Here is a 72089-nt window from a genome sequence, read left to right as displayed (position 1 = left end):
GACCCCTCCCTGGGGCCAGCTCCCCCGCTGACCCCAGTAGGCACCCCCATGCTGTGCAACCCGCCAGGGAAAGGGGGCCCAGGCCCATCCGGACCGGGGCCCAGTGCAGCAGCGCCCCCCGGCCCCACAGAGCCCGGGACAATTCACCCGACCCCACCACAGAGAAAACTGCACCCACCCCATCATCCACTCATCTTCCAGACTACACAAGACAATAGACGCCCAGGCTGAGATCTTCCTCCACCACTCCTGTATCTCCCCCTCCTGCAGAGAGAGTTCCTGAAGAGAGGAAAGCTCCTGCAAGATGTGACAACCTCCCCCACCAGTTGAAGAGCCCCCCAGGTGGCTCGATGCACCGGCGGCACCCCGCGCCAGGGCCGGGCCCCCATACACCCACCCGCCCACAACCTCGGCAACACACCAACCAGGACCCAAGCCCCTGAGGCCCGGCCAGGGCCCCAGCCCAGAGACGGAGCGCCCCCAGAACCTCACGCCCATCCCGGACCCACCCAGGGGCAGCCAGGCTACCAGGTCAGTAACCCACGTCCGTCAGCACAGACCCTCCCCTAGCCCCGCTGCACGCAGCCACGAGGAAACCGTCACCTAAGAGCCAACAGAGCCCCTAATTGGCCATGACCGCTACCCCGGGTTGAGCCCCCCAAGGAAGATGCTCCTGGGGAACCCCCCGACGCCCTAAGCCTGTCCCTACCCCCACACCAATCACAACAGTGAAGGTGGGACCAAACTATGGCCCCCCACCCCCGCTAGGTGATGGAGCTGATCAAAGGAGCCCAGAGCAATTGATCTGATGTGGTGGCAGAGGCTGTATCAAGACTAATGTAATCTAATAGATAATTTCTATATTGGTTAGAATTAAGATTATTTTTATTTTTCCAGTTCATGAGGACTGTTTTCTTGGCTATGCATAGGGCAGTGAAAACCATATGGGCTATATTCTTTTCCGTAGTGACATTATCTAAGCTGCCCAACAAACATACTAAAGGAGAAGTTGGAATGTTACATTTCAGACACTTTGATAAGTCTTCACATATCTCACGCCAAAACTTCTGAACTGGTGGACAGAACCAAAGAGCGTGGATATAATTGTCCGGTGAATTGGTTTGGCAGTGTGAGCAGTTGTTGGTAGACGTAAAGCCCATCTTGAACATCCCATGACCTGTATAGTGCACTCTATGTAGTATTTTGTATTGAATTAATTGAAGACTGGGATTTCTAATTAAATGAAAGGTTTTTAAGCAAATCTGAGACCAGAAGTTTTGGTCTAAGTTAACTGATAAATCCGCTTCCCATTTTGCAATAGGAAGTGATATTGATTCATCTGTTTTAGAAAGCATTCTGTATATTTTGGATAGTAATTTGGGGGTTTTAAGAGTAAGAAATTGAACCACACTTGGTGGTGTTTGTAGTTCAACTTGACCCGGTTTAAATCTCTTTTTTACTATGGATTTAATTTGTTGATATTCTAAAAATCTTTTCTTGTTGATCCCATATTGTGTAACTAGTCTGTCAAATGAAATAAATTCTGTTCCTTCTAGTATATGTTCTAAATATTTGATTCCTTTACTACTCCAATCTGAAAAGTTTATCATATTATTGTTTTGTAATATGTCAGGGTTGTTCCAGATAGGTGTACGTTTGCATGGGATTAATGGAGACTCTGTCAACTTCAGAAACTCCCACCACGCTGTCAGAGAGGAGCTGATGTTGACGCTTTTGAAGCATTCATGTCGTTGGATGTTTGAGCTGATAAACGGTAGATCTGAAATCTCTAGATTATTGCAAAGTGCTTGTTCTACATCTAGCCAAGGTTCATCTAAGAGGGTATGTTTTTGCCATCCTGAGATAAACTGAAGCCTGTTGGCCAAGAAGTAGTGCTGAAAGTTAGGTAGTTCTAATCCTCCTTTATCCTTGGTCTTTTGTAGTGTTTTTAAGCTTATATGTGGGGGCTTATTTTTCCAAAGGAATTTGGACATATATGAATCTAGAGATCTGAACCAATCTTGCGGCGGTTTAGTTGGGATCATTGAGAATAAATAATTTATTTTTGGTAATACCATCATTTTTATAGCGGCAACCCTTCCCATGAGTGATATGGGTAGACATTTCCACCTAGCCAGATCACCTTCTACTTTCTTTAAAAGTGGGATATGGTTTAATTTAGTTAGATCTGCAAGCTTGGGAGAAACATTAATACCTAAATATTTTATATTTCCCGATTGCAGTGGAGTAGAAGAGGAATTATGGAAGGAGCAATTAATCGGAAGGACTGTAGATTTTGACCAGTTAATTGAGTAATCTGATATTCTTGCAAAAGAGTTTATCAGTTCAATCACCCCAGAGATATTGGTTTGTGAATTTTGGAGAAAGAGTAACACATCATCCGCATAAAGGCTGATTTTATGTTCCACGTTCTTGCATTTTATGCCCTTAATTACTGAATTCTGTCTAATTGCTGCTGCTAGTGGTTCAATAAAAATTGCAAACAGTGAAGGGGAGAGTGGGCATCCCTGCCTGGTGCCCCTCAGGAGACAGAAGCTGGAGGATGTCTGGTCATTTGTTCTGACACAAGCTGTTGGGGAATTATATAATATTTTTAACCAGTTGATGAAAGAAGATCCAAAACCAAATTTGTATAAAGTTGCAAATAGAAATTTCCAGTTAACTCTGTCAAACGCTTTTTCTGCATCTAGAGAAAATATTGTAGTTTCAAGGTTTTTACTGTATGAGTAGTCTATCAAATTAAGTAATCTACGTGTATTTGTTGATGAGTGCCTACCTTTTATGAAACCAGTTTGGTCAGGATGAATTAAGAGGGGGGTTATTTTCTCTAGTCTCTTTGAGAGAGCTTTGCAAATTATTTTAAGGTCTACATTTATAAGGGATATTGGACGATAGCTTGAGGGATATACAGGGTCTTGTTGATAGCAGCGGCTCTTAACTAATTTTCTAGTGTGATCTTCCGCTGTGTATGGGCTTGGCGAGAAAACCAGGTAGTTGACAATATCAGGATACGCAATAGACGGAAGACTCTCCTGGTCGTCATTGGTCCAAGACGAGGAGCCAACTCGTATGGATCTGCACCAATAAACCTTAACTTTTCCAAATATCGCGCCCTTTCCTGAGGACCAAGTCCTTCCCTGTATGCCTTTGCATCTATAACGCATTTTGAGGAGCTTTTCTGTGGTTTCGGACATTGATCCATTGCAGTGTTTACCTCCGAGTGCCTCCAATATGGCCGCGCATGCAGGTTACTGCCCAGAACGTGACGTAGGTGAAAACCCTCTATTGGATATTACTGGTCAGCACTTCTTTTAAAGCACTCTTATTGTTTGTTAGTTGTACTCCAAAACATTTTGTGAATTACAAGCTCTAGAATGAAAAGATTTGAGCATATTAAGATGGCACAAGCGTGTTTTACGCTTCCTGTCTGGTGTTTTAATCACATAGTCAGTGTCATTTACTTTCTTCTCCACCTGGTATGGTCCACAGAAGCGGGCAGACAATGCAGAGCTAGCAGTTGGTAGAAGAACCAAAACCTGGATTGAAAGATCGAGGAACGGCTTTCTTATCATACCAACTCTTCATCTTCCCCTGAGCAGAGGAGAGGGCTTCTGCAGCTGCCAACCTGGCCTTATGGAGGCGCTCTCTGAACTGTGAAACATAATTCAGAACATTAGTTTTCACAACATGGTCTGTTGACAAGAACTGTTCTTTCAACAACTTCAAAGGTCCCCGAACAGAATGACCAAACACTAGTTCATTTGGGCTAAACCCAAGGGATTCTTGCTTAGCTTCACGCATGGCAAACACCATCAGGGGTACTCCCTCATCCCACTCTTTTCCAGTATCCAAGCAGTATTTCTGCAACGTTGCCTTGAGTGTCTGATGCCAGCGCTCTAATGCTCCTTGAGACTCAGGATGGTATGCACTTGACACAACATGCTTAATCCCAAGAGTCTGCATGACCTGCTTGAAAAGTTTAGACAGAAAGTTGGTTCCTTGGTCTGTCTGGACTACTTTTGGTAGACCAAAAGGTAGACCAAAAGTAGTCCAGACTCACTACTTTTGGTAGACCAAAAGTAGTGAAGAACTTTGTCAAAACTTTAATCACCAAAGGTGCAGTTATTCTTCTGAGTGGGACAGCTTCTGGAAAACGAGTCGAAGTACACATTGCAGTCAGTAAAAACTGATTACCATTCTTTGTCTTGGGCAATGGACCAACACAGTCCACAATGACACGTTCAAAAGGTTCACCAAGTACTGGTATAGGATGGAGAGGAGCTATAGGAACTGTCTGGTTTGGCTTTCCTGCAATCTGACATGTTTGACAAGTGCAGCAAAACTCAACTACATCAGCCTTCAATCCTGGCCAAAAGAAATGGTTGAGTATCTTATTGTATGTTTTTGTAACTCCCAAATGGCCAGACAGGGGGTGCTCATGTGCAAGGGGGACTACGTAGTGACGGTACTCAAGAGGCACAACAATCTGATAAGTAGTGCTCCAGTCACAGTCATCAGAACAGCTTCCCTCTACATCTGCTGTTAAACTTGGGTGTGCAGTCCACTTGCGCATCAAGACCCCATCTTCCAAGAAATAAGAAGCCTTTTTATTTCCTGTTTCAGAAAGAGAAGTAAAGCATTTAGTCAATGAGGGATCAGACTTCTGAGCAGCAATAAGGCTTTCACGTGTGACTGGCAAGTCTAACTGTGAGAGATGGAGATCCTCCCACTTCTCGATAGTATCCTTTGAGCCACTTTTAAGATCAATCAAGGTTTGCAAATCATCTGTAGCCAGAGCCTGAGCCTTTAGTCAATGAGTCTGCCAAATCAATTTCTGCAGCTTTACGTCTTGTTTGAGCCCTGGTCAGAACACAAGCAGGAAAAACAGATGGAAAACATGTTGCTAGGTCGTTGCTCTTCAAGTTTGATTGTGGATCATGTGTTACTTCGGGAACAGATTGCACTTTCCCACCAGCAATATCATTCCCCAAAATGAACTGCACCCCTTTTATGGGAAGTGAGGGGCGTACTGCCACAGAGAAGATGCCATTAACCAACTTTGACTTGATGTGGACATAATGCAAAGGAGCTTCAACATAGCCCATTTCAACTCCTTGAATCAGAATGCTACCATGACATGAGGAATGGTCACTCAAAGGTAATACATCAGATAAAATCACTGATCGTGACCCTCCCATATCTCTGAGTATTCGAATGGGTTTTTCATCCTCAGGCTTCCCGGTCCAAGACACAGTGCCATCTAAGAGGAAGGGTTTGAAGCAGGGATCAACTCCTTCACTTTGGTCCCCTCTCTTAGCATGAATGGTTTTAATTAACCCTACTCCTTTTGGTGACTGGTTCTTGCGCTTCAAAGCGGGACATTCAACAACAACATGACCAAGTTTATGACAATAGAAACATTCACTTTCAGTCTTTGAAGCAAAAGTCTGTCGTGGGCTTGAAGGATCCTTTCGTGGGGGAGGTTCTCGGGTGGTAACTTCACGTTTCTGCACAAAAACAGTCTTATGAGTCAACACAAATTCATCAGCTATCACAGCTGCTTCTTTCAAAGTGGAAACCTTCTGTTCATTAAGGTGTACAACAATGCGTTCTGGCAGGCCATTTTTGAACTCTTCCAGCAGTATCAGTTCACGTAAGCAGTTGTAGTCAAGAACTTTACTTGCTGTTATCCATCTATCAAAAAGAGTCGCTTTTTCACGAGCAAACTCTACAAAAGTCTGATTTGCTGTTCTTTTGTGATTGCGAAAGCGTTGCCTATACGCTTCGGGAACAAGTTCATAAGCAGCAAGGATAGCAGACTTCACTACATCATAGTTCAAACTTTCTTCCAAAGATAAAGCAGAACAGACTTCTTGTGCTTTGCCTACCAATTTGCACTGAAGAAGCAATGGCCAAACTTCTCTCGGCCAGTGCAGTGAGGCAGCAACACGTTCAAACACATTGAAATATGTATCAACTTCTGATTCACGAAATGGAGGTACCAACACAATGATTTTACCCACATCAAAACCACCTGGGTTTACAGGGGAGGAGGTTGTTTCACCAACAGCAGATGAATTTGCAGAACTAGGTTGAGTAGCAGGGCTTCTTGAAGTCTGTGCCTGTAACTCCAACTGACGCAGTCTGACCTCCCTTTCAGTCTGCAACTCCAGCTCCAACCTTTTCAGCTTTAACACCTTTTCTGTCTCTGCTTCCAACTCCAACCTGCGAAGTTCCAACTCTGCCTGACGAGCTTGGGCTTTATCCTGAGCCTCCAACTGTAATTTAGCCAAACATACCTTGAGTAATACTTCTTGTCTTGAACGAGGAGAAGATGGAGTAGCAAAAGAAGGTGAGCCATTAGTGCCCAAATTTTCCACTGTTTGTTGCTCCACAGCAGCAGGGTTTTGCCCTTCTTCCTTTAACACAGCAGGCTTCACTCCTTCATTAGGGGTCCTGTCAAGAGGAACTGGCAAACGAGGTGATTTAGAAACAGGTCTTCTTCCACAAGCTTGTTTGAAACAGCAGTTTTCAAGTCCTTTCACCAATTGCCTTGATACATTTAACTCAAAGTGTGCTGCTATAGCAAACAAATCATGTTTTCTACACACATTTAACTCCTCCCAAGAAGGACTACTCAAAAATGCACTCAAATTGAAAACACCAGTTGCCATACTAACTACCTCTGCCAAACACACCAGCAGAAACAAACAACTCCAAACCTTCACCATCTAAAAAATGGATTAAACAGGATAATATCCCGGACGAGTGCCCAATTTATGTTACGTCCCCTGGCTAGTCTAGGGGGTTGAAGGGACGAACATAAAGGTGGATAGTGAAGGAGGAGCCAAGATGGTAAGTGTAGAAGGTTTATTTAATGCTGGTGATGAGATTTGGGTTCAAAAAGAGGTGTAACATCAGGGAGAGCCAAGGCCAACATAACAAACAAAACATCCCTGATATAGAAATAAAAGAAACTTACCTAACTCCAAAGAAACAAAATATACAACCTATAACCATAACCTACCTAACAACACATGAACAGGAGAAAACAGGGTGTCAAAGCAAAAGGCAGCTCTCCCCTACAGCAGTCTGAACATGAAAACAACAATGCTCATACAAGGTACAAAGGCATGCGAGCCTGCACAGGTATGGCAACCAAAATGGCCAGAGGGCACAGAAGCACAGCTCCACAGGCCTTAAATAGTGCTCTGCTGATTACCAATTAGCCAGACTCTGCGCAGCATCCAATCAGGACAGGAGGTGGAGCCTGGACAAAACAAAGGGTTAGTAGGGAGAAGAGACATCCTCCTGAGGGATGTAACAATTACTAAGAGTGTTATAGTTCATTAAGTGAAACAACTACAAGCCACTTGAGTTTAGACTATTCTCGAGTCTTGGTGCCCTGGACAAAAATTCAAAGGGGCTCCTCCCACCAGCATTCATTCAAGTTATCTGACAGCAAAAAAAAGGTTGTCCACTGGTGGTTTTGGTCATGTCAAGTGCCGGGCACTTACACTGCTCTGCTAGTTAATTATGTTTAACAAGTTCTAACTTGTCTAACAAGTTAACAACTAATTTTCCATTGATTGGCTTTAGTTGTTGTGGCAAAGCAAGGGAGATCATAAGAATGAAATAATTGTTAAAAATAATTTTGTGTGAGCTAAAATGGTCAGCACTTTCTTTTAAAGCACTCACAAGGATGGTGGTGTGGTGATTTGAGCTTGAAAGTATTAGAATAGGAACAACGCCACCCTGTGGATCTTTCCCTGGGAATATCTAGTGCAAATTTACCATGAAGGTACTCAGCTCTGTTATACATCAGATGGAGATGTGGGAAAGAGTGTAAAATAAAGAGTTTATTGACAGTTATTTAAGATGGTCGTCAAATAGAAGAGCCATTAGTTCAGTTGCACATGTACTGTTAATTAGTTCAGAGCTGTGGCGTAGCGGTTGTTGAGTGCGATGCCAGATGAAGACCAGTCCAGAGAATCACCAATTCACACACTCACACTAAGATGCAGCTCACACCAGGGGTGCATAAATAACCACACCACATGGAAGTAGATCCATCACCAAGGCAGCCACACACCTCCACTTTAGGCCTTCAGCTTCTGAATCAAGAAAACACAAGTTGTTAATATATCCCAAACATGAAAACAATCATATTTATACACCCTGTCTGTAGTTAACCCTACTGCACAAACACAACACTCCTTCCAGTGGTGTAACACAGAAATAAGAATTTACAAATCAAACAATAATTCAGAAACAAAATGTACAAAACCCAAAATAAACTAATCTTCAGTTTGGAGTAAATGAATCATCTATTAGTGTTGTGGAGTTGTTAAACACACACAAACTGCTCTAAGACGAATAACTCAGTGCATTAAAAACACATTAAAGTCTAGTGATTCAACCCAGTATCACGGCAAAATGTGTAATGGTCGCGCTGGTCCACTAGACGACATCATGTGGATGCAATGCTTTCCTAGGCAAAGTAAAGAGACTGGTATAAGGTGAAAGAAGAAGTATTTCTGCACGTGCTCACAGTCAAACATCCCAGTATCAGAAATGTGTTTGTTTTTTTTTTAATTCATGATGGTTGTGTTGACAGATTTGTAAACATTTGTAGCTATAGATGTGAACTTCTGGTTCCTTTATTATCACCTTTACATACACTGAGCCGTTTATAAATAATTCATATTTTTGTATTTGTACAGTCCTGAAAGATGCCCATACATTCAGCTACACTCAACATTAGTACAGCTGAAGATCATAATTTCATGAAGCAACTTCTTTTCCCTGACCCCGCCTCCACAGACAAAAGTGCACAGAGGTCACAGAGGATTAGTGCCAGGCTTCACATTAATAGTATCAACTATGTTAGGATCCATGATCATTATGGCCCTTTCTCAATTCTCAAGTACACGAGTCCGTACTTGCGTTCTCGCCAAGTTCGGACTTGCCAAGAAGGCGAGTGGACTCGCGATTTGTACAATTGGAACACCAACATACTTGATGATGTCATATGTCCAGAGTTTTTACTGCCGTCCTCTCTTAATTTAACTGTGATTAATATGTTATGAAGCTCAACTTTAATCTCAGCCAAACTTCAGTAGCGAAATCTCCCTATTAATAAAAATAGTACACATGTATGCCTGAATAAAAACAAACAGGTGAGATGTTAGAATGTTTTTATTTTTATTTTAGTGGACACTCAAAAATGACAACACGTTGCTGGGGTTTGGAAGAGAACTGAACAATTATTTAAAAAATAATCTGATCATTTTTGAAGCAGCCTTCAGAATCTCCACGTATTAACATGCTGTTTTTGTTCCAGGTGAAAATGTTTCCATCCGCTTCCGCTTATCCTTTTTCAGGGTCGCGAGGGGGCGCTGGAGCCTATCCCAGCTGTCATAGGGCGAGAGGCAGGGTACACTCTGGACAGGTCGCCAGTCTATCGCAGGGCTAACACACAGAGACAAACAACCATTCGCACTCACATTCACACCTATGGGCAATTTAGATTGATCAATTAACCTATCCCCACTAACTGAATGTCTTTGGATTGTGGGAGGAAGCCGGAGTAACCGGGTAGAACCCACACAAACAAGGGGAGAAAACACTGTGCCGAGAGTCCGCTGTTCTCGCCGGCTCTAGTGATCCTCGACCTCCCAGTCTGCTATTGAGCTGGTGGGTAACAGACGTCTCCGAAAACATCAGAGCATATTTGGAAATGTATGATATCTTGATAAATCAAGCAAATATTTGAACTTTACACAGCTACATTCTCGCCTGAAAATATCTTAAAAGTTTATTTTGTGACCCAGAAAGAGTAATATTCAAAAGTTTTTAGCTGCACTCCTCCACCATTGCCACTTTTGAGTTTTGGACGAAATGCATCCTGGGATATTTAGCTGTACCAAGTACACACAAGTCACCACCGATGCGTGCTCGATAAAACGGGCGGAGCGAGAACACATCCGGGAATTTTTCACGTTCTCGGCTTGATGCGTACTTTGAATTGGAACAGTACTTGGTCTCCGACTGATGACGTATCACGAGTTCATGAGAACTAAGTATGCACAAGTACGCATATTGAGACAGGCCCCATGTGTTATATATGTTTACATTAGTGGCTCCTCTCATGTGTGTGGATCTGTCACCTCTCTCTGAGATGTGGTTTGTGTTTGATGCTGAAACAGATGATGAGTGCTGATTGGCTAAAGTTGGGTTCAATAGAAATTTTTGGTTGTTGGTTTGTGCACTGCTCACATCAACATTAAATAAACTGCTGCTCATGTGTGTTTGTAGATCCTCAGTCATCCAGGTCATGGTTGTCTAAGGAGCCTGGGAATAAAGTGGCTTTACTTCTTTTAGTTTCTTGATAATGTTTAACTTCTTATCCAAGAAGCTTCTTCACTTCATGAGCTTCCTTTGCTCTTGTTCCACCTCTGCACAGTTTCATTTGATGACAATGCAGTGCAGTTCTCTCAAACATACAACAGAGGGCGATATGCACATTCACTGAAGTGCAGAAAAATACAAGTGGAGGAGGAAACAAACAGCAGCATCAAGAGAGAAAACTAAACTGTTCAAAACGGGTTACTTTAGTCTCTTATTGTAATAATAAACAACATTTAAACATCATGTTGATGCTTCATCTCTTATCACCCATTTTCACCATTCTCTCTCATCACCACCTATCAAGAGCATCCTAAAAAGCTGCATCACTGTCCGATATGGTAACTTCATTGTATCGGATCGCAAGACCCTTCTCTCCATCACAGACACCTATCGCAGCCACTACATCCACAAAGCCAACCCACACACCCCTCATACACACTCTTCACCCTGCTGCTTACTGGCAAGAGGTACTGGAGCGCTCAGGCTCTCACTGCCAGACTGCAAACAGTTTTTCCTCCCATGCAGTCAGACTCCTGAACACTCAGTGACTGGACTGACACACACAAACATACCTTCATACACGTCACTACCTTAAGCACTTTCTGCACAATGTCATACACACACACCTGAGGCAGAGAGATATTCTAGAGGAGAAACAACACAACACACAAGTTTCATGTAGAGATGATTGTTTATTCTTAATGCTATTTTCAATTAGTTATTTTCCATTAATTTGAGCAAATTTCTGATTTATCCAGTTCATGTAAGGACAGACATCCACAGTAACAGCTGGTCCAGTGCAGACACGTTCAATACCAGAACTGATTACACCATAAATCATGTTGTTATATATCACTCCACCACCAGAATCACCCTGAGAGAGAAGAATGTAGTTTCTGTTTAAATTTGTTCCAAAATATCTGAGAACTACACAGATAATATACAGTAATATTAGCAGTCATGGCAACTAACCCCACGTGTATCTACTTGATGTTCTTCAAGACACAGCCAGTTGTTATACGGCACATGCGCACCACAGTTAGCATATCGTCTGTTAGGCTCACAATCAACAACACGCATATTTGCACACTGGAGATTAGGTGGTTCATCAGGGACTAGACAAAAAAGGAAAAGAACAAAAGTCATTCATAACCTTTCAAAAACTAAAATCTTGAGAAGAATGATGTTTTGCTTTATTTCTGGATAATTTCCAAATGACTTATTAAACTAATTTTTTTCCTTCAAAAGAAGCTGCATCTAAAAGGTAGGGAACCTGGCATAGAATATATCGAATGTAAAACTGAATAGAAATGCTTTTTGTTGTTCATACAGTTTCCAAATTAAACATAAATGTAACCATAAAACAGATACATAAACTGTGAAATAATTCAACAAAAAATGGTCTTACGTGTGTGGCCGGTTGCATTTACTCTATAAATACCAAGTCCTGCAACCTGAATGACGTCTCCTCTAGAAACAGACCAAAAAATAATAATAATCAATAATGTTCAGGTCTATCCAGGTGTTTTGAACACAAAATAGGCATCAGTTACTACTAGGCTGGCCTGAACCATTTTTTAAATAGTGGTGTTGGTGGGGGTGACAATATGGAATATATTCAGTTTTACAATATTAAGGCAATGTTAATTGTAGCGAGGCTCAAAGTGTTAATGCTAACATATTTTAATAAACAACACTGTCATATGCAAAACTAGGATGGTACGGAGCCCCACAAGGGACATTGGAGAAAAAAAATTAAGATGAACTTTTGCGAGATCTCGAAAAATAGACTGCATCCTTCGCAGGTCACATTTGAAGGCCGAGTCGGTGTATCTTTCGTGACCCAAACTATCCCAGAATTCATAGCGCAGCCCAGCCAATTCGCTTATAACAATGGCGGCAGCTACTTCGTTTTAAAATAACTCTTTCTGGGTCACAAAATAAACTTTTAAGATATTTTCAGGCGCGAATGTAGCTGTGTAAACTTCAAATATCTGCTTGGTTTATCAAGACATCACATATTTGCACAAGTGCTCAGACGTTTTCAGAGATGTCTGTTACCCACCATCTCGAAGCTAACGGGAGGTCGAGGCCCACTACAGCCGGGGGTAACACTGCACTCCCGGCACATCGTGCCTCGACCTCCCAGTCGGCTTCGAGCTGGCGGCCTCCAAAGGATGCGGCCAAAACATTTTCGAGATCTCGCAAAAATTCATCTTAATTTTTTTTCTCCCATGTCCCTTGTCGGGCTCCGTAGGATGGCACCAAGGGTGGCAGGAGATTACTTTTGGGTTTTGCAGGCCACCCTGGTAGATCCAGCTGTGACCTCAGTTGCCTTGAGATTCTGGCTTTGTGTTAGGTGATTCTGCCTCTTCCCCTCTTTTATGGGCTCAAATTGTGGTCATAAATATTTTGTACTTGTAAATCAAATGCGTATTTGTGTACAGAATTTTGTAACCTTGTAAACCAAAATATGTGAAAATTTTATGTTAGTGCATCTACAGATGAAAATCTGTGTGTGTGTAAAAAAGATTTGTGTTTGTAAAACATCTTTACACAAGTTACAATTTTTTTGTTAAGGTCTGGTTACAGATACAAAGCAAAAAACCACGTGTAAAACTCTGCACTCAGGTTCCCTGGCTGTCTGTGGAAGTACAAATTTTGACCCATTTTTTCTTCCTTTCAGCTGATTGGTCAATGACATGTCAATCACAAATTTAATAATCCAATCAGAGAACAGATGGCTTTGGCTGTTGGAGGGTGCTTTACAGACCTTCAGGTCCTGGAAGGGTAATACACTATTTACAAGTACAAAATATATTTGAGACCACAATTTGAGCCCATACTCTTTCTATGTTTTTCCTGCCAACATTAGTTGTTTGTTTTTTTTACAAAGTCCTTGAGCTGTGTCACATTGGCAGCTTGGTGCTGTTTTTCCTTCTTTGAGTGTTGTAGAAATGTTAGTTGCCATTGTAATTTCTCTTTTATATCCTACTCTTCTGTTTTAAATTCTCAGCTTTTAATCTTATTTTGTTTTATCTTGATGTGAAATTCAATCTAAATATAATTTCTATATTTTGTTGTTTATGTGTTACTTCTTTGCTCAGTTTCTCTTCCATTTTTTTCCAGAGGTTGTGCAACTTATAAACAAAACAAAGACACAAAGACAAAAAACAATGACAGACAAATGACATTTACACCATTACACCTTTTTATTTATGGAACCACTTTGCCCAAACACCATATTAGGCCAATTATCTTCTTCTCCTTTATTAAATCAAGCCCCATGTTGGTGCACTAATTTGTTGGGCTTTGTCATGAGATAAAAAGACAAATATGCTCAAACTTTTGGGCTCACAACTTATTAAATATATAGAATTTCAAAATAGTTTTTACATGGGGCCATGGACCTGCCTCTCTGTGGCTCAGAGACAAAGGCTGCTGCACCCAAATAGTAAACACCTTTATCGCGTGTAGTAAAGACAGAACGTTAACATGATTGGTCAACAGGTGGAGAAAACCCTCTATACCCCAGGTCCGGCTCACATTTCTTTTGCTTTTCTCCTTCTGGATATCTCTTTATATAGAGATGACAATTTTGGAGGCAAAACTCCCATCACAATGAAAACCACTCCGTGTGCTCTGGTCTGGCCTGTAGAGTTACAGAAGGGGGAAAGAGAGCATTCCCTAACACCTGATTTATAGAGCTGTTTTGGTCTAATGGAGCTAACGTTCCAGCCTACTTTATGCACCACTGTGATACTTTCCAGTTGTGGAATGTGTGGTGTTCTCTTTTCAACATTATTCAAATCAAATTTCAAATTCAAATTCAAATTCAATTTGTCACATACACAATCAACAGTGTGCAGATTGACAGTGAACAGTCAAACAGTTATTGAGGTAAATTATTGAAGTACATTATTTTGCTTTTAAGTGCATGTACAGTGTTGTGATTAGAGAGAGACCAGATCAAAAGTACATTATTGTTGTTGTTATTAAGTGCACATGCAATGGTGTGCAATGGTTCTACGATATATATCTGTGTGCAGTAAAGGATAAAACAAATGTGTGATGCAACTCAACTATATAGCCTAAAAGATAAAAATAAACTCTGACACAACTATTAAGGATGATTTTAAGTGAATTTTTTAATCTAATGTGATCCTATTGCATTGATTATATTGAATTTGAACATAATTGTTCTGTGGAATATTGCAGCCGGTAGAGATGAAACTTGGCACAGTAGGTGGACCAGAGGAAGAATGTGTTGAGAGTTTCACATCAACTATCAAGGATAATTTTTAATGTATTTTTGAATGTGATGTGATCAAATTACATTGACTGTGCTGAATTTGAGCAAATTTTTTCTTTTAACTACTCAGGAACATTCACATATCACATTACCAGCAAAATTTAAAAGAACAATAAATGAACACTTGATTGATTAAAACAATGGTCCTGGAGCTTCAGAAAAAAAAGTGTGTGTGTGTGTTTGTATGTTTGCCATCAGAAAGAAAAGAGAATAAGCACTACTGTAAAGCTTAGTTTACAAGCACAAGAAAGTTATGCTGTGGAAAAGATGCAGTTGGCTTCACCACGGCTCACAAATGATGGCTCACTTAAGCACGGTGCGTTACCGGTATGTCAGTGTACGTGCCATCAGGTGCTGAAAGCCAACATCTCACAGGTTCTGAAACTGCAGGTTTAGTCACTCTCCAACCAAAATTCATTTATCCAGCAGCAAAAAAATTCCTTGAAAAACATTGTAATGAATTCCCACTTACTCTGGCTGTCTTGATCACATCATGATAAAAATGGCACTTCCTGCACAGTTATGACTCTCAGTGTGTCATGATACCAGTTTCCCATCAAAAATCTCTATTTTCTGCCTTATTCGCTTACTTATAATGCACCAGTCTATTGTTGTATACGGTGTTGTCAGCTGCTGTTTTTTTGTTTTGTGTTGTTTTTTTCACAAAAATGACCTCTGAGAAGAAAAGCTAATTTCTGCTATTCCGTAATTCTGTAATTTTCTGTAATTTTACACACTTATTTCTTACAGTTTAAGTCCAATGAGTCATGCTGACAGATTTCTTTCTTTGCCACAGTAGATTGTACTTTATCATATAGAAAAACAGTCAAACATGTAACTTCTTTACACTGACAGGAAGAGTTTCACTGGTCCAGCCATCAAAGTGGGCTGTACATGGCCCACAATGTAAAATGGGTTTGACATCCCTGTTCTAGATAACAAATCACACCCATCACACATGTTCCTTGCATTGACTGTTTATTAGGAATGCTTTTTGGTTTTCACTTCTTGATTTCAGTATTTATCCAGTCAATGTAAGAACAGACTTTTACAGAAACATCTGGTCCAGCACAGCCACAACTACCACCTTTATGTACACCATAGATCTTGTTATCGTATATCACTCCACCACCAGAATCACCCTGAGAGAGACAAAAATATCATTTGTTGTGAATTTGTTTCAGGATAATTGCTGTCTACACAGTAAATATACAATAATGATTACAGCAATGCCAACTCACCGGACATGTATGGATGTTAGATTTTTTGTAACACATCCTGTTATCATACGGCACATTTGAATAACATGAACAGTGTCTGATAGCCTCACAGGTATCAACATCCAGCTTTGTACACTGGAGTTTACTTGGATAACTTGTGACTACAAAGAAGTAAAAAGAACAAAGCAGTTTATAGTGTTTCATCATATACATATTAAATTAAATGCTATTTTAACAAGACAGATATTTTATCTTATTTTAGGATATTACCAACTAATTTTAAAACAAATGTGTTCTTCAAGAGAAACTAAAGTTAAAAAAAGAACAGAAGAAATACTATTTGTCAAAACATTTTTCAAATAAATGTAATTTATTAATTAAGCACACAAACCCAAATCAAACAGAAATTGTCTAACTGTGAAATAATCAAGCAAAAATGGTCTTACTGCAAGCTCCAGTCTTAGGATCTTTTTTATAATCACCATGGCCTGCAACCTGAACTTCATCGTTGCTAGAAAAAGACAAAAATTAATAAGTAATTCCACTTATGCTCATGTACTGCCAGAATAAAAAACAATAAATCATGTAAGGTTGTGTACTTCTCCATTCCATTTTTACTCAACTAATTCACTTTTGAGGGTTCAAACATTCCATAGTATTTTTTAACTGTCTCAAATTTTATACAATGCTCTGTTTTTTTTCTGTCATTTTCTGTATATCATGACTGTAAGCCATAAAATCAGTCCACTAAAGGGGCTCCAACTCACATTTTGGGCTCATCAATAATATTGTTGTTTGCATCCTTCTTACACACAGGAAGAGCAACAGGTGTAATGCCAGGTGTAATGCCAGTAATGGCTTTTTTTAACTTCAGAAGCATGAGGTCAGTGGTTGGATGGGGTGTTATGGTTTCAATTTCTTCTGCTTTTCCTGGGCCTGGATGCACACCTACAACTGCAAACCTACAAGAAAGAACATTCACCTCCACATTTAAGGTAGTTTATTTCCTGTATAGGTAACAGTGTGGATTTACTGCCATGCAATTATAGACTTTAAGCAACCGATAAAACTAATTCATATATATATATATATATATATATATATATATATATATGTATATATATACATATATATATATACACATTGTGGCAACAACAAGGTAGTTTTTATACTGAGGCAATAAAATTCAAGGTTTGTAGAATTATGGGTAAAAATTAATGGTGAAAATGTTTAGCTAAAACTAAAAAAAAATCTTTACTTACATTGGATTAGTTCTGCAGTGAGCTGCAGTGAGAATCCACTGATTACTGATCAAAGAGCCGCCACAGTCACCAGGTTTTCCGTCATTTCTTTTTGACAGGCTGACATGGTACCGTCGCTCGTTGTCGTTACAGTCTGTTCCCCCAAAAATTCTCTTCTGCACATTCACCACTGTGCTCACTGTCACACCTGAAACGGAAGGTCCTTCATCAGGTGTCTGTGTCTGTGTTACAACAGTTGCTTAACAACACATTTGCTCTTAAGAGATGAAAACAGGTAAGTGAGAAACTGTTACTTGTTAGTGAAATAAAGCAGCTGGAGGTTCAGCATTATTATTCTTTTTCATGCAGCCTGTCTGAATACACACTTATTTGAAAAGACAATTTTAGTATTTGTAGCACACTGAGGAAGAAGTTCAAAAACAGAATATTCTTTTTGATGAATAATTACAAAAATCAAATTGACTCATGCCCCAAATTTGTTTTTTAATATAAATATGTAACACATTTTAAGTAAAACAACAGCTGAACACTCACCGACCCACAGCAAGAGAAGAAGAGAAGTTAAATGAGCCATCACTGTCACTGACCTTACTACTACCTTCTACTTCAGTGTCTACAGTGGTTAAACCGGTGTGACAGTGGGGCCTTTTAAATTGGTACATGTTCTCCTATTGGCCCACAATCCACCAATACCCTCATGGAGCTTTATCAACACAAACCCATTGGCCAAAAAAACTGAACTTATTTGCAAACTCTTGATGACTCATACAATGTTCCATTTTTCCCCTCCCCTGTACACCATGTATCATCATGAATGACACTGTTTTAAGAACTATGGATAAAAAAAAATCATTAGTGTTTTCTCACTGGGAAAAGTTGTGCTTTTTTACACGTACTCTAATGCCTTTAGTTTAAGTAATGAATAGGCACTGATGGAAATATAGTGTTTAAAACAATTAGTCAAAAGTAGCATACTTACATACAAACTGGAAAATAGGCACAAAAGTGCAGTTGATACAGTTTTCAGCACAAATCTAAATCTCATATATTTTAACTGGAAGCATATTTCTTGATAGACTCTTTTTTCAGAGGACATCACATCCAGGTAACCAATAAAGATTTTTATGAAAGTGTTGATCTATCCATTTTACAAACCATGATCTTTTAATAAATATCAAGTGTGTCATTTATTTACTTATTTATTGCCTAAACCTAATTATAGACATACTTTTCAAAGGAAATGTTGAGTGATTGATCACACAACCTCATATCTCCTAAGGTTGTTGTTCCATCATATTGGAGGAAAGTAAATAAACACTGTGAATGCAGTTTTTGTGTGTGTGTTGCTTTTGCAAAAAAAGAGCTTTTGTGATCATAATTATGACCCCAATGCAGTGTTGTTCCAAATGCCTTTTACTTTTCCAAGAGTAGATTTATTTTCTATTTCATTTCAGAAATAGCATGTAGCCAAGTCCTGGAGAAAGTGATGACATTATTGTAACTGCAGGTTTTTCAGGTATGCTTGGCAGCTGTTTGACATGAAGAATAGGAACATTAACATTATTGCTCATAAAGTCTTCATGGTGTATTTGCATGTGAAAAAGTCTCCAACATGAAGCAGATTTCATGAGTGTGACAGCTTCTGGGGAGAAGGTGTTTCTCAGCTTGGCTGTTCTGGCTGTGCAGCCTTCTTCCTCGTGGGAGGCGACAAAGCCATGAGCAGGATAGGAAAGTCATAAAACTAGCAGCCGTATTCCTACATCTTCTGATGTAGATCTCTTCAGTGAGAAATGGGAGGATGCTGTCAATGATCATCTGTCCTATCTGCAGCAGAGCAGTTTGTATACCAAACAGTGACACATGATGTAAGGATTCTCTCTATGGCACACTTATAAAATGATGTGACTGTGATACCAGGCCAGCTCACTTTAACCTCCTCAGTAGCTACAGCAATTGATGGGCCTTCTGTCTGCCAGAATTGGTGTTCCACATAAAGTTGTTTTGATGTGTATTCCCTGCTACTTAAAGCTGGTGATGACCATGACAGCCTTTCTTCCAATGTAGACAAGAGTAGGAGGTCTTTCCAGTGGCTTTCCTAAAATCCATGATCATCTTCTTTCTTTTCTCCACATTGACACACAGGTTGTTTGCTCTGCATCAGGAGTCCAAATGTTCTGTCTCTAGTCCCTGAGCCTGATTCCGCTGGAGGTTTCTTCCTGTTTAAAGGGAGTTTTTTCTTCCTAATGTCACAAAACTGCTTTCACCCAATATATTATTGTAGGGTCTTTACCTTAAAATATAAGCACCTTGAAACAAGCGAACTAAATATGAGAAGTGTTAAAAGCTTTAAAACAAGCATAAAAGGAATTAAGAGCATCAGTACGTGATAGGTTCCTGGGGGATTCAATGTATCTTCTTTTGTAGTCTGTGATGCTCTACATGCGCATCCATGTGTTTTAGGGATTATTGGTGGATCAGTGACTGTGACGGGGTGCGGTAGAAGTGGTGAAGTGGGTTCAGGGGGCAGTGTCAGAGAGGCTGGCAGGGCAGCTGGTGATGATTCGGTAATAAAGCTCCCCCTATATGAAGTGGTCGGTGGAAGCAAAACAGCAGACAGTCTGCTTAGGAGTCCAAAACTGAAAGCACGGTAAATAAAATGTCACCAACCCTGCAATATTGTGTATGTGCCGGGTCCTTTGGTCACACTAGTGTTGAAAACCCAGGCGTGGGATGACAGACCCTTGACCACAGTCAGTAGAGGTGCTGGTTACGATGTTGGTGGAGCTAGCCGCCTTTCACTGGGAGCAGGCGTTGGTGCATCAAGATCAGCTCGCTGCCACCAGCCACCAACCCTTTGTAGTTGTTGTGTCACTGGTTGAAAATCACCTGGGAGCGCCACCAGACTACCGAGTGGAGCGGCCACAGCTAGCAGTGGACCTGGGTTGGCATGGTGATCTCCACCATAGCTTCGCTGGCCACAGAGCAGCCATAATGACCACTAGCCTCTAACATTCTCCCTGCTGTGTCTCCATAGGTTCCACCAGCTTAAGGTGCTGCTCCCAACTCACAGGGAACTATGCAAACGCTGAGGCAGGAGTGCTGGAGGTGCAAGTGGCTGCGAGACCGGCGTAAGGGGTGCCTGCTGATAGAGCTGGGACAGGTGTTCCATGTCAACAGCGCTCCGACACCTTTATATACGCCAGGCTATTGTTGACTCCTGGTCCACCAAACCTTGGTTTGACCAGGGAAATTGCTGGAGGCAGTGAGGGTGGAGAGAGTTTGTGAGGTACAGAGGAAATATTGGAAATTAAATCGATGCAAGGGTCAACGACAGTATAAACCCCAGTCACCACTCGCAACACTCAGCGTGCTTGTTAATAGCTTTTATTGTTGTTCAGTGCTATTCCAGACAACGTTCTTGCTGTCTCAACCTCCCACCACACATCCTCCCCCTGAAACTGTTGTCACTTAAGCAGGAAAAGCAAGAGCGTGAACACTTGACAAGCTGGTATGCCAGCCTCCCTGGCACTGGCCATCAAGCCTGCTGCACCACCCCTCCCCTGAAGCTGAACCAAAAACCACACCCCCGCCACACACCTCCACCACCCGACTGACCTCACCCACCGCCACAGGTGAGGTCAGTCAAGGGGCTGGTCAGGTCCGCAAACTCAAGCAAAAACCGGCGGTAGTACACAGCCATTCACAAAAACTGCCTCACCTTCTTTTTGGTCTTGGGACGTGGACAGGATGTGATGGCTCCACCTGTGTGCGCACCTGCCCGCCCCCCAAAGGGTACCATAGATTCTGTACCTCCCTTCATCCAACTGCATACTTCTTCAGGTTGGCTATGAGCCCCGCCTGCCTCAGGGACTCCAGGACCGGGGCCACCCACTGCACATGCCCAGGTGTCACTATGGATGATAGTAACACCTGGAGCTGTTGCTAATGACACTGATCCATACAAAACCCGAGGATGTTGCCGGAAAAAATTAAGAAAGAGATTCAGAAGAGGGATGTTCGTCTACGCTCGCTTGCCCATAGAGTGAGTGAAACAGCCCTGCGGCTGTCTGCTGAAGCTGGATTTTCTCCAGGTTTCACTAGACTTGAGAACTTTTTGCACCATGACCGTGGTTTCAGTGAAACGGAGTTTGACGTTGCATGGCGTGCTGTCACATGATGTAAATAAACATGGTGGCACCCTCGGACAGCAAGCTGCGGTGAACATAAAAACACCTAAGTTCAATGGTAAGACGCCATGAGAAGTGTTTATTGCACAGTTTGAACTGTTAGCTGTTGCAACTGGCTGGTCTGAGAAGCATAAAGTTCTCCAATTGGCTTTGTGCCTGTGGGAGCATGCAGCTGCATGCCTGCTGCTGCTGAGCCAGGAGGAAAGGAGAGATTATACTGCTGTTGCTGGGGCACTTCAGAGACGGTTTGGGCAGTATAACCAGCCGGTGCTCCTGAGGTCAGAGTTCCACAATAGACGCAGACTGCCTGGGGGACGCCCTTTGTATTTTGGCCCATGAAGTTGAGTGTCTGTGCAGGAGGGCTTATGACAACATGCCACCTTCAGTTCCAGCGGAGTTAGCTCAGGACCAATTCCTGCAGGCCCTCAGCCCTACAGAGCTACGTACGCAAACTCAGCTTGCTCGACCAGCCACACTCAGAGCAGCCCTGGAGTTAGCGTTGGAGAGAGAGATGTTTGCTATCCTCTGGTGGAGCTGATGACACACATGTGGTGAGAGCTACGTCACCACCTGTGAAGCAGATGGAGAGGCCAACAGGCCTGTGTAGTATGGTCCAGACAGCTCCTCTGCAGTCGCCGTCCCCTCGGACTGGTCTGGACTGGTGGACAAGTCAGGGAAATGCCCAAGGGCCCCTGTAGGTGGGAGTACACGGACAAGGGAGACCGGCACCCTCACACCACCTCCATTACCACCCAGTGCAGTCATTGCTGTGGGCTGGACCCAGGTTGGAGACTTTTGCCATTTTCCAGTGACGAGTGCAGGGGTGTCCTGTACAGCACTCCTGGACATGGGGTCCAATGCAACACTGGTCCGACCCAACATTGTCCCAACCGGAGCTGCTGTGCAACCAAGTAATGTGCGACAGTGACCAGTGACCTGGCCCCAGGAGGAGAGGCTCTCAGCAGTGAGGAGCAGCTGGTCAAAGAACTGTGAGGGGCTGACTCCACAGCAGCAAGAGAGTATATGGCAGGTACTAAAAGAGTTGATGAAGACAGACATTATAGAGCCATCTGACAGCCCATGGGCCTCCGCTGTGGTGATGGTGCCCAAGAAAAACAGTCCAAGGATGCGTTTCTGCATGGATTACAGACCACTCAACAAAGTGACAAAAAAAGACTCTTACCCCCTCCCCAGAATTGCGCCGCCTCCACCACCATCTTGTCTGGGGGTTGCCACCATAACAGGCAACCTTGCGGTCAGTGCAGCTCACTGCAGTAGCTTTAGCAATGGAGGTACCGAACATAGTCCATTCGGACTCAATGTCCCTAGTCTCCCTCGGAATCCTGTCAATTATCTAGTGTCCTGTTGGTCACTGGATAATCAAGGCTTGTCATCAGTGGAGACAATCTCAGTGAAAAGAGATATCAAGATGAGCTTTTGCAACCAGTGGCAATCCCAAATCGCCACAGTCTGGGAGAAAACAACGCTTTATCAGAGACATGTCCAGATCTCCAAATCTCCAGAATTTGGGAGAGGGTAGGATAGAATGGCCTCCCTGCAAACCTGATATGATTCATGCATACTGGCTGAAGAAGTTGACCGTACTCCATGAGTGTCTGGCAGACTGCATGCTTAGTGAATACCTCAGGCAGCAGAAACCCGAGAAAGAAGAGGAGCAGGAGGAGAACCATCAGGGAAGGACAGGCATGGTATGTACCGCTGTCAGATAGAAGAAGTGGCTGACATCAAAAAATCCTGCCAGTGGCTGGACAAAGCTGCACTGAAAGACAGCACAGAGGCACTAATCATGGCAGCACCGGAACAAGCTCTAAGCACAAGCTCCATAGAGGCTGGGGTCTACCACACCAGGTAAGGCCCCAGGTGCAAGCTATGCAAAGTTGCCCCTGAGACAATCCAGCACATAACAGCAGGGTGCAGTATGCTAGCAGCCCTAGTGTATTTGAGAATGACCAAGCTAAGATCCTGTGGAACTTTCAGATACAGACAAACAAACTGGTGATGGCTAGCCAACTTGACAAAGTAGTAGCACTACTGTAACACTGTGGACAAGCAGAGGAAGACGGCAGTAGTGATAGATGTAACTTTACTAAAAGATAGCAACATCGGGAGAAGCTGGAGAAGATGTTGAGGGTAAAGGCAATAGTGGTCCCGGTGGTAATCGGAGCAGCTACCCCCAAGTGAGATGAGTGGCAACAGCAGATCCCAGGAACAACATCCAAGATCTCTGTCCAGAGTGGTGTGTGTTATGTCAATAGGATCCATGTCTGAGAAAGAATAAAATTGTGTATGTCTGTTTCTGCACTCACAGCACACAGACAGTAAAAAAAACAAGCAAAATAACTGAGGACAGAGCTGTCCTGGATGCTAACTTTTCTTTGGATGAGATTAGTGCTGCTGCTGGTCAGCTGGCTCCTGGACAGGGTGGACTGTCTGCAGACTTCTGTAAAAGACTGTTACTGGCATCTAGTCATCATGTGGGGCTCTCTCTTCTCTCTAAAAAAACAGAGATTTGTCTCTGCTTAGAAATGGAGACGTGGCTCTGTTATGCACAGATTACTAACTTCTTTCAAAAGTACTAGCCACCAGGCTGAAACACTTTGTGAAATGAATCACTCACACAGATCAGTCGTACTGTGTACCACACAGCTCTAATGTGAACAAGAGTTTTCTCATGAGAGACTTGGTAGTTATTTGTAAATTGTACAGTTTGATGTTGGAATAATTTCTTTAGATTAAGAGAAAGTGTTTGATAGCATTGACAGTCTTTTTTTGTTTTTCCATAATGAGAATTTTTGCTTTTGAAGATGGATTTTTGTCACTTTTGTGGCTGTTGTATCTGGAGGCTTTCTGTTTGGGGAAATGGATGATGGGCTGATCTGCCCAGTAAAAGTTCAGAGTGGATTTAACTGGGATGTCCTGTTTCTGGATAATTATATCTGTTAGCCGTTTAATTTTTGTTAAATGTTTTGAGAGTGTTGTGGAAAATTTAACAATAACCTGCAACACACCCCGTGAGCTTGATTTGAAGTGGGTTTAATAAACACATTGCAATGTGGAGAGAGCATCCCAGTGAAACACCAGGACCATCGCTATACCTCCTCCCTCACAGAGAGAATTGTGACCTTGTTTTCTGAGTGCCCATCACCTAAGGATTTACATCCCTGATAAGCCGAAGGAGTCTCACTATCTGTTCAACGTCTCCCATTACAATGGCCTCACTGTGTTAACATTCCACATGCAACTGGTGACAGGAGTGCTCTTACTATAGTAAAGTGAAAAAGTGATATTACTATAACTAATATGATATGATTAAATATGTGATTAATACATGAGAAAAGAAATCTGCCATCACAAGAGCAAAGAAATAAAGACTTTTGTTGCCAGGTTCATCTTGGAGGCCTCTGCTGATGTTGTCCTTGTTTTTCTGTTTTCATTACTGATCAGAGTGATGTGGACTTTCTCAAAAGATATTTAGATTTTTATGAAAAAGCATCTTCAGCAAAGGTGAGCTGGTGAAAAAAATATGCTGTAACATCTAAACAGAAATGGCTGCTGTACCTGATAAGTGTCATTTCAGTGCTAGCCAGATTAAAATCCAGAGAAAACTATGCAAGAGGTGAAAGGGCAAATCAGGTCATGCTGAGGGTGGATTTTTTTTCATAGACTGACAAAGAAAACTGAAATTTGTGAATTTTGGGGGTATGCAAGATGTGCTGTGTTTAGTCACAGGGCCTTTCTTTTTTATTTAATTTATTCGATTTAATCTCAACTGTCCTATCACAAAGAAGCTCATATATATGTATATATATATATATATATATATATATATATATATATATATATATATATATATATATATATATATATATATATATATATATATATATATATACATAAGGAGTGTAAGGAGTGAGCCAAAGAAAATGGAAAAATAAAGTAAAAGCTAATTGTGTCCAGCACAGATTATAGAGCTACCAAAACAAACTATTTTAAATACCACTAACAACCCCAAAACATAATCCCCCCCTCCACCAAACTTTACACTTGGGTCAATGCACTTAGACAAGTACCGTTCCCCTGGCAACCGCAGAACCCAGACTCATCCATCACATTATCAGACAGAGAAGCGTGATTAATTGCTCTAGACAACACATCTGCACTGCTCTAGAGTCCATTGGCAGCGTGCTTTACACCACTGCATCCAACACTTTGTGTTGCACTTGGTGATGTAAGGCGTGGATGCAGCTGCTGAGCCATGCAAACCCACTCCATAAAGCTCTCTGCACACTGTTCTTGAGCTAATCTGAAGGCCACATGAAGTTTGGAGGTCTGTAGTGGTTAACTCTGCAGAAAGTTGTTGACCTTTACATACTATGCACACCAGCAGCATCTTCTGACCCCACTCTGTGATTTCATGTGTTCTATCACTTCGTGGCTGAGTTGCTTTCATTCTCAGTCACTTCAACTTTGTTATAATGCCACTAACAGTTGAGTGTGGGATATTTAGAAGTGAGTCAATTTCATGACTGGACTTTTTGCACAGCTGGCATCCTATCACAGTAACACGCTGGATTTCACTGAGCACCTGAGAGGAGACATTTTTAGAAAGAGGAAATATTCTGTAGTTATTCAGGTGTCATTTACATAAAAATGGACAGATGTCTAGTTCACCACTATAAGAATGTCAGAACAGAGTAAAAAGGAGCTGATGTCTGAAGATATCCAGGGGAGAATAAATACACCAGGAAAAATGCTCTGGAGTTTGTTAAAATGACGGTGGGCCGTAGGAATGTTTTCCCAATCTTTTGCTGCTCTTCAGCCTCATGTTTTCACTAACACCAAATAGCAACAGTCAGAGGCTGACTGCCCACCAGGAACACTGGGACATTCCCCACTGACCTGAGGGGCATTTTGGCGTCCTGTAAACCTAAGCAGTTATGTTATAAAAAGCAGGAATGAGAACTCTCACAATCCATGCAGCTTTTTAGGCACTGAAGTTTTATGATCCAGCTTTCGAAGTAAGTAAATAAGTATTTAAACACACGCGGGGTAAATTACTTAGAGTTTAGAAGCACAGACAGCAAAACTTAGACTCCCATGAGACCAAACTATAAGAACATTAAGAGGACGATGATTCACCAATGTGAGGTGTCGACATTTTTCAGCTCTGTATCAACAAAAAATGAAACGATTGATTGAGCACTATTAGTTTAAGCTCCAACATATGCTAGCAGGGGCAGCAAGAAAACCACAGTTGTTTGTAACAGTCACAATGGTGTGGTGTCTCTTTAAGACAATTTAAGGTAAGGGTTAGTGATGTCATAAGTATGCGTCCGTTCCTGCTGTGGAGTATGAGAGCAACGTGCTTGGACGTGAGTGTATGGACTGGGATGGACCTTATGTCTTTTACCTCTCAACTAACAGCAACGTTACGAGTTGTAGGAACACTGTGCTTCATGTATGATAAGCAGCAGCCGTTCAGCCGGGCCTTGTAAGGTTGATGAAGAGAGTGTGCATTAACCTCCTAAGACCCGAACTCTTTCATGGCATGCATTTTCAATTTTTTTTTTTTTTTTTTTTGCCAGATTTTTGTTTCTGAAAAAAATGAGATCCACATATGAGGACATTCGCTTTAAATTCCTATAGAACAGTGGCAGTATAATGTCCTCATAAGTGGATATCAGGCCCTTGTAGAGCAAAATTTAGTATTTTGGTCTAGACAACCCAAAATGTGATGTCCACCTATGTGGACGCCAGGTCCTAGGAAGTTAAAGGACAATCACTGTGGAATTCCCAGTAACAGTGTGGTCGTGAGTTTTTCTGACTGTCCTGCTAAGCGTTTCTACCACCTCCTCTCAACTACTGAGTACAACCCACGTTACACGTTGTTATGGGCTCCAAAAAAATACAGCATGCAGCTAACCTGGAGCTAGTGTACATGGGGTTTGTCAGCAGTAGAGCTCTCGTACAGAACTCGTTTGTTCCACTGTTACTGTTAATAAAAAGAAAAGACACACTAAGCCTTAGGTTGCAAAGTTGCCTGGTTGGTCATAAAACAGGAGAAATAAATACAACTGCTGAAAACCTCTAACACGCTTTTACTAACATGCATGCAAATTTAACTAAACACAATAGAACTGAGCAGGATAGATCCCACTGATTTGCCACAATTCACCTTCCAAGATCACTTTAAGAAACACGGAATAGCACTGATCCAGCAGGCACACATCTCAGAGCCCAGTGATCTAATGGAGGTTGCACTTACTGCTGAATCTTTGCGTGCAGTTTAAAATGGAGCAAAATGTTGTTCAGGTCTAAAAATGTATCTTAACATATGTAGAGTATGTCCTGCTTATCAAAGTGCTGCGAGTTATACTGTGGACAATGCATTAGCAATTCTATTGTCCATGCGTATTATTATGTATGATGTTAAGTTTGTATTCCTGACCTAATAAGGCCCAGCACATAAGTCTCTGGCTGTAACTTTACGTGTGTACACCTTTTTTTGAAGTGCTCAAGCACCTCCCAAATTTCATCACAATATCCATAAAAATGTCTTCAACATAATAAACACGATAAGTCAAAATACAAACATGCAGTAGCGGTTTTAGATACGGGCGACACGGGCGGTTGCCCGGGGCGGCATCGGCATCACGGGCATCGGCAAAAAAAAAAAAAATTTCTCGTACTCATGCTGCCCCGATATCATGCCAGCGCATGACATCGGGAATGTCATAGGCACCGATCGGTTTTCTATCGCCCATTTGCCGGGAGTAAGGGCGCCCTCCGTTTGCGAGATGCGCCTGCTGCTTGCGGCACAGGGAGGAGAGGGCGGGGCGGCGGGGGATTCTCTGGCTGGCTGGAGCAGCAAAAATTACCAACTCGCAAAATAAAACAAAATAAAAACAAACCAACAAACACGAAAACAGCAGACATCATGATACAGACTTATAATTTGCACCGATGTTTTTTCAAAATTCTATACGCGAAAAGTGAGCGCGAGAGCCCTCGGTGCGCCTGCTCGCTGCTGAAGTCAAAGTAAACTTTATTGTCATCTCCGCTACATACAGTCCAGTATATAGAGAGACGAGACGACGAGGCTCCAGTTACAGCAGTGCAAGTAAACAAACAATAAATATTTAAGAGTAAAAATATAAATATACACTTTAGGACCAGGGGTAAAGGGATCAATAACAATTTAAAATGTATATTTTATATTTTGTTGATTTAAAGTCTCCCACACAACCCGTTTTTAAAGTTTAAAAAAAGAGAAAAGAAGAGGAGGAGTGTAGCGACTTCCACAGTCGCTAGAGGCCGGGGATTGAGCCTGCCTATTTGCCTGACGCGCTGTCAACTTTACGTAATAATGCGAGAGGTGGAATTGCTTGCTTGTTTATTAAAGTGCTTGAAAAGTTTACAGAGCAATGTGATCGGCTCGCGATTCAAACTCTTAAAACATCACAGCTCTAATGCAACAAGGGGAAACTCATTGTGCTGCGGTCAACAAAAACTAGGGCTACCCAGCCCTCCTCTCTGTCAGAATCAAACCAGTGAAAGACAGACTGACAATGCCCTCTAAATGTCACCGCTACCACCCAGGTGACCAGAGGGGGTGTTCGCCCAGGGCGCCAAACAGGCTAGGACCACCACTGCAAACATGTATGTATTATTAACATTTTAGTGTACAAGTCTTCATATTACTATTAGAACAGCGCACATCATACATATTTCTTCTTTGTGTAAACTGATTGTTTATTCTAAACATTTATTTTTTCATTATTTGCTAATTTATTTACTTATCCAGACAATGTAAGAACAGACATTTACAGAAACAACTGGCAACAAGAGGCAAATTTATTACGAGCTATGTGTACATCATAAATGTTGTTCTTGTATATCACTCCACAGAGGTGAGAACCCCAAAAAGGGTCTAAACTCTTATATGCTTCAGGTGAAAGTTTCAGGAACACAATATCTCAATATCATAACCTTTGTTTTCTTTTAGTGAAGATGATTTACAGAGAATGTGCTGTTTTGACTCTTCGTCCTGTCTTGTATATCGAACAAACAGATTTCAAATGAAAAAAAAGGAAGAACAAAGAAAAAAGAGTCACTCTCACAGAAGAAGTTGGCCTTGAGCAAATGTTTGTTCACATTACAGTTTGCTTAGTCATCACCCAAATGTTCTAAAATATTTACACATGCTAACAGATAAAAACCCATATATATATATATGTATATATATATATACATACTACTGCTCAAAAGTTTTATAACGCTCCAATTTTCCCATATTTATTGCAATTCAAGTTGTTTTTTTTTGACTGAAAGTTGTTTTTCATTCAAGTTCAATGACTACTCTGAAATGGTACAAAGGTAAGTGGTGAACTGCCGGAGGTTAAAGAAAAGGTAAGGTTACCCAAAACTGAAAAATAAAGTACATTTCAGAATGATACAAAAAGGCCTTTTTCAGGGAACACAGAATGAACTTAACAATTTAAAGCTGTTCTGCAGGAATGGAGGTTGATCAATCCTTGAAAGCTGGTGCTACTAATTCCTAGAGTTGTTCTAACTTTTTTAGATTACTTACAACCTCCTCTGTCTGCATAAAAGCAGTGTTGATACCATACGCTCATGGGCATCAGTTGAGTATTGTACTGTATTGTACTGAAGAAGGTAGTGTGTTGCTACAAAAATGGTAAGAAAAAGCCAATTAACAATGGAAGAGAGACAGACCATCATAACACTTAAAAATGTAGGTCTTTCCCAAAGAGAAATTGCAGAGAGGTGTCAGTGAGTACAGTTCTCTTCACTATCAAAAGGCACCCCGGGGCAAACTCTGACAGGAAGAGGTCTGGCAGACCCAAAGCCAACAACTGAATCAGAGGACAAGTTTCTGAGAGTTAACAGCTTCGTGATCTGTGGCTCACAGGATGACAGCTTCAAGCACAGCTTAATAGTGTTTGTAGTAAGCAAGTCTCAGTTTCAGCTGTGAAGAGAAGACTTGTCAAACTGCAGGTTTGACAGGACGAGTTGCAGCAAGAAAGCCATCACTAAGACGTCAGAATAAGACAAAGAGGCTTTCATGGGCCATGAAACACTGCCATACTACGGACTACTGAAGACTGGAAGAAGGTATTATGGACTGATGAATCAAAATTTGAAATCTTCGGTTCATCACGCAGGATCTTTGTATGCTGTCGAGTAGGTGAAATGATGGTTTCATGGAGGCACCCTGAACCAAAGCAGCTACCACAGCATTCTACAGTGCCATGCAATATCTTCTGGTATGTGCATAATTGGTCAGGGGGTCATCTACAGCTAGATAATGACCCAAAACACAAGTCCAAGCTATGTTAGGACTACCTCAGGAAAAAAGAACAAGATGTTAAGCTTGAAAACATGGCGTGGCCAGCACAGTCTCCAGACTTAAACCCCATGGAGCTGGTTTGCTATGAACTGGACAGAAGAGTGAAAGCAAAAGAACGTACAAGTGCCACACACTTATGGGAACTTCTGCAACAGATATGGGAAGAACCTTCTGAACAATATTTGCCACTATTGCCACCGGTGTCTTCAGCTGTTATATCTGCCAAAGGTGGCTACTTTGATGAGTCAACACATTTTGGTCTTCCACCATCATTCTCTGTAAAGCCAAACTCGAGGTAACTGTTGTCATACTTTCTCATTTTAGCTGGTTTGGCCTTTGCATTACTTGATAAAATACGTAAATATTTTTCCTTTGTGCTAATTAGCTCAAACCCGGATAATGCACATATTTTTATGCCATGTATGCATGTATGTATGTATGTATGTATGTATGCCACTACGTTCCAGGTTCCATTACATGTTTTGGCGGATCCCCAATCTATGGCTTAGACCCCTTGAGAGCCACTGTAATAGATTACCCAGAGAAGCGCACACGGTTCCCTGTCTTGTGTGCATGCGTGAGCATGAAGCTGGTGTGAAGCGTTTGAGTAAGTGGCTTCTCTGGTCTTCATGTTGTGTGGAAATGTTGAATTTATTTGAAGTTTTGTAGCTGATGTTGTTTTATTTTTTAGTGTTTTATATCTAAGCACATTTTGCTGCTTGGCAGCAAAACACGTCATTAAGATTTGTCCAGGTTTCTCTTGTGTGGTGGACGAGTGAGTTTAGCGGTGGCGGAGGTGTGGACAGCGCTGTTAAATCTACAGCATGGATGGAGGTTTTGTGATTCGTAATTCATGGTTCATGAAGAGGACTGAGGAGAAAATGTCTTTTTGTTTGAGAATTGATAGGTCTGACAATCTCTACTACATTAGAGGTTATTAAATGCTCTGGCTGTGGCAAAGAGGGACAAACAGTAAGAGTTTGTCCAGAGAAAGCTTCAAGTTTCAGTCAGACAGTTTCTGATCAGTCTGCTGGAGGAGAGATGATGCCAGGAAAGAGATGAGCTAAAATGAAAGAAGCAGGAAGACAGGCCTGATATCCAGGAGATATGCAAAGTTAGTAATGGTAGAAAACAGGAGGAAGAGGATAAAACATGTTATTTGAAGGAACAATGAATCCCACTGTGGATGTGTTATAGTGGACTATGAGAGATATATTAGAAAATTACCTTTTTTTTCTGATGCAGACACTTAACTCAATGAGCTCAAACATAAAAGCTAAATTAAAAGGAGGTTTTACTGAAGGGAACGTTGGTTGGACAGGAACTAAATGAATATGGAGAAGAATCCTGTTAAAGGTTTCATTTTGAGGAGATTTGTGTGTTTTCTTATTTTCTTCTCTTCATTCTCTTCAAAAGTGATTTTAAAAATGCATCACTAAATTTAAATGCAACTGCATGAAACTTAAAGGTGTTGAAAGCAGTGTCCTGTGGTGTTTTGTTGCCTTGACCTCACACACGTTTGGCCTATAAAAGTGTTTTCAGTGATTAAAGTCATTAGAAGAAACTGTGAATGAATCCCACACTGCTGAGGAAGTGATCCAGAGCTGCTGCTGTTAGGTTTTTGGTTTGTTTGTTTTTGGAGAAATGTGCTGCTGGATCCTGTTCTTGATCCCAAGTAGACAAAATGTAATTAATTTTAGATTCTGTTTAATTTAATTTATTTACATATTTTCTGTTTTATGTGTTTTATGGTTTTATGCACAGGTGCTATATAAATCCCCTTAATCCCAACCTAATTCTAGCTAAAAATAAATACCCTTAGTTTATTGATTCTCACGATACTTGAGTGTACTGGTGTTTTTCCATAATGTACTGGTTTACATATTCACTTGTGCCAGAGACACAAATCCCCTTTGTGGATTGCATCAGGACGGTTATCCAGTGTAAAACTCTGACACATCAAACATGTACAGCTACCTGCTGTGACAAAGGAGCAGCTGAAAGTAGTTTCTTCCTGGTGTAGTTTAGTGTACCTTAAGCCAGACTAATGATGACTATACTTAAAGTGTGATCATTGTAATTATCACTTCCCATTTCTTCATGTTATATTCAGTGTAGAAAAAATATCTCACAGAGCCTGTGTCATGAATCTACAGAAATCAGCAGGTATTCAAAGTCATCCATCCAATTTTGTCAGCTTAGTTAAACTCTCTTCTAATGACAACACTAATCATAATCACATTTTAGCTCGCTTTAACTTGATTTTTTTCAGTAAAATAAAAGTAAATGCACATCTCATTAGTTTTCATCTGTCTCTGTGTCACTGTTTGCTCATGTGTGATCTAACAGAAGATTTGGCAGTCCTGCTTTATCTCCTTAGCTGCTCCCAAAGTGACAGGCGACAGATTTAAAGGTTGTAATCCCACAAGAATGTCAAATAACATTCTCCAGTTCTCATCTAAAACTCTCTGATCACAGTTTAGCTGGCTGCACTAAGCTTTAAGAAATTAAACAAATGTATTTGTGGATACATTTTGTATATTAAAGTTTACTAGGTTGATGATGGATTGATGAGTCTTGTGTCTTGAAGTAAACCTCAGTCAGCTATTGATGAGAAAATGTGTTGTTCCTCATCTGCAGTGCACAAGCTACTTCTTTACTCTATCCTCCCACAGATTCGTCCTGAGGACTCTAATGTAAATGAGCAAAAACTAATAACTTTAACCCTGGAGAACCCATGGGGTCAAATTTGACCCCATGGTTTCCCTAGAAAACCAATGGGGTTGGCTCTGACCCCATGGGTTCTCAGGGTTAAGCTAGTTTTACATTTGTACATTTTTTACAGTAGAAGTCAACACGTTCTCACTCCCAACTCGTCAAATGTGTGACGCATGGTCAGGCTCCCTCTGCTTCACTTCTCGACGCGCAGGGTACCCCCCTGGCGTCGAGAATTGATGTGCAGGGTCCTCCTATTGAATCCTATGCTGCTCCCTAATCGTTGTTTATTGACGACAAGAGATTTCCGCGGAAGAGCCTGTTGTTCGTATATTTATACATTTCCGAAATCACATTGTAGTGACGTGTACTGAACACAATATATTATATAATGTAAACAACTACCTGAGAAACAGCAGATACAGCAGATAAATTAATTATAGGCTATTACTTTTGTATCGTTTATTGCATTTATGGAGGGAGAGGTGTATGCTGGGTAATGGCACAGCTAGCGACCGGGTGACTTTATTCACCCGCTTCGCCTGTTACCAGTCCATACAATGGGCGTTATTAGCAGAAAGCAGTCCCATAGATGTGGGCATCCACCTGCTAGATTGTTCAGAAGGTTGTTATCATCCATCCAGATGGAGGATCACTAACAGGAGCGTGGAAGACTCCAGAATCCACTCTGGCTGGAATCCGGTGGATACAGCAGTGTTACAGGTAAGACCATTTAAACGGACAGCATTTATAGAATGACTATTAAAAGTCAGCGAGTGTCAATATGTTAATGTGGTTATGTTAGTAATACACCGAGTGCTAATATAACAGCTTTAAGATGCATTTGTAGATATTATTACGTGTTTTACCGTCTTTATGGTGCTAGCTTAAAGTTACGGTGTAAACGTTAGCTTATATTGTAGTAAAGCTGTTACTGGTTAAACGATGTTGGGACAGAAATATTAGCTTCTGTGATGACTGATGAAGTTACTAGTTAATAAAGTTTCCAGTAAAGTGATTAATCGCAGCCACAGATTGACAGTAAATATCCAGATTAGCTTCAATGCATCTGTTATAAATATGTGCAAGATTCAGTGCTTCGTTTAAACTGTATGATACTTATACTGACCCAGGGTCAGTGTAAAATACAATCCTAGCTGTGTGAACAAAGCCTGGCTCCTTTAATCCTGCATGACAAACCTCAGGATGCAGGTTATTATTACTCTTTCCTGCTGGCAAACCTGTCACACCTGAGAGTCAGCTAGAAACTTACAGTGACGTGGAAAATCATGCAAAGACTGCCAGACTCTGTAATACTGTAAATGATCAGTGACTCAGGTTAACACTAAACTTTAAACAGTCCCTCTGTGTCTCTGTGTGTGCTGAACATCTAGGATTGAGTCAGGCTGCATTGACTGTGGGACTTTTCTGTGTTAAAAGCAGGCTCATAAACATTTGAAGATTAAAATTTAGCATTATGGCTGCTGGTGGTTTGTAAAGCCTCTACTCAGCTGTATTTTTGTTACTAATTTATGTTTGTTATTGTTTAACACAGATTTCAGAAGAGCAAAGATGAGCACTGTTGCTTAATCCTTAATAGTTTAACTGGATTGGAAATCAAAAAAATCCAGATTCTTCTTCCCCAGAAGTTTCATTTGTCAGTGTGGGACTGCTGAGTCACCTGAAGAACTCATTTCATTCTCCACGATGTTCATTTACAGAAATGTTTCACAGGAGCTGATTCCTCCCAAAGGATGAACTAGTGTGTTTCCATAGATGACCTCTGTATGAATGTACTTCTTAAATGAAGGCAAGTGTTTGTCCTGTTTTGTTCCTCAGGTACAGTACGTGATATTAAGGGCAGGCGGTCATCACTGGGGGAAGACAAGAAGCAGACGTACTTCCAAGAGGGAGCTGCAGTGAGGACACAGCCTGGTCATTGAGGTCAGAGGTCAGAATCTGAAACAGCTCAGGTTTATAATTTTTGGGGTTATAAAAAAAATTGAAATGTATTTATAGAGAAACCTTTAAATAATATTTCAAATAATAGTCATAATTATGATTATTATTAGAAATATCAAACATTTAAGTGGATTTTCTGTTACACGTATTGTCTTTGCCCTGCAATAACTGGCAGCCTGTCTTTGTCCTGTATCAGCTGGGATAGGCTTCATCATCCCGCGACCTTGAATTGGATACATGAATTGTATTGAATTGTATTCCAATTATGTAATCTGATCATTTACAAACTCAAGGTATCCAATCAAAATGTAAGCATTAATGGTAAAAATGGGAAAGCAGAAATAAGTGTGACATAAATGTAAATGTGTTAGCTGACATAGAGGACAGCTACATGTAGTCTGAAAAACCTTTGTTGTCAAGTTTGCAGGTCCATCAGCACGAGACATTCTTACATAGAAGAGACTGTTAAAGTCTCTAACTCAGTGAAGCATTATTGGTCCCGTCTGTTTGGATAAATATAGTAAGCTGATGTATGTCCATTTATTGACACATTTTCTCAAGTGCTTATCCAGTTCAGGATCACAGTGGAGCTGCAGCTGGATATGTTCAGTAAAGAAACCTTACAAAAGTTAACAATAAACCTGCATCTCTGTACGTTGTTGTCCACAGGATGAGAAAATCAAACTGGAAGACTGTGGAACATGTTAATAAATGTTTGTGTTTATCCCTGTGTCTTTCACATTAGGAGCTGAAAGGTTTACCTAATAGTTCCTGGTGAATCAAAGCAGAACCATAAAGGTTGCTGGACTGCATGATGGCCTTACCCCTGAGCAGTCATCCTGTTAAAGGAGGAACCAGTTAGAAGCTGTTTTCAAAGTAGCTGAGCAGATTTCATCTCAAGTAAGCTATTAACTGTTTGTTCATTTGTTCTGCCACTTAAAGAGCATTTAAGGACGTCTTTTGAGTGTGTAGTTGAATTAATTCTACTGGCTCTCATGGTCATTTGTGATTATGGACATATTTTTCATGTTTTCAACCATTTAGTAAATTTTATCTATTTAGTAATATCTGTCAGCTATAAAATGTAATATAAATCTAAAAATATCTAAAGATCTCCTGCCCGTTATATTTTAATGATGTAAGACCAGACGTCTGTTATCGTGTTACATAAGCATTCCTCACATATCAATGAGATGCTGTACAGTACAATCCTACTGAGACAGCAGAGGGATAACGACGGCTATTTAACATCGTTGCACAACACATTCGAGCTGCATGATGCAGACAAAGTGACTAAATCATCTTTTTTGTGGTTTATTGTCTTCAAACCAGCAGACAAAGCCGATGGCAGAAGATGTTTGGAGAAGAACTTCAGGCCGTCTACTGACAAGGTATTTTTTTCTTGTTATCAAAAGACATTTGGAGTGACGACTTCTACAACTGGTTGTGCTGAAGTAAAGATTACAGTCTAAGAAGTCACAGTGTTGATATTCAGCGCAAAGAGAAAATCTCACTTGTTTGAATTTATTTACAATCATAGTTTTATAAATTCTGACTGTAAACAGCTTTTACAGCTTTGATATTGTTTGACACTTGATATCAGGTGATGGGAATTAATTTAAAGGTTTCTATGTCCCAATGAGCCATTTACACTGACCAGTGTCAGTTTAACTGTAACACATTCATTATTTAGATCCAACATTTCTAAGAGAAAGAACTGAATGTAAAAATGGCAGCCCTCAGGCCAGGTTTAATTGATAGAGATATATGCATGCATTATGAAATTTATGTATCCCAGATCATTTTTATTCATCTAGTTCTGGCAGACCCACCCCTTCCTCCCAAGTTAACTGCAACCCAAAAGAACTAGTGGGGCTATTTACACACTCACAACCAGTGTGGGGTAAAAAGAGCCACCAAAAACCTGTCAGCCTGCACAGATACAGATGTGCTAGAAGCTATAAGAGTTAGAAGCTCTGCTTATGGAGAAACTTTCTAAGCCTAACAGAGGACAGGTACTCCTGCCCAAATAACATGATATAACCCCACATACAGCCCAGCCATAAAATGAACCAAGTCATTTAGTTAAAGACAGCATGGGACCAAATGCATGTAACCAGCCTGCACCAACCTGACATTTCTTCCTCCTGAATTAAATGAATGAATGGATGAAATTTAAATGACTACAAACCTAAAGCCACTAGTTCCCACACTGGAGTTCCCTGACACTGTGTTAACTGTACTGAGCTTGTATCAACAGTTGTAACAGGCTAAGCTACGTGAGACACTGCATTGAACGATTGTTTCTATCTTAATGGTTTCAGCTCATATGTTCTGCTTTTTCCTTTCAGTAGATCAAAGCAGCTCGTGCTCTTTCTGCTTCCATTTTAATGGCAAGAAGAAGAAGAAGAAGAAGAAAACTTCAGCGAAGTGGCGTTCATGGTCTCAGTGGACAGCCACGGTCACACACTGCATGTGGTTTTAAAAGCAACATGTCTGTTCACCACAACAATCGAGATGTGTAATATCAGTGCACCTACGGTTTGTTCTTGAACATCAGTTCTGTTTTCTACTTTGACCACTTAGACCAAAAAAAGTGTTGTTTTCAGATTCTTTCTTTTAAATCTGTAAAGCACCTGCTCATTTTTTATTACAATTAGTTTCACATAAATAGTAGTGTTTCCTTTATGGTCTTTTAATGCTTACACTACACTGTACACGTCTACATTAGAGACATTTCTGTTACCTATTTATGAGACTGGGCTGCTTGACTACAATTTGGAAATGGATGCAAAATCACACGGATCGTGCTATTGTTTGTTTTTTAATATGATTCAATTCAATTCAATAAAACTTTATTGATCCTGAAGGTTGACCCCGAGGGAAATTTGGGTTAAGGCCAACACAGGACGTGTCTGACTAAGCACAGATTAATCTGATCCCATTTCTACCTGTCTCTACTGTTTCAACTGTAATTGTCAGGATATATATTTATTCCAGCTCTCATAGGGCAAAGGAATGACTCAGACGTGTCAAATGTTCTTTGACTTGATACACAATTTGAAGTTCACAATTTTCTTACAAATAAAACTATAATGACAAACATGAACAGCTGTGCTTATTTCTGAGACATGATTTTTTTGAATGTGTTCACATTTAGACAGTGTGCATTTGTATGCTGAAACTGTAATGGTGAACCTGAGGTGATGGTCAACACAAGGCAAATATATATATAAATATAAAACAATATTGAAGTAATGTGTTTACCCTCTGCAGCGTGTGGACGCTGTGCACGCAATCACCTTATTCACTGTAGTAAACACGCTAGCTCACGTGACTGACTGTCTCCATGGTTACATCGTATATTATTAGCTATGCAAACAGCTTCCAAAGATACCGCCATAGCTCTCTGCAGCTGTAACACTTTCACGCTTTGCAAATCATTTCATGTTTTTGATAGTTATGAAGAAAGAATATGTTTTTAAAGTCATGCTAGGCTGTTGCTATGGTGGTTGCTGTGGACTAGGGTGGACCGCGCGTCCGATTCCTGTTATTAGCTGTCCGCCGTAGGAAGGCTGCGTTCCATTTAGAAGTAGCGCCAGTCTGCCGCAACTCGAACTCAAACCCCGTTTTGTTTTTTAATTAAAGGGCTTTTACAGCCGTTCATGACACACACGCACACACACATAAAGCGCTTTGCCTCACCATGAGAATGCAACTTTACTAAAACCTTTAAAGTATCTGATATAGGATAGAAAAATGAAGCAACCAGAGATTTAATGATGAAGACTCTGGGTTCTGTAGTTCACGTTTTACAGTCCTGAATGACTCACTGCACATCCAAATAATTTATTGGAGAGGAGTTTAGAATGCACTTTACATTAGGCTGTTGCTGTTTAATTTTTTACATTGTTACTGTGTTATGTCATGATAAGGTTCACCTGCTGGGGGTTTGATGGATCAGCTGGACAATACAGTCAAAGACAGACTTCATCCATCATATGCAAGAATCCTGGTTGGATTTTTGTTTTCACTCATATTTTTGAACCAAATATTGAAAACAACTGTGACAGACTGGATACCTGGTCAGGGTGTACATTACCTTTCACTCAAGCATCCCAGGACAGAGCCCTGCCCCACCATGAGCCTGGGTGGATACGTGGTTATAATATAAAATGACTGATACTGAATATGAATATTTCATGAAAATCAAATTATAATATGAATTCCTAGGTGTTTGTTATATCCAGCAAGAGATTGATTACATATGTCTGAATTGCTAACCCTAACCCTAGCTCAACAGACCACAATGCCCTGGACTGTCACTATTATTACATGCTGTGAACATAAGTAGCTTTGATCACAGTTTATGTTGTAAAAGAGAAGGAATATTGAAAAAAAGATCAACATTGTGATATTATCTCTTCCAAACTGACCAGAAACATGCTTGTCATACTCTCACAGCACAGGATCAGACTCACTGTGCATGACGGCTCAGGCCAATAATGTTTGTTAGATTGTCAGTTGTTTAGTATACTTCTGTACAGTTAGGGTCACCATCTCTATTTCAGTATAATTAATATGCAGAAAACACTAAAAGTTGATTGTCTTCCAATATTCTAGCATAATTAAAAAACTTTGACTTTGTAAGTACATATTGTTACAGTCCTAATGCCAATATGATTCTTCATAACTCCTGCTTTGAAATACTGAACTTTAAAATTGACCTGATGAAAGATAATTTACAGTGGCACAGTGTTAGGATAATTCTGACTATAAGATCACTGTATCAATCTGAATCCTTCTGAAATGTGCTGTGAATGAATGCTGATGCAATTCACTGTGGGAAAGCTGTTAATAAAATGAATCTGTGACACATGCAACACATTCACAGAGGAAGAGGACACAAAGGGAGGACACGCAGAGGCTGTGTTAAAGTCAGAAATCCAAATCTTTAGTCAAAAACAGGCGGCAGTTACAAACAGGAAGACAAGCAGTCCATCAAACCGTCTACAGGGTCAAACACACAGAGAATTCAAACAGCAGTAAAAAATAACGCAATAAAAGGCAATAACAGGAAGCAGCGCAGTATATTCACTGAATTATCATCAATTACAAAAGAGAAAAACGACGATTTCTAAGGATTATTTTCTAAATGTAGGTAGAGTGTGGCTGCAAAGATGGAAACATGCAGAATGTAAACTGTGTGAGTTTGGTGAACTTTGTTAGTAACAAATGAGGTAAAAAAAACAAAAAACAAAACAGACAAAACACAGAAAGAGGCTCTCAGTATTCATTAATAATTAGAAAGCATCTAAACATTCTGGTCGTGGATTTTTACAGTCTTAGTTCTGCTCGCTGTCATCATTATAATCATCATGATCAATGGCGAGGTCCTGAGGTGGGCGGGGCCGTCTCTGGTGATGTCACCATGAAGGAACAGCATCTGGCATGTGTTGTTGAAACATCCCAGTACACTGGTTTAGTTTGTTCTCCAGCTGTTTGACATTTGACACTTCAACATTAAGGGGAAGAAGAAGAAACAGTGTTAGGTCAGGTGACCACATGGTTTCTAAAAAAAACTGAGAGGAAGTAACCAGGCCGTTAGAAATGGATGGCATATGTATAGAGTTGCTGTAGTTAGGTAACTCTACTTACCAAAAGCAAAGCTGCTGAATGTTGCAGGAACATGCTCATGTCTGGTGATCATTCAGTGCTGCTCCGGCAGGTTGGACAGTCCAAGACTGATATCCTGCCCATCTGAGAGTTTGAAAACACACATGCAAAGATTTAATTGTATTACAGTCAAAGTTGGATGTTCGTTTTTGTCCTTTAAAAGTGTTTGTGTATTTGAAAGCACTAACATTTAAGGATGACTCGGATCATCTCTCTCTAAGAGTATCTCCTTTAAAGGGGAGACAAGTGTATCCACTGATCCACGTCACTTTACCTGGATGATGACTCCTCTCTCCCTCACCCAGAAACACTCCTAAAATAACCAAGTAAATAAATAATACTGAAGATTTACTCACAACATTACAAAAACAGCAAAAACATCTCCCTTTGATTCCATTTCTCCATTCCTGCTGAACATCAGGCAACAAATATCCCAGTAAATCACAGTAAAATGTAAAGCACATATTTTCTCTGCTTTGTCTAACCTCTGCAGAGCCTCTGTCAAGAAAAACATATCTGTAAGCATAAAACAAATATACATTTCATAACACGTCACTGGACAAACCTCGGTCAGTTGATTTCCTCTGTGCAGTGCAGACGAGCATCAGTCAGCAAGTCAAGGTGGTGAGATGGACTGGTGCTCTTTGTGACTCTGCTAGTTCTTCTGAGGAAACACCACCTTCTCTCCACACCGTCACCATCTGTGAGCACAAACGGCCGCTCTGCTCTGCCAGCATGTAGTAAATCACATATCACACACAAGGGTGAAGAAACATTAGAGCTCAACTTTGGATACTTTAGATCTAAACAGATCAAAGTAGCTCTTAGTTTCAGCAATCAGTGAACAGACAAACAATGATACCATACTGATTCTGTATGAATACGATATGGCATTTTCAATACAGATGTCAAATTAATGTATTAAAACTAATACAGATATATGTATATATATTTTTGATAAATTAGTTTGCTAAATTAGAATATATATATATTTTTTTTCATTTAACAATTGCAACTGAAAGAAATTAAATATTGAACAAAAATATATTGTCACATTCTTCATTCTCAAATACAAATTTCACAAAGTAAATTTTTGATTAACAGAAAAAATATGAATTACAAAAAATAATTGTATATTATTAAAATATTATGCAACCGTGACCAAAGTCAGAATTGTCATTACAGTACTGTGGACTTAATGCTTGGGTAATAGTGATAAACTTCAGGGGAGATCATGATGACAGAAAACTGTAAACAACACTCTGAAGTCTGAAGCTTCTTTTCTTGTTTCTGTGACCTCAGCACGCTGACAGACTTGAAGTTGCTAAAGATTTTAAAAAGTGATAATTATAGGGAAGAAACTTCTCTTTTTCATCCGTTTAATCAAACATTTGATGCCTCAGCTGTCTCAGTCCTATAGCATTCTGCAACTACAACTAACCTGAGGAGGCTTGGATTTGGCTGCAGGTGCCCCTGTACATCCTTCTCAGCAGCACACATGTGGGTACCATTTAATCATACTTCTTCCTGAGCTTTGCTTCATCACAAGACTAAAGGTGGCATTCAGTGTCACAGTCTTATCATCATCCAATTGGAGAAGAAACATTTACGGTCATCCTGGTTTTGTTTTCTGATCCTGCAAAAAGACTGAGGACAACAAAGCCCAGAGAACACGAGATACACAACATCCAACATTCAGACTCAACAGCCTCCATAAATGAAGAGCACCAGGTTGGTCCAGTTATACTAGATATAAGCATACTTCACATTACTGTGTATGAATAATAATCAAGAGACAAACTTTGAAGATGTGGAGCATGATGTCCCATCATCAGTCTGTAAACAAACATCCACCAGGCTTCTTTGTTGGCAGAGGTGATGATTCTCCCATCAGGGATCAGTAGCGTGTATTAACCTGTGGTATAAGCAGCAGTCAGTGAAATATTACTGTTTCAGATAAGAAATCTAGCACATAAAAGCCAGGGTGGGAGGGATCTGTGCAAACTGACTTACCTCTGCGAGTGTGAGGCTGTTCCTCCAGCTTCAACAAAAATCTGACTCTCCAGTCACAGACAAACAAAAAACTCCAGCTGGGAGATAGAAAACGCTGCCTGGGTCTTGCTGGATGTTGCTGGTCAGAGTCTCACATTAGCAGAGTGCTGCTTGGTCCCACTGACCCATGTGGACAGCGACTGTGGAGAACTGTTCTGGAAAATGGAAAAGAGAATTAAAATGACAAAAAGCCAAACAGGATTTCCACAAAGACTCTCTTAGAATCAGCAATCAAAAAATCATTGGTTCATATTACAATTAAATATGACCAGGCTCCTTAAATGTAAGCAGTTAAGATCTGATTTGATTTACATCCTTCACACAGCGCATTTGTCCAGGCTGTCAGGTAAACATAGAGTTAATCTCAGGTAACATGACTCACAGTAGAGATTCAGTAAGAAAGATTGCCAGCTCTAATATTATTACCACACCAACAGCTCAGATTTCTAGAAGTATTTAAACAAATGTCAGTCTATCCATTCATTTTCTTCTGAATATTCAATTCATGCTCACAGTGGGAGGGTGGGGGGTATCGTGGAAGTTTGTAAATAAAGTCTGCAACACAGAAAGAGCTGTGATCAAGCTATTTATTACTGCGCGCAGGAGAGCCAACACACATCAAACATCACAGTTCACAGTCATGTCAGCTCTGCCACAGAAGTCGTGCTCCTACTCCTTTATGCATTCCAAGGAAGAGGGAGGAAGTTACAAACTGATCCTACCACACTTCACGCGCCTCACTATGAAACCTAACGGATCAATGGTTAAGCTGTTTTGTGCCCTTGGCGTTATCAGCACCTGTAGTTGTTTTCTCAAACTGCTGATGCTGAAGTAAGTTCATCTAGTTTTAGAAACTTTCACTGAACAGTCTATAACAGTATCACAACTAAGCATATGCATAAGCACTTAAATACTTTAAATGAGAATAATAGAAAATTTCTATTACAGGAGCCAGAGCCTGTCCCAGTAGTCACAGGTAGAGCACACCTGGACAGGTACCAGTCTGTCAGAGAACTAACAGAGAGACAGACATCAGAGTAACAAATCTATTTAAAATTAATGTAAGTTTGCTGCAGCTGTATGTATGAACATGTGTTTCTGTGCTCACAGTCCACCTCTCAGGAACCTGCAGTTCATTTTTAGTCTACTTTAAACAGACCTCACAAAAGGCTGATGTGGCTAGGTCAGTAGTCTGATTTAAGTACGATACCTTTGGCCAGGGATTAATCTGGTACATCGCTTCACTGCAGTCTTACATATTATCCCCACACCTGAATAAAAAATATTGATATTTACAAATAACAGATTCAGCTGATGCAGCCTGACTCAATCCTAGATGTTCAGCACACACAGAGGGACTGTTTAAAGTTTAGTGTTAACCTGAGTCACTGATCATTTACAGTATTACAGAGTCTGGCAGTCTTTGCATGATTTTCCACGTCACTGTAAGTTTCTAGCTGACTCTCAGGTGTGACAGGTGTGCCAGCAGGAAAGAGTAATAAGAACCTGCATCCTGAGGTTTGTCATGCAGGATTAAAAGAGCCAGGCTTTGTTCACACAGCTAGGGTTGCATTTTACACTGACCCTGGGTCAGTATAAGTATCATACAGTTTAAACTAAGCACTGAAACTTGCACATATTCATTAGAGATGCATTGAAGCTAATCTGGATATTTACTGTCAATCTGTGGCTGCGATTAATCACTTTACTGGAAACTTTATTAACTACTAACTTCATCAGTAATGACAGAAGCTAATATTTCTGTCCTAACATCGTTTAAACAGTAACAGCTTTACTACAATATAAGCTAACGTTTACACCGTAACTTTAAGCTAGCACCATAAAGACGGTAAAACACGTAATAATATCTACAAATGCATCTTAAAGCTGTTATATTAGCACTCGGTGTATTACTAACATAACCACATTAACATATTGACACTCGCTGACTTTTAATAGTCATTCTATAAATGCTGCCCGTTTAAATGGTCTTACCTGTAACACTGCTGTATCCACCGGATTCCAGCCAGAGTGGATTCTGGAGTCTTCCACGCTCCTGTTAGTGATCCTCCATCTGGATGGATGATAACAACCTTCTGAACAATCTAGCAGGTGGATGGCCCATATCGATGGGACTGATTTCTGCTAATAACGCCCATTGTATGGACTGGTAACAGCCGAAGCGGGTGAATAAAGTCACCCAGTCGCTAGCTGTGCCATTACCCAGCATACACCTCTCCCTCCATAAATGCAATAAACGATACAAAAGTAATGGCCTATAATTAATTTATCTGCTGTATCTGCTGTTTCTCAGGTAGTTGCTTACATTATATAATATATTGTGTTCAGTACACGTCACTACAGTGTGATTTCGGAAATGTATAAATATACGAACAACAGGCTCTTCCGCGGAAATCTCTTGTCGTCAATAAACAACGATTAGGGAGCAGCATAGTGTTCAATAGGAGGACCCTGCACGTCAAGTGAAGCAGAGGGAGCCTGACCATGCGTCACACATTTGACGAGTTGGGAGTGAGAACGTGTTGGACACACACATAACCACTCCCCAGTGCAACTTCACACAATAATATGGAGCAGAATTAATACAGGCACATTAGTCTACCATGTTACAACATGTAGCAGCTGCTGATTCCTCAATGGCACCAGTAAGACAAATAATGAATAATGAGTATTTTAAGGCTACTGCGTGTACAGATATCACAGCTGGCTCATATAATAAGCTTGCTCTGACACCCGTCAGAGTTTACCCCCCAGGTGACTGTCGTGAAACAGTCGTAAATCAGTGACAGCGTAAAACTTAAAATTTTTGCAGGGCATGTTATAACAAAACACCCAATAGATATACTAGATATTACAGAGTATCAAACGACTAAATTAACACAGCGTTACAATTACATTCTCACATCGTCAAATCGAGAGTTTATTCATTAAGCATCAGAGTTCAACAATGTTACATCCAGTTCAAAACAGTGTCACTAACACCAGCGAAACGAGACTAACAGTATATAAGAGCTCAACAGCAGTGCTCATTGACAGCTCGACATATCATCAACAACTTACCTAGTATGGCGGCTATCTGTCATCTTTTAACTGTCTGTTTTACAGCCTCTTCCAGAAAATGAATGCTTACGCAGTACACGATACACATATACAGTATATTTCTTTTACTTGGTTTTAGAGTTGGAGTGTTTATATATTAAGCTGAAATCTTTTGCTGCTGAGCATGAGAGCTCCAAAGCGTCCCCCTGTAACCATGGTTACGCAGAGACGTTAGGGTTCCAACTGTGACGTCACAGAGGACAACCCGTGTCAAACTGATACCTGGATAAACCTGCAACTTTTATTGGCACTTTTTTGCTGAGATCCGTGGCACCCAGGGCCTGTGGCGTGTCCAGCGGGGTGGCCTGGGGGGGCACAGGCCACCCCCCCAACCAGACTGGCCACCCCAGGTGCCACCCCGAAGCCAAAACAATAAAATCCAATGAAATATCAAATGTACGATTATGTTTTCACAGTGAAGCTCAGATATCCGAGTGTAAGTGAATGCAGCATCGGCTTCTGCGCTGTGAGCATCATGTTAGCAAAGGTAGGAGAGCCAAGCAAGAAAGAGGCACCGCAGAAAACAGTTTTTCGGCGAAAGATTAACAGTTTAACATAGCTGGACTGGCCATCGAGCATGGCGGAGCTTCTACAGCGGCTAGCAGGTGGATGAGGGAAGGGGAGGCAGGAGAAGGAGAGACCCGAGGCGGCCGCCGGTCCGAGTGTCAGGTGAACTGAACTTCAGGTAAGAAGTTATGACCTGCAGTCTATCCGGGTCAGATATAAACTAAGTTTAGGTGGAGTTTATTTTCGTTGTGCTGACTTTTTACAGTCAGTTACAATAACTCGTACTGGTGCTAGCTAGCATGACAGAGTTTCTATACAGCTGGGTGGGTGCTATGATGTTACTGATAGTGAACTTTATTTTATTCATAAGTTTAGTTAGTAGAGTTGCCAACCGCTCCTTAAAAAATGGAATGGTCCCTCATTCAGAGAAAATATTACAGGTTTTGTATTGAGCTGAGAAGAGACGCAGTTTGTCCCGGACTTAAGCTAGAATGAAAAAAAGACACAAAGCTGGGGTTATTCTGTGTCTTTGCTGCACAGCTGCCTCTTCTTCTCTCATCGTCTCTCCTCCCTCTCCTGTTGCTACTTCAATCATGAAACTGATCAATCAATGATCAGCTGATCGGCTTTTCTCTTGTTTGTTTATCATCCACTTTGCGCCAGAAAGAGGAAACCAGCAGATGTCGCGCTAAACAACAGCAGCACGTTTAAGCTTGATCAGCTGTTGTTAGAATTTATTTAATATTAATTTCTAGTATCAGCTGATGTTTGCTGGAGCCACAGCTGTAAAAGCTGCTGGTCATGATATCGGTTTGGTTATCTGGTGAGAGGGAAACATGAAGATGAAACCAGGAGATGTCCTTACTGAATCATCAGAGCTGAACAGGTGATGGAGAAACAGGTTTACCTTTTAGGTGACATGGATGAGTTGAAGGGAAGTTATGAACTGTTTCTAAGAGACAAATAACATCAGGATCCTTTTCTATGTAGCTGACAGCCAGTAACTGTGCAGGGGCAGATCTAGCAAAGTTATGCCAGGGGGCCAGGTAGAGCATTAACAGGGAAAGGGGGGCACAAAGAAATACTTTTCTTTCTTATTCTCATTTAAAATATCTAGCTTTTATTAAATAATTATCTGAATCTTGCAAACAAAGTTTTTATCTGATGTAAAATTGATAGAAATCATACATATACCAACATGACAGTGTACATCACTGTCACAACAGCGTTTGTTTTCATTCAAAGGCTTTATGGCTTTAATACCTGGTGGGCTGGTCTCTAGTCAAAATGCCCGGGCCAATTTTTTGTCCCAGTCCAGCCCTGCAGGTTAATACTGGCAGTGTCACCATGCCAGCTGACTGTATTTCATCATCAGCCAGTGTTGTTCTTTATACATCAATATTACCAAAGTTTACCATAAGGCAGCATAGAAAGTATTTACTTGCTTTCAGGTTTCATTCAAATGTTAGTCTTTTCATTTGTTTCCCCACTTTTTTCCTGTTTCAAAATCAAACACCAGTTTGTGAGAAGATTATCTTCTTTTTTTAATAGGCAGATAAAGTTTTGCATTGGCTAATTTGCCAATTGTATGTTAAAAATGTTCGTATTTTAATATTTAAAAATGTTTTTGCCCAAAACATACGTGCACTATATGTCAGTAAAAATACTATGCAAATATTGCTGCACCGTAGTGGTTAAAACCTTCTAATAAGAGTCAAAAGCAAATTCAGTTATTAGGTTTACAGGGTTATTGAATGATGGTTAACTGTTGGTAGAATTTTTTTTAACATTATCTGCCAATTACATCTGCCACCCTTCTCCAAATCTGTGCCCCTACCTGGCCCCCCCAACAAAAATTTTCTAGACACGCCACTGCCCAGGGCTAAAACTGAGTTGCTGTGTTTTTCACCAACACAAATTAACATGGAATAATGCAAGTCTTAGATGGAAAAAAAAAAGTTGCAAGCAAAAGAGGACAGCAGATTGAGAAGAGATTTCTTCAAACGCTAAGGAGCTTCTACCAAGTGATATTTGATAAGCTTAAAACTTCAAGCTTAAATCTAATGTCCAGATTCATGCTAAACTTTTCTGATTACTCAGTGAATCTGTTCATTTGTTTTCGTTTTAAGCTATCAGATAATTGCAGGATTAATTAGAGGCTACATATGACTGCTAGGTAAGGTCGTGGTTAGGAGCAAAAACATAAGAGAGAGAGAGATTTTGCTCTGACAGAAATCTTTATTGATATTTATGGGAAAAAAAATTTCCTCCTTAAGATTGTTTATCAATAAATTGTCTCCTGGCCTACTTTTGTCCTCAAATCGGGTAGGAAGTGTCTGTGTGGTTGAGCAGAAATATTTATTTGCAGTATTTTATCTGATTTATTATGAGAATGTCATGCCTGATCATTTGTCTTTGGTGTTTAACTTAAATGTATCACAAGTCATAGTATGTTTTGTCTATCCACATTCTGACTCACGTACTCAGTACATAAAAGTGGTGAGCAAACTGCATGCCTCGACACATTTACATTTACACATTTAATTCAGTTAGCTGTAAGGCTCAGATGAGCACAGACCTTTTAGATATTACATTCCTATTACTTGAGTACTATACTCGGCCATAGCTTCCACCTGGGCAGCCTGCATCTCTGTTTTCTATAGTTCTATGATATGACAACCTGTCCAAGTATCTTTGTCACTAGTTTGCTTGCAGTTATTTTTATTCATTCAATCAAGGAAAAAAGGTTGTTTTCTTCACCCTTTATTTTATACCCTTTATTTTATTTTAAATAATGTTCCCTTTTATAAAAGTAGGATAATTTAAAAAACAAAAACATTTATTATAGCTCTATTATGGACAAAAACCCCAATCTTTTTTCTGTTGTCTGTTTTTGCAATAACACATTTATTTTCAAAAATAGCACTAGGGATGTTCATGGCAATTATCTTCTTAATTGACCGAATTGGGGAGGGGGGTGGGGGGCTGTTTTAAGACAGTTGAAAAAAATATATCCCCATTCAAAAATGTCATGTGACAATCTCATTGGCTTATGGATTGATGATGTCATAAGGAAACCTTATGACAATCTTAAATCCTTTGAAGTTAAATCCTTTGAAGTTAAATCCTTTGAAGTTAAATCCTTAAATAGATGTGAGAAGCAGCAATTTGTATTCCGTTTTTTTCGCAGCAGTTGTGTTCACAGCCTTCAGAGGTTCGACCAGTGAAACATTTGGAAATATTTGGAAACCTTTTCAGAGTCACTGTCTACAGACTCCAACATGTATCCAAGAAAACACCAACAAAGACAAAAAGATTACGCTCTGGGAAACAATAAAGAAATCCTCCAAAAGAAGCAAGAACAGCACATAAAGCAAAGAGAAATGCAGCACAAACCCAAAGGCGTGAAGAAAAAATACCCAATGCTGAAAGTAAAGTTTGATGAAACAGTGTGCAAAAATAATGAGTTTTGTCAGGAGAAAGAGCAACAGAAAGAACGACAGAGAGAAGAAAAATACACTTTCCAGTACTTTGACAGGAAAATTGTACAAGCCCAAGAACTTGTTGAGGGGCTAGAACAGGGGCTAGAAGAAGAGTGGGCGCTCTGCAGAAAGTTTGAAGAAGCTCTGGCGGAAAATAAAGAAATCCTCCAGGAGAAGGAAGGACAGGACATAAAGCAAATTTACCCAGGCCAGCCAATTTCCTCAGGGGAAATTTGCCCAGGAGAAATTTCCCGGGCAGCCATCCAAAGGGCATTACTGGAAAGTAGGAAGAAAAACTATGACCTACAAAACAAAATTAAACAAATTGAAGAAGAGAAACTTCAACTAGAGGACAAGTGCAGACGAATGGAAACACAAAATAAACACCTAGAAGAAAAAGAACAATGCCAGGCCAACATAAAGACTATTAATATAGCCTGGGAAATAAAGTTTGGTCAAGCACGAGAGCAGATTGAGTCCCTGATCAGAGAAAACAACAAAAAGAGCGCTGAATTAAAAGAAATGTCCGCCCAGCTTCAAGACAGGAAGGCTACTATTGAGGAGATACAACGGGATCTCCAAAACATGGAACAAAAGAATCAGGTGCTCCAAGGAAAGCTCAATGAAGCTCTGGAAAAAAATGAAGAAATCCTCCAAGAGAAGCAAGAACAGGACATAAGGCAAAGAGAAATGCAGCACAAACTCAATGTCATGGAGGAAAAATACCAAGTGCTGAAAGTAAGTTATATTAAAACAGTGTGCAAAAATAATGAGTTTCTTAAAGAGAAAGAGCAACAGAAAGACAGACAAAAGGAAGGAAAACTTATTCTCCAGGACTTTGAGAGGAAAAATATACAACTGCAAGAATTTTGTAATGAAATGAAGGACAAAACAACTGAACTGGAAGGAGAAAAGGAAAAACTGGAAAAGCGATGTTTAAAGATGCAGCGTAGGATCAATAGAATGGAAAGAAAAAAATCAGAGCTCACTAATGAGATGTTGTTGAACTTAAACAACTTGAAGCACGAAAACACAGAAATGCAGGCACAAAAGCAACAACAGGAGAAAATAAATGAAGACATGCAGTGTATTCTTCAAGAAACCCAGAGAAGAAATCAGCAGTTAGAAGAGATTCACAACACAGTGCAACAGAGAAATACTGACATGCACAAGGAAAAACTGGAAAAGCGATGTTCAAAGATGCAGCGTAGGATCAATAGAATGGAAAGAAAAAACTCAGAGCTCACTAATGAGATGTTGTTGAACTTAAACAACTTGAAGCACGAAAACACAGAAATGCAGGCACAAAATCAACAACAGGAGAAAATAAATGAAGACCTGCAGTGTATTCTTCAAGAAACCCAGAGAAGAAATCAGCAGTTAGAAGAGATTCACAACAAAGTGCAACAGAGAAATACTGACATGCACAAGGCAAATCTAATCCAGGAAGCAGCATCCAAAGAACTGAAAGAAAAGCTTGAAAAAACACAAGCAACATTAGAAGATGTAGAGCAAAGATGCAAGACACTCGAGAAGCAAAATGCAGAAACAGTTGATGAGCTGAGAACTCTCATTTTGGAGAAAAAAGCACTCATGGAAAAGTACCTGAAAAAGAAAAAACGCTTCTGCTGCCTGATGTAGGCTCGTCGTCCTCCACCTCTGCTCCATCTTAATTTTCACCTCTCCTCTCTCTTTCTCTCCTAACACCTCTCCCCTCCCTTCTTCATCTTTTTTCTTTTTTCACCCTCACCCCCCAACCAGTCCTGGCAGTTGACTGCCCCCTCCTGAGCCTGGTTCTGTCGGAGGTTTCTGCCCGTTTAAAGGCAGTTTTTCCTCCCCACTGTCGCCTGCCTAGTGCTTGCTCAGAGGGGATTGTTGGGGTTTCTCTCCTCTGTCTCTCTTTTGTTTTAACCTCTCTTTACCTTTTTCTTTATTTCTTTATTTACCTGTTTGTTTAACTTTTTTTAACTTATGTAACAAAATAATAAACCAATTGAATTTGGTTAGATGAAAAATACTCAAAGGAGTATTTTTCATCTAATCTTTACAGAATTTCTCCAAAACATTTTCAAACATTCAGATCTTTTATTTGTCTTGTTGAAACCTCATAAATGGTGAGCTAAAAACCCTGGAATATGGTTTGAAACATTGAAATTGTTTCAGCTGAAACCAGTGAAGTCATACGTGTGTGTGTGTTGCAGGTGACAGGGTGTCACAAGTTAGGTGGTAATGTTTATGCTGAAGGAAATAAAAAACTTTCTCCAATCATTTTTAATTAAATAAATTGTTCCCATATATCTATATTCTGTACACTGACAGTAAGAGACATTGTTTTAAATATCTCTATATAACATTTCCATCACTTTGACCTTCAGATCAGTCTATTGAAGGAGAGGTCAGAGGTCAAAAGTGACACAATATCTTTATACAGTACTTTCAATACACAGCACACTTTTAAGAATCATAGTTTCAAAGTTACAAGGCTTTTGTCCATTTTTGACCAATAGATCATGAAGTTTACCTTGAAAACCTTGGTGGATGTTAGGTGAAATTTAATGGACTGGACACAAGCCCACATTACAACCCCACAAGGTTTTTATCAGAATTCATTCAATAAGTTTTGACTTATCCTACTTACATACAATAAGGCAGAATATCAGGCACAGATGCAAACACTAGTAGTCTAATTTTTTGATGCATGTTCAATCATCTAGGTAAGTAAATTCACAAAAGTTGATTCTGTTCATCTGGACGTAGCGTTTTCAGTGGGAGAAATGTTTCGTCACTCATCCAAGTGACTTCTTCAGTCTCAGCTGACTGCAGATTTCCCCAATGTTATAAACGGTACATTTGTATAATGACTGAAACTAGCACCACTGAAGGAACAATGGGCTAGGAGGTCAGCAATGTTCCCTCTAAGCTGCGCGTGTGCGCAGTTGCGCACTGCTTGCATGGTCTCTGCACAGAAAAAAATCTGTATTGCGCACAAAAAAAATCTAACCTGAATTGAAATTAAAACTTTAACAATTCTGTTTTGCAGTGTTAGTCAGTAAGTGACTGGCTGCTACTGGAGCAGCCATGGAGCATTAGAACGATGCCACCTTATCCCATAGTTCAGCCAATCACGCGATTCACATTCGTATATACGCAGCTAATCAACGTCGTTGATAGGCTATGACAGCGTCCTTATGTGCTGACGCACATAAGGACGTTAGCTAAGCTAGCAAAGCTGATGAGGAATGAAGCCACGTTAATGACAACGTGTACAACCATTGGAGATGTGAGCAGGACAGACGGAACAATTGACGGAAAAAGGGTGGACTTTATACCAGTTTTTAAATTGTGTTGATAGGCCACGTAAAACCAGAGTTATGATAAAAAATATATGCAATGTTTGGTTTTCTTCCTGAATACTATCGTTGTTTATATTTACTGCGGGAAGAAACAGTAAAAACTGTGTTTTATAAGGAAAACGCTCGAAAACACTCTCGGCCTTTGAGCAAAAACAAAACCAAAAATCCCACCCTTTCCTATAGGGCTTTGGAGCGTGATGTCACGGGAGGTGGGCCACGCCCCCTTCCGCCATGACAGTAGGCCAGACACAGGATACAGCTTCAGCTATGGTTTGTACGTGTTGTGTTGTCAGTTGCAACGTTAGATCACACGATCGTGAAGGCAAGAAGCTGGATAATGTGCTCTCTTTTCATCATTTTTCATCCTGGAGGCAACGTGAAGGATCCCATGTATCCGATATTACTAAACAAAGACGTCAGGCTTGCATTGCAGCGGGGAGACGAGCGGATATCGAGTTCTGTGCAATCCCCAGCTTTTTGTTGGTTTGCTCTCCGCATTTTCTTTCCAGTGAGTTCTAAATTAATTCATATCACTCTTAAAAGGCTTTTAGTGTTATTTTCAATGCGCTGAGGTCATAGATAATGAGATAAAACATGCTAATGTGTGATGCTGCAGAACCACGTCATGTCATCATGTCGACTGAGTAGCTTATGATTTAGCATTATTGCAGGCAAACCAGCATATGAAATGGATGTAACAAATCCAGACCGGGCACCAACACTGCACACAGGCCTCTAAAAACATACTAAATTGCTATCATTGTACACTAATCCGCACATAACTTCCAGATGAATCACACACCTGTCATTGGAATATTGGTGTACATTTACCTTATGTGTATGCACTAATTTTATCTTACAGGATTTTGTTATGCAGCTGCAGAGTCTGAAGGTGTGCCCCGTGCAGAAGTGATCGATGAAGATCTGACAGAAGACCAACAACAAAATCACAATGTCATGGAGGCAGTGGACAGCAGTTGTGTTGGACAAGTGGAGGTTGAGGTACCAGCTGCAAATGTGGACAGTGGCGATCGGACAGCATCACGGAAGCTAAAGGGCAGGCGAAGTATTTTGTGTGCAATGAACAGGGCAGAGCAGAAATAAACACAACACTGCTTGATAAGATTGTTAATGTTTGCTGTGTTTTGGTGAATATGTGCCCCAGTGTGGTTGTCAAACCAGGGCCAAATAAAACTTGCTATTGTTGAGTATTCATAAAGCTGTTGTGTTGCATGTGTAATTCATTGTAAATAATTGTACTTTGCGTGAAGTAGTTTCAATAAAACAGAAAAGAATAGTATATTTGTTTGTTTTTTAGTCTTGATCTGTTCACATGTACTTAGCAAGTACATAAAAATGAAATGCAAACTATTTACATGGCAACACACAGCTGGCATCAATCTTGAACCACAAAATGAAACATTACAGGCTATTTAGAGCAGCACGTTGTTTGAAGAAGGATTTCCCAACAAGTTCAGGAAGACACACTTTAAGAAAGAAGTCTTGTGCTTGCTTTAAACGTGGTTCCCAGAAATCCACATCAGGGAAGATGCGTATCACAGCAAGGTCTCTCTGTGTCCACACAGCGAGGTCACAGTGGTTGGCGCCGGTAACAAAGATTTGTGTTTGTACCTGACAGTAGTGTATCCAGTAATGGTGACAAATCCTCCAGCGTTGCAATAGGAATCTGCCTTTTTTGCGATTGCCTCCTTTTGCCTCTCAAAGGCAAAAGGAGGGTGTGTTTATGTTTTCATCAAGACCACGTTTTTGGGCAGCTGCTGAGGAGAAGTCAATGTTATGTGCAACCTCGGGCTGTATCTTGGTCATATTTCCGGGCAATACCCAATATGCAGGCTCGTCTGTTACAGTCCTGGTGCCTCTGATACGCACTGTAGCCTCGACTTTAAACAAAAGAGCAGCGACATGGGTGCAGGTCTCTGCAACTCCGGCCATGCATGTGCAGTGAGCAGCCTCAACCCTCCCATTGGTGCTCACAATGACCCATGGCTGTAATGCAGTTTCATTTCAGTCGTTGTGAGTGCAGTACCTGAAACACACAAAAACCACTTTTAATAAAAGGTCTGTAATGAACCAAGGCTAATATAGATGGGTTGGCTGTACGTGCAAATCAAAAACTGTAACAAGGAAGTTGTTTAGAAAGTTATCAAGTTCAAACCGACTTACCTATGTCTTAACGACAACGTACTCGCAGCGTGGAGGCTTAAAGATGGACAAATCTTGCACCCAGCCGTTTGTGAATTGGATGTGGGCCTCCAGGGATTTTTAATTCTTAAACTGGTTGCTGTGTATGCGCTGACTCCACAGCAGAGGCGCAGCCAGACATTTGAAACACCCGGGGCTTAGCCCTAACGGGTAGTATGCATGTGGAATTTTTTTTTTTGGGGGGGGGGCTAGAAATGACTGAAAGATTAATTGGCTCTGTTTTGAGTTTTGTTCAAAAAAGAATGACTTCATATAGGGAAAAATATATATCACATATGCAGGACACCTTAAACTAGTTTTTGATCCAGAATTAAAACAGGACTACAACAGTTCAAAATCAGGACTACTTAGGACTTAATTAAGACAGAACCAGAATCAGAACTAGATGATAGTAGCACTAAAAATCATCATAGACCTGCACTACACTTATTTTTTAATTCTACCAAAGTCCACTATTTAGATTCAGAAAAGTTTATATAATTATTTAGCCTTGTTGTGCAAACAAGCCTGCAGAACTTAATAAATATATAACTTGAAAAATAACAAACCTAAAAAGAAACACTAGGTACGAGATACATGAGTACCTATGATACGGTGATACTTTTGGTAAACAACCATTTAACTAACATGTGTGTCTCACCTGCTCTTGTTCCATCTCTGTTCTGTCCTCATTCTCCATCTCCCTCTCTGTTCCTCTCTCTCCCTCTGTGCTGACAATCATCAAATATATAGTGGAAACCAGATATTTACACACTCTTCAGATAAAAACACAAACACTTTTTTAATTGTAACATCAAATCAGACTAAATGTTTATTTTTTTAGATTGATAAATATAAAAAACATATTTGTTAACTTTCAGAGTAAAGAGAGAAACTATCTGTATTTCTTAATTGCAAATGGCACCAAATTGTATTCAAAATTGAGCCACACTTATGGAGCTCCACAATTCTTTTCCTGGTGTTTTGGTTGACATCTCTTGATTTTCCCATTTCAAAGAAACAGGCTCTGTGTGTTGCCTTATATGCATCCACAGGTGTGCCACCAATTTACTCACATGGACTCTACTAACCTATCAGAAGCTTCTTCAGCTCAGAATGGAATCGTCTGGAGTTTTCTTATTAATTAACAATAAACTTAGTGTATATGTACTACTAAATGTGATGAAAGGGATAAAAAATAGACAGCTCTGTCTCTCTTTATTCTGACATTTAACTAATTCAAAAGATATTTCAATATTTATTTATCTAAAACAAAACAAGTTTACTCTAAATTGATGTTGTACAGTAAAAAAATGTTCTTGTGTTTTCCATAAAGTGTGTGTAAATATCTGGTTTAAACTGTGAATATACTGCTGTGTATTGAAATTCCTCTTGTTTTGCATAGAAATATACTGAACAACATACAAAGCATAATATATAAAATAACATCTACCAGAGTTTTTTCTTTGAAAGAAGCCCCTTATGTCCATTCTTGTATATCAGTACATTACTGAAACCGATTTATTTAGCCATGGAGGGTAACAACTGAAAATATGAAATAAACACACATGTAAGCTAAGACTAAAGAAACAGCATTGTTGTTGTTCGGCTTTTCATTTCGCCATTTGTTGATTCACTTGAAGAGCAAGTAACGTAATATGGGTCAAGTGATCAGTTTGATATCAATCTTTCGTGATACACCGTCATATTTACATCATTTGTACAGTATGAATGATTTGCTTTGGTACCTGGTCGAACTTCAGTTTTCCTCTGTCTGCCTCGCTCCGTTTCTCCAACAGCGCAGCGGCTCCCCCCGCCCCCTCGCTCAGTGCCTGAGCTCGGATCATACCAATATTAGGGGGGATTTACGCACAGTCGTAAATTCCCAAAGATTGCACTATGTGCTTCGAATATTGTGTGTAGTTTTTTGTTTTATACAGTTGTCAGCCAGGCATCTAACTATGAAAAAATTACACTCCAAAAGACCCCGGGCTTCTGAAAAAACAACCCGGGCTTAAGCCCAGTAAGCCACCCCCCCGCTCCGCCCCTGCTCCACAGACAAGGTATGCGAAGATATCGGGATAGGACAAAGGCGGTAGGTCGTCTGGGTTTCCACTCCACCTTCTTATTTCATACGGGTCCACATTACCGATGCACGCAATTTTAGTACCGTCTCTTGGCGTCTGGGCGCAATCGGTCGCGATAAAGCCCTTTGTCTTTTGCGCTGATTTTGAGCATGGTTCTGGCAGTCCCGATTCCAACACTCCAACACTGTGTGCTTGTTTTGCTTTCTGGCCTACTGACATGGTGCCGCGATCCCACAATGCACTGCGGCGTGACGTCAACTCCAAAGCCCTATTGGTCGAAAAATGTACCACGTTGATCAATCAAAACATGGCATTTAGTTGGGGGAGGGGGGAAGTTTTAGGAGTGACGGCAGTGTTTTGAGATGTGAGAGATTTGCGACGTTTAGCGCAAATCTGGTGTAGTTAGTGTGTAGTGTAGTCAATAGTTTTGTTGTGTGTGTCAGAACAATGAGGCGACTGCTGAATGTTACAGATGATACATCTCCTGTTGTCAGGCCTGCAGGTATCATGCATTTGATGTGCTCCTTTATCTCATAGTGGACAGATATTTTTTGGAGTGGCACAAATAATTTGTGTGGCATCATCATTTGATGCAGAACACCTGATTATTCTGTAAATATTTTGAAATGTTTAAAAAAAAAAAAAAACCTGCCTTGGCAGCATTTTTAGGTAAACAGCTGCACAAAACTTTGTTGTTTGCAAAACTGTAACTTTTTTTGAAGTAGTAACTACATAATTAATTGCCCAACATTGGTTGTCATGAAGGAAGGAAGGCTCAGGGTTTAAGTAGTCATCATCATGGGCTCATCCGATTAGAATGAGAATAAGCAGTCATCAATCATTAGTGTGAAAGCTTGAAAAGCATTCACAGTATTGTTCTTCTAATCTTTATTATTCCGTTTTATCTATTCCGTACGTTTTTTGGCATCTATCTCCTTCAACACCGTTCAACTTTTTTGCACATGTGTGCTTGTATTTTTCTCATTTTTAACATTTATATTTTTTAAATTATTCAACTTTATTCAACAAGAATTTCCCATGTATTTCAATGGAGAGACCCTTCAAATTCTCCTTCAACTTACTCCTCTTTAAACTGTATCTACTTCCACATACATTGACATAGAGCCACCATTCAAACTTTAAAACGAAGACAAGACAACTATTGAACTTGTATTTATCATTTCAATATCTATTATACTTTTTCTTCAGTTCCAGTTTAAGTTTCATGTTTTTTTTAGCCGTTTCAGAGTTTATAATGGGTGTGTATGGGACGGAATGTTGCCGCTATAGTGAGACAGCTCAACTGCTAGAGTGAAAGGAGGGAAGAAATTAATCTTAAAAACTTCTCTTTCAACTGCTGCTGTGTCCACAGTGTTTGCTCTACAGCTATCATTTTACCCTCAAAATGTAGCCATTGTTGTTCTCTTTCCAACAGCGTGTCTTTCAAAGCTCAGACATTTACACTTTTTAAACTGTGTGGATCCAAGTAGAGGGATCACATTTTAGTCATTCAATGATTTAAAGAATATGAACTCTAAATATTCATTCGGATGTTTTCTGAATCTAAATTTTCTTTTCTCATTACTTAGGTTTTTCTAATTTACATTTAAAACATTTTCAGCTATTTTCCAACTTCTTCTTTGTGCTCTTCAGCTTTTAGCAGTTTAGCACTTTTGTTTTCAGGTTAAAAATTCAGTTTCTTTTTCTCTCATTCAACATTTTTAACTTAAATTCAGCAATTAATTCATTTCAGTGCATACATTCAGATTCAAGCATTCACACTGCAGTTTCTTCAGAAAATGCACTTTCTAGTTATTATAGATTCCGTACGTTTTTTGTACTCTATCTCCTTCAAAACCGTTCAACTTAGAAAAACCATTCAAACACCGTTAGATTCCTCTTCTTTTGGACATGACTGCTTCTACTTTTCTCATTTATAACATTTATATTTTTAAAATTATTCAACTTTTTTCAACAAAAATTTCCCATGTATTTCAATGGGGAGACCCTTCAAATTCTCCTTCAACTTACTCCTCTTTAAACTGTATCTACTTCCACATACATTGACGTAGAGCCACCATTCAAACTTTAAAACGAAGACAAGACATTCAACTATTCAACTTGTATTTATCTTTTCAATATCTATTATACTTTTTCTTCAGTTCCAGTTTAAGTTTCATGAGGTTTTTTCACCCGTTTCAGAGTTTATAATGGGTGTGTATGGGACGGAATGTTGCTGCTAGAGTGAGACAGCTCAACTGCCAGAGTGGAAGCAGGTCGAAAATTAATCTTAAAATCTTTTTTAAAACTGCTGCTGTGTCCGCAGCGTTCGCTCTACAGCCATCATTTTACCCTCAAAACGTAGCCATCGCTGTCCTCTTTCATCCAATGTGTTTACTATTGTAATAGGTGTTATGGTTCTTTCATAAATGTCACCAATGCGCAGCCTCCTCCCTCCAACTGCTCCATAGACTCCAATGTTAAAATGGCTCAGAAGGTTCGTTTGAAAATCAGAAGAGCATGGTGTCTTTCCACTGTCACCACGTCCATATAATAAACTCCACAGGCATGAAAACCGAGAATTAGGTAGACTAGACATTGCTGTCGCTCACGGTGAAAGAATTTTGTCAATGCGACTTGTACTTTTCATTTGGGAACGATTTGTTTCGGCCTGACTTTTCTGTTCATTTTAAGCAGCAAAAGTGAGGTGCATGTCTGTGTCCGTGTGTATGGAGCCATTGGGTGCAGTCACTATAGCAACCAGGCTCACACCTGCCTGCTTAACGAGCTCTGTCTCACTGTGCCAAGATTCATCTTAAACACTTTCAACTGCTGCTGTGTCCACAGTGTTTGCTCTACAGCCATCATTTTACCCTCAAAATGTCACCATCGTTGTTCTCTTTCCAACACCGTGTCTTTCAAAGCTCAGACATTTAAATTTTTTAAACTGTGTGGATCCAAGCGGAGGGATCACATTTTAGTCATTCAGTGATTCAAAGAATATGAACTTTTAATATTCATTCAGATGTTTTCTGACTCTAAATTTTCTTTCTCATTTCTTAGGTTTTTCTAATTTACATTTAAAACATTTTCAGCTTTTTTCCAACTTCTTCTGTGTAACCTTTAGCTTTTAGCAGTTCAGCTTTTTTGTTTTCAGTTTAAAATACTTGTATTTTTCATCTCATTCAACATTTTTAACTTAACATTCAGCAATTAATTCATTTCAGTGCATACATTCAGATTCAAGCATTCACACTGCAGTTTCTTCAGAAAATGCACTTTCTAGTTTTGAGATGTTGCTTAGCTGGTTGAAATTTGGAACTGAATTGGGAAAAATGTGTTTCTCACATCAGTGAATGGTTACATTTTTAGGAGGAAATGCATCTCCATTTTAACCTCACCTGTCAAACAGTGATCACATGTTCTGGTTTCTTTCTCTCTTCTTCAGACGTCCAAAGTCAACGAGTAACAGCACAAGGTGGAGGAGAAGTTAGGAGCTGCCCAGAGCTCCTGATAGTGGTACTGAGTACTGAAGCAGGCACTTTAAGTCAAATTGACCTTTTTGGGGCTAGAACAAGGCTGGTAAGAGGACAAAGGAGCATTTTCCTCTTCATGATGTTTGTTATATTGCTCTTGTGCTCCTGGAAATATTAGTATCAGTTTCACAGTAATAATTTTACTCCTTTCATTGGGTTAGAGTAATTTTTTTTTTAACCTAACTCAATTTATCAATGCAAATGTGGTCATTTGTACTCAGTGTAAACCACAGCAGTAAGACAGGAAGGCAAATTAAAAACATCAATGTGCCCATTGTGTGCTATCTCTTCTCTGCTCTGCTGACGATATACTTGTATATTGTACTAATATTTTGAAAAGATGAATTTCCAGGAATTTCACAGTGGCAGAGGAGCAGTGGGCAGACACTGCAAAGTTGGCTCACAATTCCAGATGTAAACCAGAACTAGAGCAGGGCAATATGATCAAAGTCTCATAGTTATATGCAATGTCTTATCCTGATAACAGGATAACCAGCCCACTAAATGTTCATTCTTTCAGTGGGCTGGTTTCAGTCATTGTGCAAATGTACTGTTTATAAGATTGGAGAAACCTGCAGTCAGCTGAGACTGAAGAAGTCACTTGGATGAGTGATGAAATGTTTCTCCCACTGAAAACGCTGCGTCCAGATGAACAGAATCAACTTTTTGGGGTTTACTGGATGATTGTACATACATCAAGACATTTTAACTGACAGATGATCAGTGGAAACAGGAAGCACCTGTGATCAATTTTCAGTGTCAGGGCAAATGCTGTGGACTATATTTTGTGATCATTAACCAAACTTCAGTTTGCAGCAGTTGCTTTACTTCCAGTCTGCCTGCAGATGATTAGCAGCTGCTTACATTTAACTCTGTTAGTAAAATGGCTTCTCCTGCTGTTGGCTTATCAAACAGAGGCACGCTGGCATTATACATTAACTTATACTCCCTCAGTGTGCGTTTGATGAAAGATACGTTATAGTAACAGTGGACTATTGTAGGCTGCTCTTTTTATGACTGGGATTTTACACACAAACACAATAATTTACTTTGACCACAAACATTTAAACATTTCATTCAGAACACTTTGTTTTTCTTATATTTTAAAATTACTTTTGTGTGATCTTTAAAAATATTATTTAAGGTATTTCAGAAGTTGTTGTAATATTAAGTTTCAGGCTTTAATGTTTGATGACAGATCACATTGACTGATTGTTCTGAGAGACTGTGAGCCTTGATGAGAATATTATAAGATGGAAAAAATCAGACAAGGAAAATGAAAAAGGAATAGAGAAGCACATGGGCAAAAGGAAAGAAAAATATGAAGTGTGATGACGCAGAGTAGAGAGAGTAGACGTGAGATGAGTCAGTAAGAAAGTAGGTGGATAACAGAGACATGAGATGAAGAAATGAGAAAAGATATACAAATGTCACAGGAAAAATTATAGAAATAGGACAAAAGGAAAAAGAGAGGTGAATAAGTTTCCTCCAGTCCCACCTGAAACACCAACAGCTCTTTTGTTCTGACATCCATCTCTCTGTTTATTCTGTGTATTTAATCTATTTATTTTGTGAATTATAATAGAGTAAATATGTAAATATATACGTATGTATGATTGTTTGCACTTTTTAAAGGAGGGAAACTGTAATTTTGTTGTATGTACAATAACAATAAACACATTCATTCATTCAGTGCTTTCATTTTATCATCAAACTTCTCTGTGTGCTTCTACACTCTCTGTGAAAACAGATTTGTTTAACGTGTATTCATTTATTTTTCAACTGTCCAAACACTCTTTAGCTCTTAAAGCTTGTTATTCTCTGTTCTTCTGGTCAAAGGAGCATTTTCATTCTAAAACTGTTTGAGCAGAACTGTGGGGTTGTAAATCAGCATAAATCCACTCTAAAGTACCCCACTGTGTGTATGCAGGTGGGTTTTTTTCGCGTCCCTCCAACCTCTAATCTCTCACTTAGACTTGAGTGACTTTTGCATGCAAGCGAGCGCTTCATTGTGTAGTTATCTGAGTCTTTGCATATGTGCAGTTTGTAACAAGCAAATTCCATTCAAACATGTTCTGTGACTTGATCCACATGATGAGTTTGTAAGAGTGGTGTTCAGACTCTGGCCAGTCTGCAACTGTTTGTTTTATAATAAGAAATGTGGAGACAGCAGCAGAGTGGCCGAGATACAGAAATGATGCATTCAATGAAGATCTGGTGAAAAGATGGTGAGTCCCTGTGTAAATCTGTACTTTCTTGCTTGTATGTTCAAAGGGTTTCAGCATTATGTTTGACGTTTTTGTTGTTCTAATCCTGGTTTTCTCAGTGTTGTGCTACTTTACCAGCTAACATCATATATAAATATAGATACTGTAAATAATACTGGAATTTAAGTCATTAACAACCTGGGGAACAGATTCTTATTCATTTATTTTGGATAGGCTATTAGTATTAGGAGCCCTGCGACAGACTGGCGACCTATCCAGGTGGGATAGGCTCCATGGAGCATGGAGGAAGCTAAGTGGACAGCAACTGCATTGTGGGCGTGTTTTGCCCCACCCACAAGTTTATTATTATTATTATTATTATTATTGTTATCATTACTTAACTTCAACTTATATTGAAGTTAACAGGACTGATAAGACCAAATTAGATGCTTTGGCTTCTCTTGTTTGTTCACTACTGTTACTCTTTATGTTCACTCATAATCACCACTGAATACCAGTTCACTACATTTATATACTTGGACATATCTATTTACCACATTATGTTTTTCCAAGTTAGCAGAGCAGTGTTTAAGTGGAGCCTGATGTTGCATAAAGATCCTCAGTCTCTTCCTCACAGTGAGGACCAGAGCTTATTCATTTCACACTGGCTGTAAGATCAATGCTCAGTATCAGCTGAGAGGTTTTTTCTAAACTGTAACTGTAATGTTTTGTGACATCATCTTTCATTTCTCTCTAATTTTATTCCCTGAAACATTTTCATTTTATTCTTCTGATTTCTCCCTTTATGTCTTTACTTGTGTAATTTAGTGCTGTGGGTGCAACATCCTTTTTTCCTCAGCTACACAAGCTTTAGTGGAGAGTGCACAGCTAGTGTGAGAGCATTAAACACACACCACACACTCTCCCTGCCTCTCTGTAGAGGCACGTTTACAAAGACACAGGGACAGATCAGAGATGTAATAGACAGTGGAGGAAAAGAATTTTTTTTCCTTTAACAGTTAATGTTGCTGTGTCTCTGAGATGCTGACAGTGGTGGAATAAAACTGTACATTTACTTCACTCCTGCATTTAACTAAGGACAGGTTTCTAGAATTTAACATATCAGGATATAAAACACATAATCTAGTCCTTGTCAGGCTTTAAAATGAGGTAAATACCAATGATGTATTACACAAATTACACTAGAATGTTTTTATTAAGATGCAAAGTCCTAACATCTGTAAAACTGTATAACAGCTGTATAACCTGTAATAACAGGTAACAAGTGTTAGTTAATGTTTTACTGAAAGTAACATCAGCCAGGGAGGAAAAGTCTGTTTTAGTTAGTTTGTCAATTAATAGTTATTTATTTTTTATTTTTTTTTTGTATTTGTAAACTTTATTCAAAGCTTCCCTGACACGATGATAAAAATTACACGTCTCCTCTCAGATCTCAGAGGACTCAAGTCTCATTATGAGTGCCTGTACAGTATGATAGTGTCTGTGGCATTGAGAAGTCAACTGATTCATTTTTATAAAATGAAAGACTGATTAATGTCTGATGTTTTCTGCTCCCCACAGATTTTACAACAACCAGCTAAAGTGGCCGCTGACAACAAACCAGTGAACCTGAGCCTCTTTCTCACAGTAGGCCAGGTAGGTTTGGATAACTTTATTCCATTAATAAATAAATTCATCATTTAAAAACTGCTGTTTGTATTTACTTCTGTTACCTTTGACTTTAATTAGCCTTAGTTTGATCTGACAAATTTAATCATAACAGATGTGCAACATAATAAGAAATCAGGAAATTGTGCAAATACATTTCTAATTTGAGAAATGGGTTAAATTGGAAATAATCAGGTTTTTAGGGGTTAAAACTCTAAATTCTCCCTCTTTCTCTCCCATGAAATTCAAAGGTCTCTTATTGGTTGAGATTAATTAATTAAATTTGGTTGATTTTTATTTTATTTTAGGTAGATAGATCAGTAATTATTTATTAAAAGCACTATGTGCAGGTCATTCACTGTCATAGAAGGTTCTGGTGTGTTGATATATATTGGGCAGCCAGATGTGCCTTCTTCTCCTCCAGAAGTGTTTTTAATTTTGAGATGTTGCTTAACTGATTAAAATTTGGAACTGAATTGGAAAAACTTTTTTCCTCAAAAGATCAAAGTTCAACCAGTAACAGCACGGGGTGGAGGAGAAAAGACAGACAGTCTTCTTTTCTTTAGCAGGTAATGTTGCTGTGCCCGCAGTTCGTGATAATAGTGAAAGATAAGTAAGTACTGAAGCAGCTGCTACCTGACAGAACTCCTTAATGCCATTTGCAAGTCAAATTGACCTTATAGGCTGGAAAGAGGACAAAGGAGCATTTTGGTCTTCAGGATGTTATATTGCTGATGTGCTCTTGGAGCCATTAGTATCAGCTCCACAGTAAAAAATTTGCTCCTGTCATTATTTTATCAATGCAAACGTGGTCATTTGTACTCAGTGTAAACCACAGCAGTAAGACAGGAAGCAAATCAGAGACATCAATGTGTATTCATACACTTCCTCTCATAATACCCTTTGTGTGCTATCTATTCTTTGCTCTGCTGACTATATACGATATTTTGAAACAGAAGACACAACCATGCATTTCACAATAACTACTGGAGCTACTGCAAAGTTGCCTCCCAATTCCAGATGTAAGTCAAAGCTGTGATCAAGACATGATAACAGGAGAATTCATGTTAAGCACGTTCATTATTGCAGCAGAAAGAAAAAAGTGTGCACAGTATGTGTTTTGGGGGTTGAGGGTACTCACTGTTTCTGCACTTAAAGCTCACAGACTGACAAAAACAACAGTTTACAAGTAAAATTAAAATTAGTCTCTTTAAATGTTTGTGCCACTTATATAAAAAGGTAAAAAAGTGGAAAGTTTTGGGTTTTCAGGAGTTTTACTTCCAGTCTGCCTGCAGATGGTTAGCAGCTGCTTACGTTTATCTCTGTTAGTAAAATGTCTTCTCCTGCTGTTGGCTTATCAAACAGAAGCAAGTGAGCATTGTGTTAACTTATACTCCCTCAATGTGCGTTTGGTTAAATTTACATTATTATAGTATTAAACATATTATTATAAGCTGCTCTTCTTATGATTGGAATTTTGCACACAAACACAATAATTTACTTTGACCACAAATATTTGGCTACATAATTGTATTTAACCAATTTTTTCTTTTTATATTTATAAAATCTTGTCTCTGATGCCTGGATTGTCTTGCAAAATACTACACAAGATATTTTCTAAGTTCTTCTTATATAAACTTTCAGGATTTTATTGGTGATGACAGATTATATTGACTGATTCTTCTGGAAGGAAAGAAAAAGAAAAACTGGATGATGCTGAGTAGAGAGGGTGGATGTGAGATGAGTCAGTAAGAATGTAGATGGATAATAGAAACTGATAATGAGATCATTAAGAATTATTAAATTTGATTAGTTGCATTATTTTTATTTTAGTTTTTTGTTTTTGGTGAAGCGATGATTAAAATGACACTTTCAGCAGCGCCTAGTGAGGCGAAGAAAATGAAAAGCTGTTGTGTTTCAATGTGACCACACGGGGGCAGTGCAGCATAGTGAGCCTGCAAATCAGTTTATAACTTTCATATCATGTGTGAGTTTGTTTCTTCTGAATTTTATTTTTCAGTTAGTTTCCACAGTTCATATATCATGTGTAATTTTTCATTAGTTTCAGTGTTTCTTTGTATTTTATTCTATTCATGATGGTTGTGTTGACAGATTTGTCCAAATTTAAAGCTATAGATGTGAACTTTTGGTTCCTTTATTATTACCTGTATAAACACATCACATCAAAATGCATTCTTGTACTTTGTGTAAATCAATCATAAAGTAATTAATCACAGAAAATAAAACATTTAAAGAACTCAAACCAAGTGAGCTGACCTCCAGGATGGGCTAAATAGTCCTTTATGGCCTTACTATCTTCTTCTAACTTATTTGCACTTATTTAATTTTGAACATTACTTTTTCCATGTGTGGAGCTAACCATGTGTGCTAGCAAAAAAGGGGTTGGGTGGAGACCCAAAAATGCAACCAACTCTACCCTCCACTGTTCATCACCAGATGGTGCAAAAGAGCAAGATCCAGACATAAAGCATCAAATCCAAAAGTCCTTTACAGAGGGTTTTTATCATTATTATTATTATTATTATTATTTATTTAACTAACTTTTTAAATGTTTCACACATTAAACATTAATGCATGAATGGACGTGTATTTTAAAATGAAATACTTACAGAAGACATTGTTAATTATTAACAGCTTAATTATTGTGCTTTGTATATGCTATATGTATATATAGTACATGCAGTATGACAGGACACAGACTTCACATAAAAAGTATCAACTATATTAGGATCCATGATCATCATGTGTGGTGTTAGTTTACATTAGTGGGTCCTCTCATGAAGGTGTGTGGATCTCTCACCTCTCTCCAAATTGTGGTTGTGTGTTTGATGCTGAAACAGATGAAGACTGCTGATTGGCTGAAGTAGGGTACAATATATATTTTTGGTTTTTGGTTTGGGCAGTGCTCACCTCTACTGCTCGTGTGTGTTTGTAGGTTCTCAGTCATCCAGGTCATGTTGTCTAAGAAGCATGGAGACACTTCAACCACCTGGAAATACCCAGCCTGCAGAGTACATCATATGATTTATTGATTTATTTTGTGTTCATATCACATGGATGGATGTGAAATTAATTTATGATTGTTTTGTTTTTTGTCTGTTTCTAGAGGAGACGTCGTTCAGGTTGCAGGACTTGGTGGTTATAGGGTAAATGCCACCAGCCAAACACGTAAGACCATATTTTGTTTGATTATTTCACAGTTAATGCTAGAATCTGATTTCGGTTTCTGTGACTGTTTTATACATTTATGTTTTTTGTTTGATATTGTATGAAAAACAAGGTTTTTTCTTTTTGTAAATTTTGGAGTAGATGTACTGTGTGCCAAGTTCCTTGTTTAAAAATCATTTGGAAACATAAAAAAAAGACAAAACATTGTTCTACTCAAAATTTTAGTTTTTGAAAGGTTATGAATAACTTTAGTTCTTTTCCTTTTTCTCTAGTCCCTGATGAACCACCTCATCTGCAGTGTACAGACATGCGTGTTGCTGACTGTGATCCTACCAGATACTCTCAATGCATACTGCATATGTGCCATATAACAACAGGCTGTGTCTGGAAGAACATCAAGTAGATGCACGTGGGGTTAGTTGACTGCTAATATTACTGTATATCATCTGTGTATGTTTTAGATATTTTGGAACAAAATAAGCAAAACTACATTTCTCTTCTCTCTCAGGGTGATTCTGGTGGTGGAGTGATTTACAACAACATGATTTATGGTGTAATCAGTTCTGGTTTTGAACGTGTCTGTACTGGACCAGCTGTGAATGTTTGTTCTTACATGACCTGGATAAACCAGAAACTTTATCCAAAAAGTAATGGAAAATAACTGAATGAAAATAACATTCAGAATAAACAATCATCTCTACATGAAACTTGTGTGCTGTGTGTTGTTTCTACTCTAGAATATCTTCATATTAACTGCAAATTGTGAACCTTTTTCTTTGGTCTAAAATATTGTTTTAGATTTGCAGCTTGTGTGTGTTTGAATGTGGTGTCAGGTGTGTAGCAGCTCATCCTGTTGTTCAGAAACTCTCAGACTCACACTGTGAAGATGCAGAAAGGCTTTCTGATCAGACATGCCACCAATCAGCTGCAGGGCCTGAACATGATAAACTTCATAAATCAGAGCTGATTGTTGAGGCTGAAAATGTTGTCTCAGATGATTACTCAGCACAGTTACTGTAGTTTGGTATTTAAGTACAAATATGATGAATTTATACTTGACGTGATTCTTTTTTCATGACCTTTTCTGCTTTTTCCACCAATCAGCTGCAGGGCCTGAACATGATAAACTTTATAAATCTGAGTTGATTGTTGGGGGTGGAAACGTTTACGTGGAGGCTGTTGGCTCATTGCTGGCAGATGAACTTTTCTTTTAATCACTTCACTATAGAGAGCATTAAAATAAATACAATAAACATCAAAATAAGTTTTGTTGATAAAATACATTTCTTGAAACCGTCCATTGTTTTGTCCCAACTCTAAACATTGAATCCAATTTTCAAATTAAAAGCAGTGCTTTCAAAAAATACCCCAAAACAAAAAACCTACAAAAACAAAAAATAAACAAAATAAAATTATAGTACATGTATGTATTTCATATCTCATAACACGTCATTTCAATCTTGTCGTCAGTCCTGCATTTTTATACTTCTAAGACCAAAGTGAAAACTAAACTCTTAATATACACAAAGCTCATAAACACTATTTGTTTCAGGATTTCATGATGATTAATTTTCCATATGAGGCAGTGCTTTCAAATTCCTTTTGAAGTAGTACAGAGAAATTACTCTTCTCCTCTTCTTTTAAATTGCATCAATATTTTCCAACTGAGCAGTAAAAGGACACCGAACTCAAACATGAAGCATCAATGTGATGTTCAGATGTTGTTTATTATTACAATAAGAGACTAAAGTAACTCATTTTGAACACTTCAGTTTTCTCTCTTGATGCTGCTGTTCGTTTCCTCCTCCACTTGTATTTTTCTGCACTTCAGTGAATGTGCATATCGCCCTCTGTTGTATGTTTGAGAGAGCTGCACTGCATTGTCATCAAATGCAACTGTGCAGAGGTGGAACATGAGCAAAGGAAGCTCATCAATTGAAGAAGCTTCTTGGATCAGAAGTTAATCATCATCCAGAACCTTAAAGAAGTAAAGGCGCTTTCTTTCTAGGCTCCTTAGACAACCATGTCCTGGATGACTGAGAACCTACAAACACACATGAGCAGCAGTTTATTTAATGTGGACCTGAGCACTGCCCAAACCAACAACCAAACAATTTTTATTGAACCCTACTTCAGCCAATCAGCAGTCTTTATCTGTTTCAGCATCAAACACAAACCACACCTTGAAGAGAGGTGACAAATCCACAAACACCTTCAAATGTAAACACACATCACACATGATGAACATGGATCCTAACATAGTTGATACTTTTTTGTAAAGCCTGATACTAAATCTCTGTATTTTATGTAAAAATACACATTCATTCATGCATTAATGTTTCACAGCAACACTGACTAAAGGGGACTCCAATACAAAACATTAAAAAAGTTAATTATTTAATTAAAAAAAAAAAACCCTCAAAAGAATCAGCTGTACTGCAGATTAGCTGCTGTTGTTATCAGACACAAATACAAATGTGCCAAATTTGAGATCACAGGAAATATTTCTTAGAACAGATTTTAAATAAATGGGGACATAAAAGAGTTTGGCTGAAGTGAATGAATAAAGCACTTTGGAGGTCACACTCTTGATGCAGTCTGTCTTCAGTGATCGAGGCCTCTGCCTTGTTAAACCTCTGTGCACTTCTGTCTGTGGAGGCGGGATCAGGGAAAAGAAGTTGCTACATGAAACTAGAATCTTCAGCTGGACTGATGTTGAGTGTAGCTGAATGTATGGGCATCTTTCAGGACTGTACAAATCCACAACTATGGATCACTTATAAACAGCTTAGTGTTTATACAGGTAATAATAAAGGAACCAAAAGTTCACATCTATAGCTTTAAATTTGGACAAATCTGTCAACACAACCATCATTAATAGAATAAAAAACAAACAAACTGTCAAGGACCTGGGTCTGGGGACCCAGGGTTCTCGAATAGTTGATGGACAGATGTATTTTTGGTTTTTCTGTCCCTCGTTCTCCCTGCTTCAGTTGGCAGGCCGCCGGAGCTGCAACACTGTCACTGGATCCATGGCAGGCCACCTGAACTGCTTTGCCTCGAGTGCTGCCCACCGTGTCGGCCACCAGAACTGTGTGTTGCCATCACTGGAGCCGTGGTTGGTCTTTTGGATTATTTAGACTGGGACTGTTTTTTGTTGATTAGGTGGCATGGTGTCCTGACGGCTGCCTCTGTTGTTTTTTTTTCCCAGGAGGAGGAGAGTGGAGCACAGGTGGACAGCAGGCACGGGAGCAGAGAGCACGGAGCACGGAGTTTTGGGTGAAGACATGACACAGGAGTCGAGGGAGCTCACGGGATTATTGTGTTGTCTTATTTACTCCACTGTAAATAAAGAGCACTGGTCATCGCATGAGTCCTGCTTTTGGGTCCTCCTTCCCCACTTCAGACCGTGACACAAACACTGAAACTAAAAGTTCACATCTGTAGCTTTAAATTTGGACAAATCTGTCAACACAACCATCATGAATAGAATAAAATACAAAGAAACACTGAAACTAATGAAAAATTAC

At 39.7% G+C, this 72089-nt stretch overlaps 2 long non-coding RNA genes across 5 annotated transcripts; one reads left to right on the top strand and one right to left on the bottom strand.

Annotated features, from left to right (window-relative positions):
- The first annotated feature begins 33930 nt into the window (after positions 1–33930).
- On the top strand, positions 33931–38545 carry LOC134628450 (uncharacterized). Of its 3 annotated transcripts, none has more exons than XR_010093981.1 (5): positions 33931–34241; positions 35358–35469; positions 36226–36380; positions 36816–36871; positions 37832–38545. It is a non-coding gene; the product is annotated as an uncharacterized LOC134628450 (long non-coding RNA). The 3 variants fall into 3 exon arrangements; XR_010093979.1 differs by having other exon boundaries at positions 33933–34241; positions 36813–36871; XR_010093980.1 differs by having other exon boundaries at positions 33934–34241; positions 35358–35462; positions 36813–36871.
- Positions 38546–40318: 1773 nt separating this feature from the next.
- Positions 40319–45416, bottom strand: LOC134628451 (uncharacterized). Of its 2 annotated transcripts, none has more exons than XR_010093982.1 (7): positions 45204–45416; positions 43170–43363; positions 42598–43071; positions 41722–41883; positions 41345–41469; positions 41139–41240; positions 40319–40995 (listed from the first exon to the last, which is right to left on the bottom strand). It is a non-coding gene; the product is annotated as an uncharacterized LOC134628451 (long non-coding RNA). The 2 variants fall into 2 exon arrangements; XR_010093983.1 differs by having other exon boundaries at positions 43170–43358.
- Between the last annotated feature and the right edge of the window lie 26673 nt (positions 45417–72089).

Source organism: Pelmatolapia mariae, linkage group LG6 (genome assembly GCF_036321145.2).
Source record: "Pelmatolapia mariae isolate MD_Pm_ZW linkage group LG6, Pm_UMD_F_2, whole genome shotgun sequence".
NCBI classification, from domain to species: Eukaryota; Metazoa; Chordata; class Actinopteri; order Cichliformes; family Cichlidae; genus Pelmatolapia; species Pelmatolapia mariae.
The sequence above is the reverse complement of the archived record's forward strand: the minus strand, read 5'-3'. Positions and strand labels throughout refer to the sequence as shown.